Below are 72,089 nucleotides of genomic sequence, written 5' to 3'. Positions count from 1 at the left end.
ATAATTTGCAGTGAATTGTTCATGTGATCCTACTAAGAAGTAGGATGCAAGCAAGAGTCATTTACATTTTAAGATTTTTATTCAGTTCACATTCATTAATGCCAAAATTAACTTATGGTATATAAAATGCAATATCCTGCCAAGTTATACAAAGAAGCAATAATAAGATAGCATTTAACTATACTATTTTAGGTAATTATTTTTACAGAAAATACATACTTTGCAGCGCTTCTATAATTGTGTTTGTCAGTTTCTTAAGGAGGATTATCCATGTGGCAGTACAAACTTTTCTTTCTATGTTAGCAGATACCTACAATGATGGCTCATACATAATAATTTAGGACTATTAATAGAAACTATAATAAGCAATCAATAGTCATTCAAACTTACAAGTATAATTTTTACCCAACTGGGGAAGATGCAGGAAGCTCTCCTATGGTTTGGCATAAAACACAAAAACACAGGAGGTATCATTTTCAGAACAATGCACATTTGTAATTTATGAATGTTCTTTTATATACTTGTATGTACAGACACTTTTTTTGCTTTTTCCCCCCAGTGCTACATAATTATAACTTGAAAAATGTAAATATTTATGAATTCACAGGATGTTCACTGGAAGAGAAGAATGTTATACTTGCAGATTTGTCTTGTACTTGTAGGATTCACATATTATTATTTGCCATCATGATGTACTAAAAAATACAATATGATATATTTGACTTTTCTAAAAAATACCATCTGGTGTTATTTTTGAGTGCTGGAGATTAGCTCTATAATTGCTTATAGTTAGAGACAGATATTACCACATTTGTTGACAGTTTTGCTCTCTATAATAATTTTACATTTAAATAGTGACTTTCATCCTGATGGATGTTAAAATGCTTAAACTGATATTCAAACTTTATAGTTCTTCTTTGAGTGCTGGTTCTATATGTGTTCCATACTTGAGTATGCTTGCAGGCCATGTGCCCAAGACCAGAAATTCTTGCGAGTAGTGTCTGTTGGTCTGCACCTACACCATAGGTCTCCTTTTGCTCAGTACCAAGGGTATATGGGGAGGTGTGGACCAACCACTTCTCCTGTTCCTTCTTACCTCCACATGGCCTGAGTCTGAACCTCTGTGTATGAAGCTATCATTGCACCATCTTTCAAATCTGTAAATATAATTGTATACAGTTTTAGTGTTTTAAATTGTCTTTATGTAGTTAGTGTAAACTAGTTTTTCCCTGTCTCAGGGACCCTCTCCGTTTCCCCCTCGGGAGAAGGACTATGACCAGAGTTCTGGGATTTAAGAGGTGTCTCTCCCATCCATGCTCCTTCTTGGTCAGTAACAAACACCAATGCTGACTTTACTGCCTTGGGAGGAGACATATCTCCTGCCAGGCCATTGTCTGTCACTACTTCCATCCCCAAGCCTAAGAGGGACAACAGTTTTGACTGAGGAAGCATCTCATGGAGAAAGACAAGAGACCCCAGTTGGATCCAGGCTGGGAAGAACCTTGTACATGAACCTCAGTCCTTGAGCACCGCATCTCCGAGCATGAGTTCCAGAGCAGAAGTCAGATCTGATCCATCGAAAGACCCATTAGCACAAGCTTCTCATGCAAGTAACAGGTACTTTCACAGACACAAGAACAGATCCTTTTGGCCAGAAGCTGGGAATGAGTGACAGGGAATGATCATTTGATGATTACCTGTTCTGTTCATTCCCTCTGGGGTGCCTGGCATTGGCCGCTGTCGGAAGACAGGATGCTGGGTTTAATGGACCTTTGGTCTGACCCAGTATGGCCGTTCTTATGTTCTATCCCCCTCCAGATCTGCTCCCAAGAGAAGGGATCACTTCCCATCTCTCTCCAAATTGGATTAGTCCTCGTGCTTGGGTCCTAAAGACTTAGGCCTATTTAAGCCTCTCAACTACAAAGGTAAGGCGTTCAGGAGCAAGGATCCAATGGTATCGAGTTTAGTACGAACTAGTAAGCTGAAGAATCAGCCTCTGCCAACACCAACCAAGAGCTCCAGATGAGACTCCTCTCCGCTGGGACTGTACTGATCCTGTAAGGATCTGCTGGCCACTAAGCACATGGATGCACCATATCTGACTACACCAAGTACTGGGACCCCTGGCACTGTAGGACAGACTGAGACTTATACCTCCCTTATACCTCCAGAATATCTTCTCCCTTCCTATAGCAGGGTGGTCACACGCTACTGCCCGGAAGGGCTTAAAACAGCCCTGGGAGAGGGCTGGGGCAGGGGAAAAGCTGGGCTGACTGGCAGAGTAGCCGCAGCTGGGACCACACCCCAAACAGACCCAGCTCGTCCTATAAAGGCCAGTGAAGCCAGGAGCTAAGGGGACTCTCCCTCTAGCTTGCTGAGGGAGAAGGGCCTGGCTGCCTTGAAGCTGAGAGACTACCTGAGGTGGGGCAGGGCTGGGGGAAGGCCAGAGGAGCTGGGGAGCTCCAGCCTGGAAACCCTGCAGGCCTAGAGTAAAAGGCCAAATAGGTACTGGGATTGCAGGGGGCAGCCAAAGGTAGGCAAAGACAGCAGGTCCAAACCCCCCTTGCCTATGATGAGTGGCGCTTACACTGCAGTCAGCCCCAGGGAACGGGGGCTAGGTGATGACTGGCAGTGGCCATAGACTGAGGCAAGGTGGGGGTAGAGGGTTGGGGGTTCCCCGGGGAGGGGAGACCCAGATCTGTGCGGGGTACTGCAGCTTGAAAGGGGGCACTGGGGTGCAGGAGGGACTCGGGGCCCAGTGGCAAGCAGGACACCGGCCTGCAGACGGCGCTCCTGAGGCTGGAACACTAATTCCTTGGACGACCAGCAGGAGGTGTCGCAGGGGTAAGTCCTGCACCACTACGCTCCCATACCCACAATCTCCACCAGCCTCCAGTTTCAGATAGCTAACTACCAGGCCCTGTTAGCAAAATATGGTTTTATGAACTGCTCCAAATTCTCTGAGTTTAAAGATAAACTTGTTTGGGAGGATGGACCCCAATTCAAAGCCCTTGTCAATGAGGGTAGACTCATACCAAAAACCTCACTCCAGACCACAGTAGACATGGCCAACACTGCATCTAGAATTATAGAAACCACGACAAGTAATGAGACATGAATTATGGTTCCACTCTTTGGGTTACCCATAGAGGTTCAGAATATCATTGAGGATTTGCCATTTGATTAAATGAATCTCTTTAGCAAGAAGACAGAGGAGCCTTTGCGCTTATTAAAAGGCTGAAGTACAGCCCTGTACTCTCTGGGCATTTATACTTTGGCCCCACAGAGGAAACATCATAAACCAAGGCCGCCTCCACAGCTTTTCTACCGAAAACCATATGAACCATCACACAAGCCTCAGTGGTTGCCAAAATAGAGCCTATCCACCTTGACGTCAGCCACCCAACCTCATCCACTAGCTAAAGGTTACTTTTGACAGTACACTTGAGAGTTGTGAACCATCACTTACGGCATCCCCACCTGTGTCCCAAACCAGCTTTGGTGGCTGCCTATGTACTTCACCTGTAACTGAAGGGCTATAACAATGAGCAAGTGGGTACTAGATGTTATCCACTTTGGTTACACCATCAAGCTTCTTTCTCCACAGCCCTACAAACCCCCTTCCTGGACCCTCTTCAGGGACCATTCTTACAAGGAGATCCTCCAACAGGTTATAGAACTCAAATAGGACTCTTTCCTCAAACAGGTTATAGAACAAGGGCCACCTCAACATCAGGGGAAAGGGTTCTGCTCTCAATATTAAATAGTTCTCAAGAGAAATGGAGGATGGACCCTCAGTGCACATTTAGGTGCCTGATCCAAAGTCAACTGAAGTCAGTGGAACAACTCCTACAGCCTTCAGTGAACTTTGGATCAGATTATTTAGTTCTCTCATTTCTTTTTATTTCAGTCTTTTTCTGAGTAAAAGAATTAAGTGCTTAGAAGTTTGATTATGGTCTTCAGTGACTGTAACTCCCCCCCCCCCCGATGCTTTATGGGGAAAGAACCTTTTTAAATGGAAGTTTTGATGTTCATTCCCATTTCTCCTCTTTAAGTCTCTCTAAGGCAGTCACTAGTCCTGCTTCAGGCTTAATGTGAGTTTAGATATGATCCATTCTCTATGAGATCAAGATTAATTGATTATGCATTGATCCTTACCTTAGAGTTTAGCAGCTCTGTTAATTCCAGTACTTGAGAAAGTTTGGGATTCCTTCTTTCATAGTGGCCTTGATTTTGAAATTCTTTTATCCATTTTTGACATAAACACAAAATATAGGAATCAGGACAACATAAAATTATTTCCTGAAAAACAGAAGAACTGACATTAGGCAAATGGAAAAAAGGGAGGGAAAAAAATCTCTTTCTTGTGAGAAACCACACTTTTTAAAAATAATAGTGTCTGACAGGGTCCCAGAGTCTTAATTTAATAACAAAATAATTTAAAAGACAGTATAGTTTTCTGAGATACAGTAGACAAGCACTGATAAAACTGAGTCACTGAGATGCTAAGTGACTTGCTAAAGGTCACACATTAAGTCTGTGGCAAAGTTTTTACAGATTTCCAGTCTTGTGCCTTAACCAAAGGACCATCTATCATTTTGCAGTCAAATTGTCCTCTAGGATCCTAAAATGGGCAGCTAAATTCCAATCTAAGTAGTCATTTGCTTTAATTTAGGCAGCCAAATTTAATAGCAGATATTCCAATACAATAAAAATGTAAAAAAAGAAAAAGAAAAAGAAGGAACGTAACATTGGTTGAAACTCAAAGTTCAGCCTTTAGGTTTGATTAATATGTTTATGAAGACTAGCACCTTTTTCAGTCTTACTGAGCCTGCAAAATTGGGCAGAAAGCATCAAAAAAATGCCTTGTGAAATTCTGACATTTCTGCTTCCAGTTCTAGCAGAAATCTGGCAGTTCAGAAATGAAAAGTAATGAAGTAGTTAACCTCATTTTTTGTATCTTAAAGAAAACAATTTTAAATTTGGGTTGAAGTTCAGAAGTCCTTATTTTACTTTAATCATTCCACTGATCCCTAATTAAGTTTATGTGGAAAACAGAGCTCCCTACTTCTGATCCTGCAGTTACTTCCTATTGTTGTCATGGGACGTTTATCTTCCTAGGGATTGTAGATTCCTACCCTAAATCTCTGCTTAGAACTCATGGCATTTTCAGCACACTCTTTAATGTTAGGCACTATGGCTACTGAACATCACAAAGCTTGCACAAACTTTGGGAGGAGAGGGATCTCCTCACAAAAATCACACTCTGATGAACAATTTGTCTCTGCTCTCAGTCGCAACCAATTTATGTACTCCAAGTCTGACATGGAAATGAGAAGTGTTGATAGTATAGTGTGGAAAAATGCATACTTCGGGTCTCGGTGTTTGTGTCTTCATTATTTCCTATCAAGTGGATTTTTTTACAAGTAAAAAGATGCGTTTTTAGCTCATCCTGATCCTTGAAAGTCTGGCTGAATTCTTTCCTTTTGTGCATGATCACCATTCTTGGGCCCTCATCCTGCAAGCTGCTCCATGCAGACAAAGACGCACTGAAGTAACTTTGCAGGATCAGGGCCTTACACCATAAGTTTTTCAGAGGAGGAAGAATGCCTTTGTCTAGCCCAAAGGTGCCCTCTATCCTAACTGGGGTCTTTAGTATTTATATTGCAATAATACCTAAAGATGCTTCTTTAGGCTAAATTATGCCTTTGATTACTCCCATGCAACCTCCTTATTTTCCAGTTCTGCCTTGTTACTACTTTGCAACCCAGTTGTATTTAGTTGCCCAGGGAAAGCTGAAAGGAGCATTTAACCCTGCATTTAAGATTTAGGTTCATATTATGCCTCTAGTTGTTGAGCAGAACTCTTCAGTATTTTCAAGGCAAATTCTGCTTAAAAATCAGTGACACATTATGGCCCTTAGTAAACTCGTCTGCTAATGATGGGTGAGAAGGATGAGAGCTACAGAGACTCTCTTATAGCTGTGTTCCTTGTGCATTGCTAACACCAGTAAACACTTGTATCTATCCCTTATGTAAATAGATGTGATTCTAAATATACACATGGGGCAATCATTTTTTGGAGTAGAACTGCACTTTAAGAATACACTATAGGCCATGTCCTGGCTACAGATATGTCTGGTTGGCTCTCCTTGACTTCACTGGGGGGCCACCAAACATATACACAGTCAAAATATGGCTTCATGAGCATAACCTGCAGTTACATTTTTTGAGAGTTCAAATATTTTTAGAGCATAAATGGTATGGAAAAGGTCAAACTAATATTACTGTGTGGAAAACAGACTTCCCAGTTAACTTAGCTGAAGTGAAACAGACCCAGTAAGATTTGGAAATATATATTTTCTTCTTCTTATAAGATATTAATTTCTTCTTATTATTATTTATATAATGTTACAAGAAGCTCACTTAAATTGTTTTCAGAACATTATGCCGACAAAGGTAAATAATATGAAGCAGAGAATTTTACCAAACTGTTATTAAAGGTGAGATGGGGGTGCTCTGTATATCTATGATAGGATTTTCCTGTTGTTACTCTTTTTTGGTCTAACATTAGAAAACAAATTCTACTAATTGCTGTAGATTTGTTTTTGTTGCCTTCATTTTCTTTTAGGTTTCTACCTTTATGTGAACCATCCAATTGTGAACTAGTTATAAAAATCTATGTAATTCCAGCTGCATAGAATGTTAGTGCAAGGACTTGAAAATGATGCTCTCCACAGACAAAACTTGGATGGCTTTGGTATCTCCTAGCATAGAGAAACTTTTTCTTACATTGCTAGACTGTTGAAACTTGGGACAGTTTTTTATTGTGTCAATAGAAACCAACCTAATATTTGCAATTCAAAAATTTTGAAATTTTGATTTTATGTAACAATTATATTCCCAGTTTTCTGCATACATATTCCACATGATCTGTATAAAAACAATGATTGATTAAATGCAAGCAACAGTTGGGTCTCATCTTAAATGGAAAGAGAGAATGAGACAAAAATGATTGTTAATTTTTTCTCTTTCATTTTTAATTTCCTCCATTTTTCAATCTGATTTGAATGGGCTTTTTATTTTTTATTTGGTTTCTTGAGTATTTTTATGTTATTAGGTGTACAGATTTTGGCATATAAAATAATTTATATCACTTTATATTGTTCCTGGAAAGAGCTCTGCTTGGGCAAACCATTGCTCATCATTGCAAGATTGAGTTCTTAGACGCAATCTTGCAAATAAATGTATGTACATGCTCAACTTTATGCACTATGGGTATAATCCTGACCCCATGGAAAATTAATGGGGTTTTGCCATTGATTTCTATGCAGTCAGAATTCACCAGGACTATTCACAATGCATAAAGTTGAACACATGCATAAAACTTTACAGGATTAGGGCTCTAATTTGTGAATTTATTTAATTTATTTTCGTATCTGATATTGCAGCAATTTTCTTTGAGATTTCTTTCATGTGATTATGTGATCAAAGCATTTGTATCCTTATGTAGCTTCCTGAAAGCATCTACATACAATTATATGAAAAAATGTCAATGTTTGGAATAGTGTTGATCCTAAAAAGGAGATATGAAAGATCCATAAAATCATTTGATAAAAAGTATTGAATCAACTCTTGAAAATAGCTTAAAAAAAACTTCAAAAAACAAATATTTAAAGTAGATGTCAGGGAATGAGGACTTGATGTCTGAATCTGTCAATAACAGAAGTGTTTTGTGTTGTTTTAAAGAGCAAACAGAGGAAGAATGGTGAATAAAAAGGCTAGACTCCTTGTAAATTAAAGAGATATTATGCCATTTTATGTATTTTCTCATAAAATGCTAACAGTAGTTGTAAACATCACGAATTGAATACCTTGGGAAAGAGAGAAAGTATTTAAAATGTGAAGATAATCATGAAAATGTCTAGAAAAATGTTAGAAGCTGTTAAAATTGACAAGCCGTTAGGTCAAGAAAACATCTTTAAGGGCAGTGCTATCGGATGTAGGGGAAGGAAATTGAAGACATTTTAGCAAACATTTTCATAAGCTCAGCAGATTTCCCAGAAGACTGGAGAGTAGCTAACATTTTTTTCAACTGTTTTCTATTGGAAAAAGGTTTGAGGTGAATCTGATGAACTTAGTGCTCTGGAAAAGTGAACAAATGATGGAATTAGTTAGTTAAATCTAGGTAAGTTACAACATGGGCAGTGCAGTCTTACCCACACATTCAACTTCAGTCTTGACCTAAACACCCCTGCTATTCCTGTTCTAGTCCTCTTGAGAAAAAGACTGCAAACTGTGCTCTGTAGTGCTAAAGTGTGAATTAGTTTTTTGATATGGATAAAGGTCCACGTATGATTCAAGTGAGAACAGCAAACTTATTTTGCTTGAGAAGACAAAAGATATTTGAAACCAACTGTGCAAATGAGAAATACTGATGCATTCATAGGTAGTGTCATTTAGCCCACTAATTAACAATATCTGTTTTAAGGAAAATCTGGAGATATTCAAAGAAATGGAGAACTTGGATGTGAGGAAGGGTTTCCTCTATCCTACCGGCTGCTCCTCCATGCTGTTTTGTGGTGCTCTCCTTTCACCAGGCATACATTATCTCTGAATTTAGTATAAAGTGTATAGTGTTATGACTTACATAGTACCTGAAAGATCTTGCATCCTTGAAGTTAACGAAGGCTTTGCCACTGGCTTTAGTGTGTGTGTGGAATCAGGCCCTATATGAAGAAGTGATCATCATCTGAACCATAAAAAATATGAGCAGCGTTTGTTCTTTGATGGGGTTCAACATAAGGCAATTAGTTCAGGGATCTAAGATTGAGGTGTACCTGTGGAGTAAATACTGAATTAAACTCTTACATATTAACAATTTAAGGAGTGTATTGATTTTTAAACACGCAGGTTATGACTTATTTAGACTATAGCAAGTGGAGGATGTAATCAAACTGGAAATTAGGCACCAGAAACTGGGTAAGTAGAATTAGCTAACAGAATTGGCCAGTAAATCACGTAATAGATGTATGTTCAAGTGAACTCAGAATGACAGGTTTAAGGAAAAGGAAACCTGGAAAGCATAGTTGTAACCACTGGATACAAAGATTTTGGAGATCAAAAAAAGGTTTCATTATTGACATTACCTTACATTGAAATTTTGTGTACAATGGTTACACTTTAAAATTTTAAATCAGTTGGAAAGTTTTGGGGGGTTCTGCTAGTAATTTAGGGATCCTGTTAGTAGTTCCTTAAAGGCCTTAATCCAAAAAGATAGTTAAGCACTTCAAGAACAGGAGTACTGTGGCATCTTAGAGACTAACAAATTTATTTGAGCATAAGCTTTCGTAGGCTACAGCCCACTGCCTCGGATGCATAGAATGGAACATATAGTAAGAAGAGGAGGAGGGATAGCTCAGTGGTTTGAGCATTGGCCTGCTAAACCCAGGGTTGTGAGTTCAATCCTTGAGGGGGCCATTTAGGGATCTGGGGCAAAAATTGGGGATTGGTCCTGCTTTGAGCAGGGGTTTGGACTAGATGACCTCCTGAGGTCCCTTCCAACCCTGATATTCTATGATTCTAAGATATATATACGAACACACACACATACATACAGAGAACATGAAAAGGTGGAGTAAGAGGCTAATTAATTAAGATGAGCTATTATCAGCAGGAGAAAAAAACTTTTGTAGTGATAATCATGTTTTGTCAACTGTCTAAATGGGCCATCTTGATTATCACTACAAAAGTTTTTTTTCTCCTGCTGATAATAGCTCATCTTAATTAATTAACCTCTTACTCCACCTTTTCATATTCTCTGTATATATGTATACATATATCTCCTTACTATATGTTCCATTCTATGCATCCGATGAAGTGGGCTGTAGCCCACGAAAGCGTATGCTCAAATAAATTTGTTAGTCTCTAAGGTGCCACAAGTACTCCTGTTCTTTTTGCGGATACAGACTAACATGGCTGCTACTCTGCAACCTGTCATTTAGCACATCCATAGTTCCACTGACTTCAATGGGACTACTCACATTCATTAAGTTACTCAGGTCCTTGAGTGCTTTCCTGCCTCAGGGTTTGTATGTATGGGAAATGTTCCTCAGACTGATGAAATCAGTGAAAGTGGTAGAAGTGATTCCAGGTAGAGCCTATGTAGTGCCTAGATGCTGAATTGGGGTCTAGGTATGAACACTGAAATTTTGTGTAATATTCTACATATCAACTATAACTCAGAAAGGCAGAGTCTTATCAACTGAAATAAATAAAAGTGTGAAATGTTGTAGGTGCAATAATATGCCTGCCTTTTAAATTACACTGAATTTATCCTGACTTTACCTGCTGCGATGCAAACTTGTCATCACTTCAGAAATACAAACAGATGTTTCTTCCCCTGCAGGTGGATGTAGATTGGGTGATCTACAGCTACCCATCGTAGTTCCAGATGGCTTGCATGTTGATAACTTACTGTACACCTTTCTGTAAAACATTTCCACCTTTCTGTTAAACGTTTCCATGCTTTAAATAGCTACTGACATGCTTTAGGTGGGAGACTTTATATATAGTCTACTGTAAAAACATGGTAGTATAGTAAGTATTGTCTATTTGAGAATCTATTTTAAATAGCTGTTCCATTTATATATTCTCTTCCTGTGGTCGACATGGACTAGACAGCTGATCATTCAAATCTGGTAGCTTGTGTATATATTAACTTCTGTACCTGGAAAGATAATGGCACAAATAATTAAGCAATCAATTTGCAAACATTTAGAAGATAATAAGGTGATATGTAACAGTCCACATGGATTTGTCAAAAACAAATTGTGTCAAACCAACCTGATAGTTTTCTTTGACAGGGTAACAAGTGATGGGGCGAAGCAGTAGACATGGCATATCTTGATTTTAGTAAAGCTTTTGGTACCGTCCCACATGATCTTCTCATAAATAAACTAGGGAAATGCAACCTAGATAGAGCTACTATAAGGTGGGTGCAAAACTGGTTGGAAAACCATTCCCAGAGAGTAGTTATCAGTGGTTCAGAGTCATGCTGGAAGGACATAACAAGTGGGGTCCCACAGGGATCAGTTCTGGGTCCGGTTCTGTTCAATATCTTTATCAATGATTTAGATAATGGCATACAGGGTACACTTATAAAGTTTGTGGACAATACCAAGCTGGGAGGGGTTGCAAGTGTTTTGGAGGGTAGGATTAAAATTCAAAATGATCTGGACAAACTGGAGAAATGGTCTGAAGTAAATAAGGTGAAATTCAATAAGGACAAATGCAAAGTACTCCATTTAAGAAGGAACTATCAGTTGCACACATACAAAATGGGAAATGACTGCCTAGGAAGGAATACTGTGAAAAGGGATCTGGGGGTCATAGTGGACCACAAGCTAAATATGAGTCAACAGTGTAATTCTGTTGCAAAAAACCCGAACATCATTCTGGGATATAGTAGCAGGAGTGTTGTAAGCAAGACAAGAGAAGTAATTATTCCGTTCTACTCTGCGCTGATTAGACTTCAATTGGAGTATTGTGTCCAGTTCTGAGCACCACATTTCAGGAACGATGTGGACAAGTTTGGAGAGAGTCCAGAGAAGAGCAACAAAAATGATTAAAGGTCTAAAAAACATACATATGAGGGAAGATTGAAAAAATTGGGTTTGTTTAGTCTGGAAAAGAGAAGACAGAGGGGACATAACAGTTTTCAAGTATGTAAAAAGTTGCTACAAGGATGAGGAAGAAAAATTGTTTTTCTTAAACTCCGAGGATAGGACAAGAAGCAATGGGCTAAAATTGCAGCAAGGGAAGTTTAGGTTGGAGATTAGGGAAAACTTCCTAACTGTTAGGGTGGTTAAGCACTGGAATACATTGCTTATGGAGGTTGTGGAATCTCCATCATTGGAGATTTTTAAGAGTAGGTTAGACAAACCCCTGTCAGGAATGGTCTAGATAATGAGTCCTGCCACGAGTGCAGGGGACTGGACTAGATGACCTCTCGTGGTCCCTTCCAGTTCTATTATATATCCCGCAGAGCTAGCATGTATAGAGGAAGGGAACTCTATCCCCTCTTCAGGGGAAAAGCCAGCTCTGTCAATACTCATTTACATGTGTTATAATCTTGCTTAACCATAGGTCCACATTCTATATTTTACCTTAGTTGGAATTTGCCTGTGTTCTGAGTGGATAAATGATCATCAGTTACTATTGCCGTGTCCCTGAAAGGGCATAGGAATTGCGCAAGTGATGTGCCCTCACTGGAGTGCAGCAGACAGGTGGAGGAGAGGAACCCGCTAATGCCCCCTGATTACCACTGAGTCAAACTGGATCCCTGCATGGATTTCAGGTGGCTGGGGATTGTTGCGTTCTAAGAATTCTGGACTTCTCCAACCTGAACAATTAATATCTGGATCTGTGGGCTTGGCTATAATCCGAAGATGGAGTCAGGTTTTCCTAATTTTAGAGAGAGAGAGAGAGTGTGTGTGTGTGTGTGAAAATAGGTTATATTTTAATTTCCCAGCGCCAGAAGTAGGAGTTCAGCTCGGAGTAGGGACTTGAGCCATCATTGTATTTATTTTAGAAAGGGACTCCTAGATAGCTTGAACCCAGTTCTCATTGCTGACATTGGCATGTGGCAGTGGGTCACATATATTTTATACCCAGCGCTTCCCAGGGATCAGGCCCATGGGAAAAAAGCAGGCTGTTCAACAATTAATGCATATAAGTTCTCTATACAGGCCACACAGGCACCATTCTTCGTTCCATTCACCACAAATGTACGTTGGGGTTGGCTTATGCTGAGTATAAATTTCTTTTTTAAATTCCCTTTTTAAAGCTAAAATTAGTCAGTAATAAAAATATAAAAGAGGGCAGCAAACCCAGGATACATAATTGCTGTACATTTATTTATTTAAAAGCCTGTGAATAAAATGTATAGAAGTATGTATAATGCATATGAGATATGTACATATGTTGGCTGTATTTGTACTCCCCGTATGCTTTTTTCTGTACCCCAATGGTTTACTAAGGTCGGAGTGGTGGGCAGAGCCCCACTGATTTCACTGGGGCTTTGTGTTGGTGCAGGTGTCTATCAAGGTGAAATTCATTGCAAGATTGAGCACTGCATTGAGTTCTTTGTAGTAGGTGCTATGCTTGCTTTGCATTTGACCAGCATCTAATGCAATGGAGCCCCAATCTCACTGAGGCTTTAGATCCCAGAATGGTTCTGCAATTAAAATAATAAATATGAAAATATGAAGATAGTAATATCACAAAGTTTGAGTATTACACATTATTTTCACATGCTAACTATGCAGATCTGTTCTATTTGTTCATATGCATGTGGATTTATGACCTTGATCATTATGGTGTTAAGGAAATTATGTTAAATGCTGTGGAATTCTTTTCCTGGGTTGAAAACACGAAGTTCCTGATCTCGCTTCAGGACCTGGTAGTGTATATTCCTGCACTTGTGAAATGTCCTTTTGATTTCCGTGGGACTCCATCCACAGGCACAGGGGATCCATTCTGATGCAGGATCAGAAGCCAGCTTGTTTAATACATTTTTTGTATCACTGTATGGCAGTTCTACAAAGCTGGCTATATTTCACAAAATCTTGGCTTTTAAAAACAAAAAATTGTCCTCTCTAGGATCACTGAGATCCTGGGTATGGCTTAAGGAATTAGATATTTCTGCCTTTTCAGTGTGTAAATTGTATAGTTGTACAAGATTATCTAGCAGTTCTTTAGTGCAGGTTTCATTTTAGTACCCAATTTCAGATACAGCAATGAGGTAACATCTAAAAAGGGCAAAGTGCAAATTCATGTGCAGAATTTAAATGAGACCTTATTCTTCCTCCAATAAATATACACCAGATGCAAGGAGCGAATTGGAACACTTTCAGAATGCAGTTAGGGCCAATAAGAATCCCATCAGGGACCATTTCAAAGATTAGTTTCTGATGTCCATAGAAACATATTGTGTGAGTCTGTTCTTCGATAATACTCTGCTTCTATACATTGCCATCACCATGTAAGAGTTCTAGCTGTACAGGTCTGATTGCAGGATTTTGCAATGTCCTGTGAGAGCTGCAAAATCTCAGCACTCATATTGGACTGGTTCCTCCTTTAAAGTGAGCCTTTAAAGCTTTATTTTCTCCTGGGGAAAGCATATCTGAATATTGCCTTGATTTCAAATGTCCTGCTCCAGTGCTACACAGAGATTCAAAGGAAACATAAAAAGGAAGTAGCATGTTCCAGCACTGAAAGGTGATCCGGATTCTATCCACCAGTAACTTGATGTGTGAACCTTGCTAAGTTACTGAACTTCTCTGTGCCTGTTTTCCTATCTTTGAAATCAGGATAACAATATCTACACCTTGCTTACCAGGGGATTGGGAAGCCTAATTCAAGATTGTTAGCAAAGCACCAAAATTCATACCAGTGCAAACGAACCTTAATATAAGCTGACTGGTGAAAACACTCTGAGAGGGGCTCCAGAGACCCTCAATTCCAAATACAGACAATGAGAGCTGAAAGTGATCAGAATCTCATAACATTGGGTTCTTAATGTTGTGTCTAGGGCCTTGTACAGGCACTCGACAGGGGGGAGGGGGAAAAAGAAGCATTTCATCCTAAGTGACATGAAATAATATACCTTTGTGGTTATTGTTGATTGGGTACAGCAGTAGCGATTTCCATAGCAGAAGCATGCTAAAACAATCTGTCATAATCAATAAATATTATTAGTGAGTTGGCTGGAACGCAGGTGAGAAAACATAACATTTTTCTGTTTTTAGGTGGTTTTCGACTAGCTATACTATTAGCCAGTATTGCAGTGATGGGGAAAGGACACTACAGTATTGTAGTGACTGTAAAAGGAAACCTTTCTTAACGTGTGATATGTAGGACATTTTTTTTTCCCTCTTGGAATTGCAAACACTCTGACTAAGGCAAGCTAGTTGGCAACCACAATACATTTGCTGTGGCTCTGTGGAAAGAGCTTAGTCTTATCATCTTTGGTAAAATGGGTACCAGCAAAACTGAACAGGAAGCTCAAGTGTGCCAGCTGCAATGTGTAGGTTGTTAGTTATTCACACGTCACAAAACCCAAACCTTTTCATCTTTACTGAACGAGAATGCATTAAAAATTCATTTTCTTTAATGTACGGTGAGATTAAGCAGTGTAAAAAATGTGACTATATGAGTCTCTCTTTTATAGGATGTGTCTGCCTGAGTTTCTCAGAGCGGAGTACATGCATCATTCAGCTGATGTGTCATTCCTGATCAAATTTGCATGTGTCTTTAAACATAACACTACATGCCAGCATATCCTAACTGGATGTGATGCAGCATTAAAATGATGTTTCTTGCTCTGGAACTTTAAAAAGACAAAGAAGGCAGAAAGGTACAAAAAGGATAATGCTGAGGGGAAGAATGGCAGAGGAATTTGAGCCTGATGCTGCTTCCTTTGAAGCAAACTTTAGAACTCACATTGACTTCATCTGAAGCAAGATTGGACCCTACAATGGCTCCTGTAAAGTAATATGATTGTGTAATTTTCTTGTTCAGTGTCTGCTATTCCGGAATGGGAGTGTCTTTTATCTGCTTCTTTTGAAGCACACAGTACATTGTTGGCACCTCATAAATAAATAATAGAATAATCATTCATTATCACTTGCTTTTTATCTATACCAGAGCTGGAGGAATTATTCATTGTGAATTATATTCATTGTGAATTTAGCCCCATTTTTTGTTCATGAATGATTTTTCCAAATGATTCGCTATTCCTAATTATTTGCCGCATAGTTTGTGTACAAAATTTCAGCCTACGGGTGGCTTGCAAATTGTTCTCACTTGAGCTACCTGCTCTTTGTCATGATTTGTGGTATGTGGGTGATTGTCTAAGTTACCTTTTAATGCTTAGACTCCCTGATTGGATGGCTGAAACCTTTTATTAATGAATTAATTATTAATGAAGTATTAATGAATAACCAGTGGGGAATATGCTTGTTCAGGTACAAAGAACAGTCAATTCCGATCCATTAATAGATTGTAGGGCCAAAAGGGACCACTGTCATAATCTACTCTGATCTTCTACATAACACAGGCCGATCACCTCATCCAATAATTTCTGTATCAAGCCCATAACTTCTGGATGAGTTTTAGCATGTGAGCAGAAAGCCATTTGCATGAATAACAAACAACAATGAGCAGCAACGTGGTCACAAATGTTCAGAAATACTGTTTTGTGGCACCCTGCCACAGTTACCACAAAGACTTCCCAACTTGAAGAGAATACTTATTAGAAATTGCAAAGGTTACCTTGGGGAGTTTCCTGGGTCTCAGGTATTGTGGCAATGTGAGATATGGCCAGAAATTTCTATGGATAGGAAGGACTGGATGAATGCAAGACAGATGCTGGGTGAGCAGGTCAGCTGTCAGTTCAAGGCCTACCATGAATTATACGTGGAGCTGGTAGCTCTCCTAGCTGGTCTTCATGTTTCAAATAGGGCACCCAAAATTAATGGACAATTTGATTTTAGTCTCTCTCTGTCTCAGTTCCCCATCTGTAAAATGGGAATAATAATACCACCAAACATCAAGGGGGTGTTGTAAAAATAATTGTGAAGCACTCTTATACTATAGTGATGAGTAACATTGAAAGCCCCTGTAGAAATAAATCACTTGTATTCAGAGGAGGATTAGAATAGTGCATGCAGTAAATAAGGCATAAGGGGAGACATTGAACAATGAGGATAAAACAAAATATTAAGTAGCTGCTCATTCAGTGAGTGCTATCCATCCTGCACACTGATTGAGGTAGTGGTCCTGTGGAAAGATCATATGTGATCATATAATTAAAGACTGTATCATAATACACAAGGGAGCTGAATTAAGACTGCATAAGCTTAATTCTAGTGCTTTTGAGTGCTAGACTTTGTAACTCTGATCTCCTTTTAACATAGTTGTTGCGTGTAATATATATACACACACACAATTATTTATTACAGCTTTGCAGTAGTGCTTAGAAGCCCTAGTTGCAGACTAGTGCTAGGCTGTGTACAATCAGAGAACTAATAGAGAGTCCCTGGCCCACAACTTTGTTCATTGGTGAACATCTGGTAACTTTATCATACAGGAGAGTGGAAGAGGTAGCCTAAGACCACTCAGAGAATTGTTGGGTTTTTTTTAACCTGTGCCTGCTTATATTTCAGTAGAACCTGCTGTGTCCAAAGTCTCATGTTGTGTATTTGTTGTAGATAGTGATTTTCCACAATGGGAAAAACTTTATTTACAATTTAAATTCATGTTTGTATCCAAATGCAAATCGTTCCCCGCACTGTTGAAACATCCAGAAACCATCTCTTTCTACATATCAGAATTCAAGTATGTTATTCAATAGACTAAATAAGATGCATAGTGATTATAAATAATGTGTATGACAGAACAGCAAAGTTTAGAACTAATTGGGTACAATATTCCACTGTAAAAACAAAGTTAACATTTAAGTTTACTAGAGCACAAAAAAGTGCTCTAAAACTTTAAAAAAATACTTAGAGTAAAATAACCTTTTTTTTCTATACCCGTGAACCAAAACCCACTAAATTATTTTAAAACAAATCTAGAGGACAAAAATTAGCTGTTTGTGGGCTGAGACTTTCTGTACAAGGTTTCTATCCAGAGGGAATATAAACCCTTCATACACAAAGTTTATAATGGAAATTCTGTCAAACTTAAGTACAGCAGAGCAAATGGCACAGCTATAATATGTAAAAAAAAAAAAAAAATTAAAATCCTATGAACACAGGGTGAAGGCTAGCTGACTTGACACTGAACATGGAAAGGTAAATGATTGGAACTTTAATTACTTTGATCCGTCATGCCTTGTAGCTATATGTCAACTAAGCCAACAAAACTGACACAGAACAAAGGCCATGACTGTTCAACATCTTAACTCATTTCCAAATGTTGATTAATAAGTCTATTGAACTAAACGTGTGATGAGAATTGAGAAAAAAATATACAGTGTGTGTACACACACACACTGCGTTTTTCCCAGTTGTCTCATAATTTTGTATACACACACACACACACACACACAAATAAACACAAATCCCCACACAGACACTATATGTAACTTTTTTCTACAAAAAGTATTTTGGCTCAAAATAAGTGACAAATGGATGCTATATATGGGACAAGTAAGCTTATTTCTGTGTTACTCTCTGGAAGGAAAGTCTGCATGGAATATATAGTCACAGAAACATTCACCTAGGAAGTTGCATACAATTTTTGAATAGTCTCTTAGGGTAAATTCTGGAGAGCTTCAACTTCCTTGGCCACTGCTCTTCTGAACCTTGATTGCCCTGAAACCCCTTTGGAGTGAGCTTTTATGACTATCCAGCAGTTTACTCTGTCATGGAAAAAAGTCCCCCAGATGTGTTAAATGGCCTAGTCTTTTTACACTCTGTCACTAGCCCCTGCATTTGACATAATCTTTTTCCCTCCTATGTCAGCTTTTATTTCCCTCCTCCCTATTCAGCTATTCTCTGTTAGGCCCTGATCTAGTCAGTCATGACAACAGTCATCCAGTCATGACATCATGGGACAACTCAGGTGCTTAAAGCATGTACTTACCTGCTTTTCTGGATTGGGGCCTTAGTTCTCAGAGTGGTGCTGCTGGTCTGCTAGAGAGGAGCCACAATGAATATCTCACTCCAGTTGTCCCGTGTGGAAGTATGTCTGCCATTTTAATCTTCCCCTTGAACAAAACGCTCAATTTAACAGTTTTGACTATGCTTCTAAGATATGAATATCACAATACATTAATAAACATCACTATCAAATATATAGAGTACTAAAGGCTTAACTTAAAATATTTGAATTTAGATTTTACATTAAAAAACAAGTATGCTAATGTTGCAGGAAACCCAGTTGAAGGAATATTTTATAGATTATAAAATCAGAAGGGACCACTGTGATCTAGTTTGCTCTCCAAAGTAACACAGGCCATAGAACTTCCTCAAAATAATTGCCATTTGAACTATATCATATCTTTTAGGGAAAAATGCAATCTTGATTCAGAAGTTGTCAATGATAAAAATGTGTGTCGTATTTCCATCCTTGATTGGACTAGCTTCAACTTCCAACCACTGGATCTTGTGATACCATTCTTTGCTAGACTGAAGAACATGTTATCAAATATTTGTTCCTAGGTGACTTGTCACCTCTTAGCCTTCTCTTTGTTGAGCTAGAGAGACTGAGCTCTTTGAGACTCTCATGATTAGGCATCTTTTCTAAGCCTTTAATCATTCTTTTGCCTCTTCTTTGAACCCTCTCCAGTTTATCAACATCCTTCTTGAATTGTGGACACTGGAACTAGACACAGTTTTACATGAGTGATTGCACAAGTGCAAATACAGAGGTAAAATAATTTCTCTACTCCTACTCAAGCTTCCCCTCTGTATACATCCAAGGATCACATTAGCCCTTTTGGCCATAGCGTTGCACTGAGAGCTCATGTTCAGCTGATTATCCATCATGAAACCCAAATCTTTTTCAGAGTGACTGTTTCCCAGGATAGAGTCCCAAATCCTGTAAGTATGTCCTACATTCTTTGTTCCTAGATGAATACATTTAAATCTGGCCATATTAAAACACGCATTGTTTGCTTGCTATAAATTTATGAATATGAAAAGCTAATATTTACAAAAATATTATCCTTTAAAAATATAAATATAAGAACCTAAGAGCGGCCATACTGGGTCAGACCAAGGATCCATCTAGCCCAATGCTCTGTCTCTGACAGATGCCAGTTCCAGATGCTTTTCTGGCAGTTGCAGGTTTAGGAATACCAGGAAAATGGGGTTATATCTCTGACCTTCTTGGGTAATAGCCAGTGATGGACCTGTTCCCCATGAACTTATTTAATTCCTTTTTTAACTTATTTATTCTTTTGGCCTTCACAACACCCTGCGGCAACAACTATCATCAGTTGTTGTGTGAAGCTGTGTGAAGAAATACTTCCTTTTGTTTGTTTCAAACCTGCTACCTATAAATTTCATTGGCTGACCCCTAGTTCTTATGTTATGTACATGATAAATAACACTTCCCTATTTACTTTCTCCACACCATAAATGATTTTATAGACATCTATTATATCCCCCCCTTAGTCATCTCTTTTCTAAGATGATCAATCCCAGTCTTTTTAACCTCTTCTCATATGGAAGTTGTTTCATTCTGCTATCCATTTTCATTGCCCTTTTCTGCATCTTGTCCATTTTTTGAGATGGGACAATCAGAACTGTGTGTAGTATTCAAGGTGTGGACGTACCATGGATTTATATAGTGACATTATGATATTTTCTGTTTTATTATTTGTCCTTTTCCTAACATTGTTAGCTTTTTTTGACTGCCATTGCACATTGAATGGATGATTTCAGAGAACTATTCACAATGACCAAGATCTATTTCTTTAGTAGTAACGGCTAATTTAGACCCCATCATTTTGTATGTATAGTTGGGATTATTTTTTCCATTGTGCATTGTTTTGCACTTATCTGAATTTCATTTGCCATTTTGTTGCCCAATAACCCAATATAATGAGATCTCTTTGTAACTCTTCACTCTAAGCTTTGGGCTTGATTCAAAATGAATCAAAATACTTGTCTGCAAATTTTGCCACCTCACAGTTCATCCACTTTTCCATAGCATGTATGAATATGTTGAACAGCACCCATCCCAATACAGATCCTTGGGAGACCCCACTATTTATTTACCTCTCTCCACTGTGAAAACTGGCCATTTATACCTACCCTTTTTTCCCTATCTTTTAATCAGTTACTAATCCATGAGACAACCTTCCCTTTTATCCCATGCATCCTTACTTTGCTTAAGAGCCTTTGGAGAGGGACCTTGTCAAAAGCTTTCTGAAAGGCCTTGTACACTATTGTCCACTGAATCACCCTTGTCTACATGTTTGTTGACCTCCCTCCCCCACATAATTGTAATAGATTTATGAGACATGATTTCTCTTTACAAAAGGCATGTTGACTCTTTCCCACAACATATCACATTTGTCTATGTATCTGATCATTCTGTTTTTCACTGAAGTTTCAACCAGTTTGTCTGCTACTGAAGTTAAGCTTACTGGCTTGGCCTGTAACTGCCAGGATTGCCTCTGGAGTATTTTTTAAAAATAGACCTTACATTAGCTACTCTCCAATCATCTGGTACAGAGGTTAATTTAAATGATAAGTTGCATATCACATTAGTTCTGTAATTACAGATCTGAGTTCCTTCAGAACTCTTGGGTGAATAACATATGATCCTGATGACTTACTACTGTTCAGTTTATTAGTTTGTTCCAAAACCACCTCTACTGACACCTCAATCTTGGGATAGTTCCTCAGATTTGTTACTTTGAAAGAATGGCTCAGGTGTGGGGACCTCCCCCCACATCCTCTGCTCTGAAGACTAATGCAAAGAATTTATTTAGCTTCTCTGCAAAGGCCTTTTCTTCTTTGGGTGCTCCTTTAGCATCTCGATCATCCAGACTGTGGCCTCACTGACGGTTCGTCAGGCTTTGCTGTTAAATTTTGTGTCCTTAGCTAGGGCTCTTCAAACTCTTTCTCTGTCTGCCAAAGTTTTTTGCTCCTTTCTTTTTTCCTCACTGGGATTTGACTTCCAATTTTTAATGGATGCCTTTTTGCCCTTAACTGCCTCTTTTACTCCACTGTTTACCCATGGTGGCATTTTTTGGTCCTCTTACTGTTTTTTATTTTATTTTATTTTATTTGGAGTATACATTTAGTTTGAGCCTCTATTATGGTATTTTTAAATAGTCTCCATGCAGTTTGCAAGCATTTCACCCTTGCGACTATTCCTTTTAATTTCTGTTTAACTAACTTCCTTAGTTTTGAGTAGTTCCCCTTTATGAAGTTAAATACTACTGTGATGAGTTTCTTTAACATTTTCTCCCTACAAAGATGTTAAATTATGCTATGGTCGTTATTACCACCTCCTGGACCAGACCCTGTGTTCACTCAGGACTAAATCAGTAATTGCTTCTCCTTTATGGGTTCTAAGAGAAGCAGCTCCAAGAAGCAGTCATTTATAGTGTCTAGACATTTTATCTCTGCATCCCTTCCTGAGATGACATATACCCAGTCAATATGAGGATAGTTGAAATCCGGCATTATTATTCCGTTCTCTGCCTTTGCAGCCTTTCTAATCTCCTTGAGCATTTCACTAATCACAATTTACCATTCAGTTCTCCCAGTCATCACAAAGCAAACTATTTATATTTCTAATAATCAAATCCCCTGAAAAGTTGAACTACATTTAGGAACTGACTATCACGTGGTCAGGTGGTTAGTAACATATTCCTACTGCTATGCTCTTACCATTCCAGCATGGAATTTCTATCCACACAGATTCTGTGGTACAGTTTGATTTATTTAAGATTTTTACTTTATTTCACTCTATGCTTCCTTTCACATATAGTGCCACTCCCCCATCAACACAACCTACTCTGTCATTCCTATGTATTTTCTACACTGGTATTACCATGCCTGTTGATTATCATTCCACCACGTTTCCATGATGCCCATTATTTCAATATCCTCATTTAATGCCGGGCACTGTAATTCACCCATCTTAGTATTTAGATTTCTAGTATTTTTATACATTGCACTTGCACATTTTGTCAATATTCAGTTGCTTGCCTTCATGTGTTATATTTAAATGGGACCCTTATGTTTGACTGTTCTTTCCTAGCTCCTACCTGTACTTTACCAACTTCTTTCCTATTCTCTTCGCTAGGATGTAAAGTTCTTCCTTTAGTACATTTGCCCCTAAGGGATGTCTTCACCCAAACTGTGCACTACTCTGCACCTGTCGGCTTTCCCTCAGCCCTTAGTTTAAAAAACCCTCCACACCCTTTTTAATTTTACATGCTGGCAGTCTGTTTTGGTTTAGGTGGAGCCCGTTCTTCCTGAATAGTCTCCTCCTTTCTCAAAAGATTCCCCAGTTCCTAATAAACCTAAAACTCTCCTCCCAACACCATAATCTCATCCATGCATTGAGATTCTGAAGTTCTGTTTTTCATCCTGGTGCTGGGCATGGAACTGGAAGGTCCTGAACTTTAATCTCTTACCTAGCAGCCTAATTTGGTCAGGAGGACCTCTCTCCTACCTTTTCCTATTTCACTGGTATCTACATGTACCATGACCATCTGCTCCTCCCCAGCACTGTACATAAGTCTATCTGGATGTCTTGTGTGTAGCACCCGCTCTACATGTGTGATCCTCAACCTTCACACCCAGCAGGTAATTTACCATGTGTTTCTCCTGGTCATCACAAACCCAACTCAGTGTGCCGCGGCAGTCTAAAAAGCAAACAGAGATTTGGGAATCATTAAGAAAGGGATAGATAATAAGACCGAAAATATATTGCCTCCATATAAATCCACAGTACTCCCACATCTTAAATACTGCGTGCATATGTGGTCGCCTCATCTCAAAAAAGATATATTGGAATTGTAAAAGGTTCAGGAAAGGGCAAAAAAAAAAAAGATTCGGGGTATGGAGCGGCTTCCATATGAGGAGCAATTAATAAGATGAGGACTTTTCAGCTTGGAAAAGAGACGACTAATGGGGGGATATGATTGAGGTCTATAAAATCATGACTGCTGTGGAGAAAGTTAATAAGGAAGTGTTATTTACTCCTTCTCATAATACAAGAACTAGCGGTCACCAAATGAAATTAGTAGGCAGCAAGTTTAAAACTAACAAAAGGAAGTATTTTTTTCACACAACACACAGTCAGTCTGTGGAACTCTTTGCCAGAGCATGTTGTGAAGGCCAAGACTATAACAGGGTTCAAAAAAGAACTAGATAAATTCATGGAGGATAGGTCCATCAATAGTTATTAGCCAGGATGGGCAGGGATGGTGTCCCTAGCCTCTGTTTGCCAGAGGCTGGGAATGAGTGACAGGGAATGGATCAGTTGATGATTACCTGTTCTGTTCATTCCCTTTGGGACACCTGGCACCAGCCACTGTTGGAAGACAGGATACTGGGCTAGATGGACCTTTGGTCTGACCCAGTATGGCCGTTCTTATGTTCCTCACCACCTACATTTCTAATAGTCAAATCCCCTGAAAAGTTTAGCTACATTTAGGAATGGATTATACTGAAATGTTAATTGCTCTTGAAAGTTTGTAGAAACCAGAACACTTTTGAAACCTAACTCACAGAGCCATATAATAATAAGGTTCCTAAATTGCGCTAAGTAAGATGCTTTATGATGAAGCAGTGTACTGAAGGGGACAAAGCACTGATCTAGAAGTCTAAGTGACCTCAGTTATATTCCCAGTTCTGCTACTAGCCTGCTACTGGTATTGGGCAAGTCATTTCACTACTCTGTGCCTTAGTTTTGCTCTCTATAATTGAGATGACAATACTGAGCTTCTTTTTAAACAATGTTTTAAATGTGTTTGTTTCCTTTTAAATATGTTGCTGTTATTATTGTTACCCTAGCTCAGATGCCAGAACCCTGTAGAGAACAAAGAGAAGAACAAGGGAAACAAAGTCTAATTCATTGAAAAATGCAACTAATAATAATCTTTTACACTTATCTAACACCTGTCATCAGTGGCTTTCAAAGTGCTTTCTAATTAATTAATTCTCCCTACACATCTGTGAGATAGGTAAATTTTGTGCTAGGAATGATTTAGCTCATTGGAACTTGATGTTTAGTGAATTTCATTTTTGTTCCCCCAAATACCTGGGATTTTACAAAATAAAGTTTGTATTTTGTTAGGTCTTTTTCCCCAATAAATTAAATCCATTACATTATTTTACTAAAATAACATTTTATCTACCTGAAGGAACACCTGTGCTACTCAAACAGTAAAGAAAACAATACAAGGCGATTTTGCATAGTGCCAATATGTACCTGACCCCAAAGAAACACAGCTAAAACCTGACTAATGACTTTGAAATTAGGGAAGCTGGAAAACTACATTGAAAATCAATATGTTGTACCCAGAATGTATTGAGACGTGCTACCCACTGTGGTCTGGTTAGAGCAAAGAACTGGGAGTCAAGAGATATGAGTTCTGTTCATGACTCTGTCACTGAAATAATGTGTAACTTTGAGTGAGTCACTTCATCTCTTTGGAAGCTGAGGACAGTAATACCCACATCTGAAAATGGTTTTGAGAGTCCTAGAGGAAAAGTGTTTACATAAGTGCAAAGAATTGTTATAAATTATCTTATGTTAAAGAAAATTTTTACCAGAGTTTTGTGTATTTCTACACAGCAAACACCATTTGTTGGAGTAAGTAATATATGAGTCACATGTCCTTTGCATGTTTGTTAATAATATGTTTGGCTTATGACTGGAGTTTATTCTTCAGGTAAACGTGCTCCACAAAGAGAGATGCATTAACTGTTAGGATGTAATGGCCTGTCGACCAAGAGAGATGGTTATGGTGAAGACTCTTATTTCCCAAGGCAACTGAGAGAAAAGGGGCAGTGCTACACACACTGACCCGAGGCAGCCACCAAAGCAAGTGGAACTGGGAGGAGAAGACAGCCAGATTTGCACTATCATGGCAATTCCCAATGCTGCTGCTCGTGCAGGGCTGGGAGGATGGCCTGACCAGATCCACACTCATGTTCTGACTCCCAGCAGCTCCTGCTGGAGCTAGGAAGGGAGTGCATTTAGAGGGACAGACCAGTGAAACCAGCTTCAGAGGTGTGGCTGACTCAGACCATTTGTGTAGCTCCCAAATGGAGAGGGAACAACGATTCAAGGAACTGTTCTGCTGCCAGTTTCTGCACTGTAACAGCTCCCTGGGAGAGGAGTCCTACACAAAGAAGAAAGAATGAGAAGATACTCAGAGGGACAGTCAGTATGCAAAGCATATTTATCTGAGATTTCCCTGTGCCACTGGAGGTCTCTGCATCTGTTGTATCTGTGGAGCCCCCTCCCACTCTTTCCACACTGGGCTTGTTCTGTTGAGAATCAGAGGATTCGTTGTAGAACCAGTTGTAGTTAAACTTAGCTGAAAAGTTAATTGCCAAATTAGTTGTAAAGGTTAATCAAAGAATCATAGCCATTAAATTTTAATACTGAGCCATAGAAAATGTTGTCTATGCATAAAAGCAGAACCACTTTTGATAGTCTAGCGATTGTTATGGCATTTATGAAACCCTGAGGCACTCTGCTAGGAGACTCTGGCAAACATGGTGGACAAAAACTCTGTCAACTCATTTGTGGAACCTGAAGTGTAATGGAACAGCCTGTATCTTATCACTGTACTTGCTTTAACCCTTTCTTGATACATAACTTTATTCCACTTTTTACACTTGGATATAAATATTGGTGTATTGAAATTATTAGTGTATGCTGTTCCTTAGATGAAAAAGATATTACTTTACTAGTACCTTGAGCTCGTAGAATTACCATGTCTCTTAAGGAAAAAAGCAATCTGTCATAGCACTGCCAATTTTGGGTGAGATTCACAGCTGGTATAAATCAGCATAATTCAATAGACTTCAATAAAACTATGCTGATTTACACCAGTTGGGGATCTGATCCCTGACATTCAGCAAGACCCAAAGCAGGTATTATTTCTCCTGTTTAAGTTTTTCCAGGGTGACCCACTGATTTTCACATTTTGCAGAATGTTGCAGATCCTGTCCTTGCAACACTCATCATTATCACTCTTACTGCTATAAGAAAAGGAGTACTTATGGCACCTTAGCAACTAACCAATTTATTTGAGCATAAGCTTTCGTGAGCTACAGCTCACTTCATCTGCTATATAATACTGTCCCTTATATGAATGTGTTCATGAATATAGAGTAACAGTTCTAACACATACACATTCTGACAGTTGGTAATAGTATGTGAAGTAAGTAAAGTACAGAATGGGCTGCTCACTGGAGGTGATATTTAATGTAGGTGGGAACAGTAATATAGGTTAATTTGAACAAAGTAATAAGTCGCTTAACTTTTTGGACTGTTCCCAAAGAAAACATGGCACAGTGCATTTCAAAGACAAGCCCTTTATTTTTGTACAGCAGCTGATAATGTATTACTAGAAACAGAGCTAAGCCAAAATCCCAGAGCCAAACAATCCCTAGCTTTGGGGCCTTGGAATCTGGATCTAAATCTTGCACCTGATTCGTCTCTTTTTAAAAGGTCAAACAAATACCTCTGAATGTTTATGAAGGAAGGAAAGGGGTTGAAATCCAGATCTGAATCCAACTATTGCAGCTTAAGCTCTTTATTGTTTGTTGTTTTTAATGAAAATATTTCCATTGATTTAGATAATGTCATGATAGAGCAAATCAGGTCACTTCCCAGGCCATAATACATATTTCTCCCCTGGCATTTTAATGCATGTTACAATTTCATAACACTGAGCTGCACATATTGAGTCATGTGATAACATTAACCATTATAAATTGTGCTGAAATGCAAGTCAGCTAAGATGGAAATAATTTTGCTAAGTGTAGTATGGCACTGAAAATAAACAGGTGATAAGTCACTAAAACGGTCTGTATGGCATAACATTCTGCAAGCCCTGGAAATTAACCAGAAGAACCACAGCTTCAAGAAAGTTTAGCACAACAGAATAATTCCACCAAAAGTGCTTTTGTGAGAAAAATGTCCTGAATGTCTCTGCACAACAGAGAGAACTTAGCTTTTGAAGGTCACGAGAGAGAGAGAGAGAAATGCACGAATTTAGTTTATCTACATCTGAAGGATAAAGGACTGACTGACCCCTGCAGGTATTAAAGTCTGCTTCTAGGGAGAGTATAAGCTTTTTTTCCTTGAGTCAGTGTTTACATCATTAGGCCATTGCTTCCCTACCAAAATACCTGTAGTGGACCATTACTGGACCATTATTATTTAGAGCTAGACAGCATGTATTGTTTTAATTCTTTCTAATTAAACTTTTTTATTGATTTTAAGCAAATTATATAAATTTGATCATTGTTTGTACATAGCCATTTATCTACAGTATTATGGGTATACTCACTTATCATATATCATGGGTATACACACTTTAGAGTGTGTACAGTATCATGGGTATACACACGTTAGCGTGCTCCTCCATATTTTATATAGCATATTAAATTGATCTCATCCTCCAATAAAAAAAGTTTTATTTGCATAGCATTATGAGTGCTATATACTACTAACCAATAAACTCAATTAACAAATGAAAAAAAAAGAGAGAATAAGTATCAATAAAGAATACAATATAATACCGCAGTTTGATATTCATTGAAGGGCTACTACTGAAATATAGTAATTCTGTAATTATCTGAAATAGAAGGTCATACACAGTAGAGTGTATAGAGCTGGGAATGAGGAACTCCTCGGTTTGAATCTTGATGCTGACAGCCCCCATTCCCCATGGCCCTTGCCCATGTCATTGGTTTCCAGTTTGTAATGTGAGACGGACGATACTGAATTTGCTTACTGTGCCCAACAGGAATGTTGTTAGAAGTAATGTTTGTAGCATGTTCTGAAGATGAACATTGGTAAGTGCTAATTGTTCTAACTATACCTTACATTTCAAGAACAGAACAATAAAGAAGTGCCCTTTGATCATTCATCTTTCCAAAATATGAAACAAAAATTCACCCTTCTTCTATCTGCTTTTGAAACTGAGTTGGTTTTTCATTCATCTGCAAGACTGCAGGAATAGAAGCATTCTGGGTGCTCCGCTCTCATTTCTGGTTTAGACCATTGGAATACTTCTATCAATGATTCATATCCACTTAACAAAAATGGCTGATTAACTAAGATAGCAATATTCATTCTCTATCAGCATTGCAAAATAGCAACCTCCTTTGCTAGAGTGGACATCCAGGCATTTTAGAGCAATGTTATGTCCCCAGCTGCCTCTGAGAGGGGCATGGGGTATCTAACAGAGCTAAAGGAATAGCAAGGAAAGCTGAGGGAGCTGAACATCTGAGACTATTTCACCATCCCAGAAACCTCTCTAAGCTGGATAATTTGTCCATCACAAGACAAGTCCGACTTAGTGAGGGGATTAGTAAGCTAATGCTATTCATACTGCTCAGAAAAACATTTTCTGTGTCATCATTTTATTGTTTTTCTATTTATAGCAAGGTGAGTGAGAAGGCTAGCATTCTCTGACTCCAGCAGAGAGCTTCATGATAGATTGTACCAGACTAGACTGTGCAGTAATGTGTTTACTGTGCCTAGGTGCAAAAAAGAAAAGGAAACATTTTCATATTTCACAGCTAGCAGGCTACCTGAAAAAGAAAATGGTACAACTATGAGTGAAAACCACACTTTGTTTTTATACCTGTTTCTCTTACAGGTTCCTTGGGAAAGAAGTATTTTAATTTTAGCATTATAAACACATTTTACTAACCCTTGTTTCATCTGATTGCTCACGGCTGCAGTCGGAAAGAGTGCGCACTGTTTAGGCAATCTTTGTAGTAATGACTTAGACTGCGTTATGAACAATGAGCAGGGTCCCTCACCACATTTTTTTTTCATTCTCTTCAGACTTGTACATTATGGTATCTGAGCATCCTTAGTCTTGTTGACTGAGAATAGAGTATTTGTGGATATCAGAAAATATAACCATGGAACCTCATTGGAGTCAACAGCTTAACTTAATCCTTTTTTTAAAAAAAAAGTCTGAGTTACTTTATATCTCTCAAACATATTTACTTACACTGCTTTCAAATGAGACTAGAATTTTCTGTGTTTTTTGCTGCCTGATAGTACATTGTCTATTGCTGATTTGTGTGTGTGTTGTTTCTGGTGTTCCATATTTGTGCTGTTCCAAAACACCTTGAGTATGTATGCTATACATCACTATTCACTCTGACTCTATATGAGCAAGTCTTTGTTCATAGAATTTGCCAGACAGTGGCAGTCTGCTGTTTCAACTTTATCTGTGACATATTAATTAGATGGTACTCCTTTGCTGGGAGATTTTTTAAAAAACAACAACAGTGTGTCATTTCTCATCCATTAGAATGCAAGTCTCTGAGCCCTGGTCTACACTGGGGGGGATCGATCTAAGTTACGCAACTTCAGCTACGTGAATAACGTAGCTGAAGTTGACGTACTTAGATCGACTTACCGTGGTGTCTTCACCGTGGTGAGTCGACTGCTGCCACTCCCGCATCGACTCCACCTGCGCCTCTCGCAGAGGTGGAGTACAGGAGTCTACAGGAGAGTGCTCGGGGATCGATTTATCGCATCTAGACTAGACGTGATAGATCGATCCCCGCTAAATTGATCGCTGCCTGCCGATCCGGCAGGTAGTGAAGACATACCTTGAGACACTTTTTTAATGCCCATTGAAAGTTTTGCCAATTCCAAATCTATAGTCTTAGGTCAAGCATTATGCATTTAGTTCTGCTATGTTAACTTGCACATAACTGTTAATTTTGCAATTTCAAAATCGGCAAACTCACTTGCCTTACACTGGTACTTGGCTGCCCCTTTAAATTGATAGTTTGCTTTGTTTTTTCTTGAAGATCTGTGCATTCTTTGGGATCACTTAAAATTGAATGGGATGGACTTTGATGTTGACCTCAAACTAAACAGATTACTAAGAGATTTAAAAAATCACAGATTTTAATGTAAGTGAGGTTCAGGCAAACACAATAAAGCCAATATTAGGCATATAGAAAGTGTGAAAAGTGGGACCACTTTCCGAAACAAGGCAGGAGTAAAAACTACATGCAAGACAACTGAAATAAAGTAATTCTTGTTTTGGGACTGGTAGACAACTGATTTCACACAGTTGCTGACATGAAAACCTAGATGCTCGTGAAAATATGATCAGGTGCATAATAGACTCAGTGTCACTGGAAAATGTAATCGACACACAGATGGGTATTTTGCAGTTGTTTCTTTGAGAATCGTTCAGACATTGAATAAAGACTGATAGTCATTAGTGCAAGATATGGTTTAACATTCTAACTGGTTATGGTTGGGAGTGCATAGGTACATAGACCAATGTATTACAGTATGTAAAGAACGTAATACAAAGTGTGGCACTTTTTTTGTGCTAAGAACACAGGAGAAGATAGACTGCCTCCAGTACCTAAAGAGAGTGTATGGCACATTACAAGCATATACACAAATCAAGATTAATCCATCACTGTAGCTGATCTTGCACAGGGTTAGCTAATCCTAAAATGGGTTAGCAGGGAAATTGCACTGCGGAGCAGAGACTGAAACTGGCTGAGCAAGTGTAGAACATAAAATCTACATTATGCACCTGGTGCTCACCTTTACTATCTACTTTCTCCTGCACTGCTACCTATAAAGTAGCATCAAAAAAGGATGTGTCTGAGGAGGACAATTAGAGTGCTTTGCAAGAAAAAGACTTGCACTAGAATCTAAAGTGCACAATTGGTGTTCTTGTGTGAAGCAAAAAAAGAAGTTATTCCTGGTGTTAAGCGACTGACAGATTCCCTAGTCATTGCACAGTATGGCACATAACTGGCTGTATGGTGGGAATTGGTCATGGAAATGAGACCCTACGCACACATTTCCATGATATGTCAAAAATAGTTGTTAAACTGGGGAAGTGCTGAAAATCGAGGAAAAAGCAAATGCAGTACCAATTATCAAAAAAGGAAAGAATGGTGATCTTGGTAGTTTCCATTCCAGCAGCCTAACTTCTAGCGCTATAAAATAGTGAAACAAATATTGAGAGAGAACTCACTAAGGGAGGCATTCTGCAAACCTTATTTATATTATGTAACATTTACTCACAAGAGTAGGCTCTAGAAGTTAATTGAACTGTTTGCTATTCCACCCAAGTAAAGGTTTCGCAATATAAGAAGGTAATGTAATAGATATATTTGGATATTGGTACAATATTTATTACTGTGTCTTAAAGTGTTTTATTTTTTGATTGAAGTAAATTAATTCAAATCAGCTTGGATAGGTAACCTGTCATTTGGACTAAAATGTGTTGAGTAATGCCTAAATTATGACATGGTAGGTTGGGGAGAAGTGTCTAGTTGGGTACCCTAAAAATTTGTGTTCAGTCCCTGCAGGCTTAAACTGCTTTATCGATTATCTGGAAGAGGGGAAAGGCAACATATTAATGAGATTTGCAGATGATATTAAATTGGTATGAGTTGTGAACCACCGTCAGGACAGAGAAATAACATAAAGGTGCTCTACACATTGTTTCTGTTTAGGTTCTGTTTAGGTTCCTGGACTGATTTCCGCTCTTAAACATGTTCTTAAAACTGACCAGAACCAAAAACATAGCTCTGTTGTGTTTTAGTCAGTGTTTTGGAAACAAATGCCAATGATCATCTTGCAGCTCTCAACTCATGTGAGTTTGCAGCAACTGTGATCTTAGGCTCTTTGATAATATCAAAATAGTTCAGTACAGATGCTTCTCTGGCAACTTTTTTAATTGTCAATTTTTCTGTATTGTCCTCAGGCAGCATTCTGAATGGAGTGTTTAATTGTGACAAATGAAAGATGAATTTGCTTAGTTATGTTAACATGCTGTCTCCTTGTTTTGATGTTTTACCATTTGTGCAATTGTCTTGGGGTCCAGTCACACTATTTTGTCACCGAGTATGGTTTGGATCCTGCATGTTATGCACGCTGGGGCAGCCATGCACTTATAAGCAGTGATTTGCAGGATGGAGGATTTAGTTTCCTACATTGCCAGTCTAATTCAGCCCAGTCTGGCTGCTTTATTCCTGTTCACTTTAAAGTTCTTTTCTTTGGAATACAACAGAGCATTCCATGATCTCTCTTTGTGGTGGTGATTTTCTCCCCATTCTGCAGATGATCAACAATTACTTCTTTGTCCTACTGAGCTCAGTTGCATTGCTCTGCTCCAGTCTAACTTAGGATATGTCGATTACTGCCATCACAGCATGCTAGGGTGACCAAGCAGCAAATGTGAAAAATTGGGACAGGGAGTGAGGGGGAAGAGGAGTTTATGTAAGAAAAAGACCCCAAAATCGGGACTGTCCCTATAAAATCGGGACATCTGGTCACCCTACAGTGTGCGATTGCAGCTCTTGTAGACACATCCCAGCTAGCTTTAACTTACATGGCTTGGGTACTGATAGCAGTGAAATGACAGCAGCACGGGCTTCAGCGTGCACTAACTGCCCAAGTAATTCCCCAAGATTTGGACAGTCTGCACTGAAGCCTGTGCTGCTGCAGCTTTGTGATGACTATCAGAACGTGAGCTAGCTAGGTTAAAGGTTGTATGGATATATCAAAACAAGCTGCAATCATATTATGCAGTGATTGCAGTGTAGACAGACCTGATAGGAGAATTTTACCCCATCTGTGTGTGAAAACTTCAGTCCTGTTTTTCCTTCCCTCTCTTAGTTCATATTATTTACATATATTCACCTGTCAGAGCTGGAATGTTTTAGTTTTAAGGGAATACCACTTGCACAGGGACAGCTGCTGTGCATGGCAACATCTCTTCAGTTTCTCAAAGTGGAAAATACAAGAGAAGAAAAATTTTTGCATGAACATATGCAAAAAAACCTGCATAATTAATTATATCAAAGACACACATTCTTACAAAACAATATGCACTTGTATTGTTTGAAGCCATGTTAGCCATCTCTCTTTCTTGTCTCTCCTCTACCCCCACCCCTCGCTATTTTAAAAGGTACATTTAAAACTTGTAAATTCTGGTATTGGTGCATTTTTACTGTTTGCCTCATCTCACAGAAGTATTAGCTCATTTAAGAAACAGAAATTCACCACCTGATTACTCTGAAGAAGGGGAGACAGTTTCAACTGCACTCCGTTTTTTAAACAGCAAAGCTGCCATAATAATAGGGGACTTATTGCACTGAAAAAAATCTACTCTGAGGGCAACTGTTTTCATGAGAAGCCTTCTGTATGTAAGGTGAAAGTTTCTACCATTGAGAACTGCACAGTAGTAGTAGTAGTTAGGGCTTTATTACTTAGTTCTAATTTGTATTGATGGCCTAAAAAAAGTAGCATGCTTTGCAGTTCTGTGAAAGAAAAGATTATAAATGGAGATTAATTATAATTTTGCTAGCTCAGTACTTGTAAAACTAAAGCAATTTATATTCTTTCTCTTAATGATCTCCATTCCTGATTGCAGTAATGTAATCTAATTGTGATTATGATAGTATCTGAATCATGTGGGCCTCTATGTGATTGGAACTACTCTTTGCATTAAAAAGTAATTTTGGAGTAATGATGAAAAGTTACTGTGGAAAATTGGCAAGTAATATATTTTACTCTGTATCTTTAGTTTTTGCTTTCATTTTTGATTATATCTTATAGCAAGGATAAGTATGATACTACATCAAGGATTTATTACATCAAAGCCTTATCAATGATAAGTATGAGTACCAAAGATAAGCACGATATTATTGGAATAACATAGATATGGTTGAGGCAAGAAATTGACTGAGGTTTTAAGATACTAGACTACAGTTTCTGGATAGAAAGGGAAAATAGAGGAAGAGGAGTGGTATCAGTATTCCTAAGAGATGAGTGTCTGCAAAGGAAAATGCTACAAGTATTTTGGCTGACATAGCAGTGTCAGCTCAGATAAAAGTTAAGAACAATAAAGGCTGTCAGGTATTTTTTGAATGTTTCTGTGAACTTTCAAGGCTGTGTTTACAGATGAGAGAAGCCTAGACGAGGGCTGGAACTTTGATAATGATGGATTTTAATTACTTGGTTATTGATTGCAGTAACTATGTTAAAACTAAGGAGGGGAGGAACCACATTTCTAAAGCTGGTGCAAGATTGCTTTTAGTTTCTCATGCACTTTATTGAATTGTCCTTCAGAAACTATTTAGGATTAATTCAAGGATTTAAGCCAAGGGTAATAAAGGGTGTTGAATTTGAGAGGTATCTAATTTCCAGTGATCTCAACATCATTTGATTAAAGATGGTTGTTGAGGAACAGGAAGCAATGCAAGCATTATGGTAGGCCTACTTTGAGGAAATGCAAAGTGTGTTAAGGAATTTTTATCAGGGTTTTATTATAATGTATGGTAAATCTACTGAAGAAAATTGGAATATATTTACGAAACAGTTGGGGTACATTTGAAATTCATCCTGGTTGAGTCTAAAGAAGGATAAAGGTAACAATGCCCAAAGTAGCTAAGTAGGGTTGTGTAGTAAAGAGTAAGATAAGCAGTAAGTACAAGGTGTTTAAAAAATATACAAAATCTAGTAAGGTGGAGCAGTCGGAAGGCTATAAATATAAGCAGAAGCAAATTGTGAGGCTAATTAGAAAAGCAAAAAAAAAATTCTGAATGCCAACTGCAGAAAATATTTGAGATAACAGTAATGTTCTGCAACTATATTTGAGAAAATTGAAGGGAAAAAATAGGTCCCAAAAGATAGGAATTAGAGCCAGGTTTTATTTTTGTTCATGTATTTAGAGAGTGTGCACACTATCTCACCAAGAGATAAAATGTCTTACTATGTTACAAGGTGTATATCCTCACCTGAAGAATTGGCCAATATAGCCAATTTTACAACATTCTCACACATTTAATTAATCTGGATGGCAATACAAAATGTAAAAAATCAAAGTTTGTGGAAAACTGAACCCATAGAAAATAATCATAATGGAAAAAAATCTTTGAATGCCCAAGCCTAGTATATCATTGCAGTAAAGAAGGGAAAACCAAAAGGAGTGAGACTTATTTTATTGTCCATCTCTCAAGATAGACTTCTAGATTATGGTTTTACAGGGACACCATCCAGGTTGGCAGATTCAGCATTTGCCATATCAAATTTTCCATACAAGGTCTATGGAAAATATGGCTCTGTGATTCCATACTCTTATAAAATAGCATATACATTTGTGGTGCTGTGTAATAATAATGCTGCCTTTTTTTTCTTTCCACCTGCCAAATTTGTTCTCCAGAAATGTTTGTCAAAAGAGAGTACAAGGAGAGAGTCTACAAGTAGCCGTTAACAGAGCAGAGTATGCCCGAGCACTTAGAGTGATCACTGACAGAGGGCATTTATCCATAGAATTTTAGGGTGAAATTCTGGCCACACTGAAGTCAATGGCAAAACTCCCATTGACTTTAGTGGGTTTAGGATTTCACCCCTACAGACTGAAAATTCACCTGTCCTGCAGGGAGCGAGTCTCTCTTTTTTATTTGTTGTGGATACTCAATGTGATTTAGTGGAATTCCCCCGTAGCACAGGTAGAATTTTCAATCTTCAGGACTCTTTACCCATGGGGCTCAAAACCAGAAGCTGCCAGGAACCAGCATTTATCTGCTCAACATTTCCTACTTCCAGGATATAGGCAAGGATAATGGCCACATGCACCCCCTCGTAAGGATGTTCAGGCTAGTGGATCCATGTAAATCCTGTATCTGCTGGGTACCAGAACAAGGAGTAATGGTCTCAAGTTGCAGTGGGGGAGATTTAGGTTGGATATTAGGAAAAACTTTTTCACTAGAGGGTGGTGAAACACTGGAATGCGTTACCTAGGGAGGAGGTGGAATCTCCTTCCTTAGAAGTTTTTAAGATCAGGCTTGACAAAGCCCTGGCTGGGAAGATTTAGTTGGGGATTGGTCCTGCTTTGAGCAGGGGGTTGGACTAGATGACCTCCTGAGGTCCCTTCCAACCCTGATATTCTATGATTCTATGATTCTACCTCACTTTGGCACTGCCCCCTTACCATTCATTAGCATAAAGAGTCACAGCTAAGCTAGTGAGCAGTTGTGAATGAAAAATCCCAATGATGGCTCTGAAATGCTTATGACCCTGCACAGGATAGTGAAAACATTCTGGTTTTGCTGATTTGAGATCTTTCTGCATTCAAGGACATGAGTATATGAGGACTGGTGCCTAAGTACTTCAGTGACACATTCAATTAAAAAAAACCCAGAGATATTTTTGGCACTCAATCAAGTTTCACATCTTCACTATTCCTGCCAGCTCCAGTTTGGGGCTCATGCACTCACAAAGTAAAATAAGAACTTTGCTCTCCAATTTGCTCTTTATATATGCTTGTACATTCTCTGCATTGGTGTTTGCATCTAACAGTTTTTAGAGCAAAGTTTGGAGTCACCTAAAATTACAGTGTGATTGGAAAAATACATTGTATGCAGAATTTCTCTGTTTTCTACAGACTACAACAACACTGCAGTCTTCAGAATTGTCATTCCATGTCTTAGAAATGTTCTTAAAAATAGCCACTATTCTTATAAACTCCCCCAAATAGACAGATATGTTCCCCCTTGCTGTCCTTGCAACAGCAAATTAGCAAGCCCTGTTGCCCACATTAAGGTTGCATTGATTCTAATGCACAAGATGTTTTGGTCAGGCACAGACTCTTGTTGCAAAGAGTGGAGGAGGAGTTTTATTTAAGAAAGACAGCCAGGATAAATTCATCTTAAGTCCCCAAAAGAATGTTTGCCTAGTGAGAAGTGGACAAAGTTGATGAGGGGGAAAGATTTGTTATTTCTAAGAGAATATTTCAAACAATGGAGACAGAAATTAAAGAACAAGGCGTGCAAGAATCACTTTAGGCCCTTTGACAGTAGAACCAGAGTGGTATAAAATTTAGTATAAGAGTTTCTTTGCAGCGGCGCAACTGAAGTGCAGCATTAGAGTAAATATATTACTGGGATGCTTCTGTAGCAAACAATGTCTCTGGGTTTCACTGATCGAATCCTGCTAAAAGTATTTTTCTTCCAAATTAATTTAGTTACCTTGTCAAAATGCTTCAATGATTAAAAATAACCAGTGGTAACATTATATAATGATTATACTAGGGCTTGGCATTCAGGAGATCCAGTTTCTCTTCCTGTCCATGCCACTAACTTGCTGTGTAACCTTGAGTAAATCACAGAGAGACACGTTTTCCTAAAGTGAGGCCTGAGCTTGCATGTGGATTTTCATATGCACAAATTAGCATGCCTACTTTTGCTGTTTGCCACACGTGCACATGTCAGTCAGTGTTTAGATTCCTAAGTACCCAGTTTTGTGGTGCCTCAGACTCTGCTGATTGAAAATCTGCCCCTTAATCTCTGTGTCTTAATTTTTCCCACCTGTGAAATGGAAATAACATCTACTTACCTAAATCCGAGTGTGTTTTAAGGCTTTTTGTAGTTAATGGGTATTTGTAGAGTGCTTTTTAGTTGTATGTTAGCAGTTGTTGTCTTTCCACACTGTGTTCCTGCTGCTGGGCTTAATCCATTTCTAAATGGAACATTGTGTGTGCTAGGCAGACTAGTGAAATAATCAGCAGTGTGCGTGACTTTATTTAACATCTTTGCTTCTTAAAAACAGTCTAAAATGCTTGCAAAAGGAGCAGGCTTGCAGGAAAAATTCTATTGCCAAAGGCCAGTTTCTTAGCAACGACATCCTCTCAACGTGTCACAAGTCTGGAGCCCTTTGCCCTCTCAAAGGAAGTTCCTTAGGTGTCTTTTACACATTGAGTGCTTTGTGATAGGTTGAGGCCTGCTGGCTGTCAACTCTGTCCCTTAAGGGAACTTGACAGATCTTAAAAAAAAATCAATTTTAAGCTCACATGCCCCAGTGGGTGCCAAAGCCACTTCAGAGAGCCTGAAAGATGGCTGAGTCGACAGGATTTGACTTCCAGAGGTAGAAAGGTGACAAACTCTATCATGAGAAAGGGGCAGCTTAGGGCCTCAGAGGCCTAACCTGCTCCCAGGATCTGGGGCCTAGTGTTGTATTGAACCTATTTATCTCTTTCATGGGCCCAAGGTACCACGGGGAAAGAAAAGTTGTTCAAAAATGCTGGCAGAATTCAGGGTGTAAATGATGAATTACTTTTCATCAGCTGAAAGGAAACATACTCCGGAACAATACTGAAAGGGAGCAGGAGCATCTGACCTCCTGCTTCAGAGCAGCCAATATCTTCATTCAAGAAGACAACCATGAAATTACACAGAAAATGGGATTGTCATGAACAGCCCCTTGAAATCTCAGTATACAGTCATTACTGCATGGGAAAAAGCCTTCATCCACACATCATAACTTGTAACAGACAAGGGGAAAAAAAACAAACCCAGAAAACAGACCTTGGAGTTACCAATAGGAATGTAGAAAATATTTGTTGATTCAAACTTTTCCCCTCTAGTCTCTCAAATCATTGTACACAGACATAACAACATACTAACGTTATAGTGATACTTGATTTTTTGCCATAGACAGTTTTCTAAAAAAAGAAAAAGGAAGACAGAGAAACCGTCCTATCATTTTATTTATATTACCCCTTCTCCCTCTTACAATATAACATTTAAATTCTTTGAGCAAAAACTCTTGTCCAATTAGTACTGGCCTTTTAAACCGCATAATATAAATATATGCAACTACCAGAACTAAAGTAAATTGTTCAATAGAGATTCATATTCTGGGTAACAATTTATTTTCTGGGTTTGCCTAGAAATGTTGGTGTTTGTCCCAATTAGGCATGGGGTAAAAAGCAAACAAGATCCTGTTGCTTTATTTGAGTGTGAAATCAAGCAGAGAGTGTGAGAACTTTGGAAGTCAGGAATATAGGGATAAAAACAACACATATTTAAATGGTTTTTTTTTTAATTCTTGCAGATTCTACATTGATTTTAATTATGCTAGCCCTGGGCTAGTGGACATGGAGAGGTTTTATTAATTATTATTATTATTACTGTTATAATACTAAGATTCCTCATGATGGTTTTTTTTCCGTAAGCTCTCATGACTCTAATGACTAGTCCTATTAAATATGTCAGTGTTTGTTGTGTTGATATATGGAGAGACAGAGGTCCAAATTCCAACTAAACTTAAGCACTGAGCAAATTAAGTCTTTCTAGGCAGACATGATTTCTTCACATCTCTATGTAAAGCTGCACTTCCTACTCTGTTTTCCCCTCCCATCCACAGAACCCATTAAAAAAACAAAAACAAGGGCAAGACTCTGAAAATAGAAATTAATAAGGAAAATATTATAATACCCTTTATATAATACTATAGTACATCTTCACCAGTGCAGAAGGTGCAAATTACAACTCTTTCACCAGGGTTGTGAATCTGACACATTGATCTGTTCCTATTACCTAGTCTCAAAAAGGACATAGCAGAAATAGTGTATCTGAGCCCACTGGAGGAATTCACTGGAATTGCTAGGAAAGGTGATACCTTTTACTGGGCCAACTTCTGTTGGTGAGAAAAATGAGCCTTTGAGCTACAGGGTTCTTCTTCAGGTCTGGGAAAGGTATTCAGAGTGTCACAGCTAAATACAAGATAGAACAAATTATTTAGCAGAAGTAGAAAAGGAGTACTTGTGGCACCTTAGAGACTAACCAATTTATTTGAGCATGAGCTTTCGTGAGCTACAGCCGATGAAGTGAGCTGTAGCTCACGAAAACTCATGCTCAAATAAATTGGTTAGTCTCTAAGGTGCCACAAGTACTCCTTTTCTTTTTGCGAATACAGACTAACACGGCTGTTACTCTGAAACTTAGCAGAAGTAGTTAGCACATATTTTAAGGAACCATGCAAGGTAGAGTTGCCCATTAACACCTCTGTAGTCATAGGACAAAAAGAGAGGGTTAAGTGAAACACTGGAATGCGTTGCCTAGGGAGGTGGTGGAATCTCCTTCCTTAGAAGTTTTTAAGGTCAGGCTTGACAAAGCCCTGGCTGGGATGATTTAATTGGGGATTGGTCCTGCTTTTGAGCAGGGGGTTGGACTAGATGACCTTCTGAGGTCCCTTCCAACCCTGATATTCTATGATTCTATGATTCTATGATTACAGATTGTTGTGATAAGCTATAAATCCACTGTCTCTGTTCAGTCCATGATTTTTAGTGTCTAGCAAAGTTACAAATTTAAGCTCCCTGGCTCATCTTTTGAAAGTGTTGTTCAGGTTTCCTTTGAGGATGAGGACAGATAGGTCAGATATAGAGTGATCGATTTGTGAAAAGTGTTCACTCACTGGTGTTTTGTTGTTTTTGTCTTTTATCACTTTTCTGTGTGAGTTCATTTGAGAGTGTAGTGATTGTCTGGTTTCAACCAGATAGTTGTTATTGGGGCATTCAGTGCACTGGATGAGGTACACCACATGTGTAGGACTCATGGATTTTGAAAGATGTGTTGTGGGGAGTGCTCATCATTGTAGCAGCATATGTCTGCAGGTTTTGCATCTGTTGTTCTGGTAGAGCCTGATGCTTCTTTAAGGTGGTGTTTCCTGGTCTGTGGGGAGCTTGATTCAGATGAGGATGTTTGGAGAGTTTGGGTGGGGGGGTATTTGAAGGCCTTAATGAGGTTTGTGCTTTAGTAAGACACAGGATGTGTTTGATGTCACATTCCCTGCTAGACAATCCAGGAACATGACTTACACTGGCCTTGCCCCTTTTAATTAAGAAACCTTTCTCAGGTTTATTTTGCTGCTGCCATTTTTGCACTGGATAGTGTTCAGGAATAGTGTTTCTTACGAATATCTCTGTGTCTGTGCTGGGCTACAGGAGAGAAGAAGAAGTTCAAAGGTGGATGGCTTGAGAGGACACCTCTGTTTCAAATTGGATGAGTATTATTATTTATTATTTGTTTTATCTAGGATCCTTAGTCATGGTGAGGACCCCATTGTGCTAGATACAGAACAAAAAGACAGTCCCTACCCCAAAGAGCTACGATGTAAGTAGAATGTTTAGAAAGGCTGCTGTCTTATATTACGAGTGTGATCTCCATCATTGCATCATATTGTATTGCAAGCAGAGCAGCTAGATGCTGGGCTTCATGCCAGGGGGTATGTGGGCAGGAGCAATGCTTGTTATTCTATGAGTAAGCCACCCACAGAAGGAACAGGCTGGTGGCTTCTTTAAAGGCTCTCTTCCTTTCTTTGAAAGGCTCCTCTGAGGTCCCCATTGTGTTTCTCATCTCTGACCTTATGCTGCAAAGTTAACTCTGTTCTCCCAGGGATGGCAGTTTTCCATCAGCTCTTTGAACTGCCCTTATACACGTCCCGGTTGGCCAAATTACCCTGTCCCAACAAAAAACTGGTGAGGCCACATTTGGAGTATTGCATCCAGTTTTGGGCCCCCCACTACAGAAAGGATGTGGACAAATTAGAGAGAGCCCATCAGAGGGCAAGAAAAATGATTAGGGGTCTGGGGCACAAGACTTATGAGGAGAGGCTGAGGGAACTGGGCTTATTTAGTCTGCAGAAAACAAGAGTGAAGGGTAATTTGATAGCCACCTTCAACTACCTGAAGGGGGATTCCAAAGAGGATGGAGCTAGGCTGTTCTCAGTGGTGGCAGATGACAAAACAAGGAGAAATGGTCTCAAGTTGCAGTGAGGGAGGTCTAGGTTGGATATTAGGAAAAACTATTTCACTAGGAGGGTGGAGAAGCACTGGAATGGGTTACCTAGGGAGGCAGTGGAATCCCCATCCTTAGAGGTTTTTAAGGCCCAGCTTGACAAAGCCCTGGCTGGGATGATTTAGTTGGGGTTGGTCATGCTTTGAGCAGAGGGTTGGACTAAGTGAACTCCTGAGGTCTCTTACAACCCTAATCTTCTATGATCCACAGTTATTCATGTACCAGGGTGTATTTTGTTGTTTGGTTTGGGGATTTTTTTTTAGAGGGGAATAAACTGGTAAAGGGGTATGTGCATACGGGCAACAGTGGGGAGGGGACAGAGTTAAAGTTGTGGTCTGTGGTGTAGGTTAGTTCTGGCATTGGCAGCATGTGTGCCAGTGGGTGGATGTTTTTTGCTTTTTTGAAACTACATGCATCAAGTATGTTGTGTCTGTAGTAACCCTAACATTTTCTGTGTGTGTATTAATATACATTGCTACTTCAAGGTCACTAAGTATTAGGTTGGTTTCAGAGTAGCAGCCTTGTTAGTCTGTATTCATAAAATTTTTGAATACAGACTAACACGGCTGCTACTCTGAAACCTGTCATTGTGCAAGGCACTGCATTTAGCCGTATGGAGTGGAAATCTATCAATTTCATGAAAAAACTCGTACAGATACAGACAGACATCATCTTCCTTTCTAAATGCAAACAGATGAACATCATACCAAAAGGACTGAAGGTAAAAAATCCATTACAATCTACATACCATACAGACTATGCTGACAGCTTGTGCCACACGCTCTCGAAGAAACTGCGGAACCACCTGATCAACATCCTCTACAGCAAACAGGGAAAGATTAAGAATGAGCTCTCAAAAATGGATACTCTCATAAAAAAACAACCTTCCACACAAACTTCCTCGTGGCTGGACTTTATAAAAACTAGACAAGTCATTTACAACACACACTTTGCTTCTCTACAAAAGAAAAAGGACACTAAACTATCTAAACTTCTACATGCCACAAGAGGCCACAGCAATGGTTCCCTTAACCCACCCAGCAATATTGTTAATCTATCCAACTATACTCTTAGCCCAGCAGAAGAATCTGTCCTATCTCGGGGCCTCTCCTTCTGCCCCTCCATCCCCATGAACATGATACAGTTCTGTGGTGACCTAGAATCCTATTTTTGATGTCTCCGACTCAAGGAATATTTCCCACACACCTCTGAACAACATACTAATCCACAGAGACCTCCCTACCAACACTACAAAAAGAAGGATTCTAGGTGGACTCCTCCTGAAGGTCGAAACAACAGACTGGACTTCTACATGGAGTGCTTCCGCCGACATCCACGGGCTGAAATTGTGGATAAGTAGCATCACTTGCCCCATAACCTCAGCCATGCAGAACACAATGCCATCCACAGCCTCAGAAACAACTCTGACATCATAATCAAAAAGGCTGACAAAGGAGGTGCTGTCGTCATCATGAATAGGTCGGAATATGAACAAGAGGCTGCTAGGCAGCACTCCAACACCGCTTTCTACAAGCCATTACCCTCTGATCCCACTGAGGGTTACCAAAAGAAACTACACCATTTGCTCAAGAAACTCCCTGAAAAAGCACAAGAACAAATCTGCACAGACACAACCCTGGAACCCCAACCTGGGGTATTCTATCTGCTACCCAAGATCCATAAACCTGGAAATCCTGGACCCCCCATCGTCTCAGGTATTGGCACCCTGACAGCAGGATTGTCTGGCTATGTAGACTCCCTCCTCAGGCCCTATGCTACCAGCACTCCCAGCTATCTTAGAGACACCACTGACTTCCTGAGGAAACTACAATCCATTGGTGATCTTCCTGAAAACACCATCCTGGCCACTATGGATGTAGAAGCCCTCTACACCAACATTCCACACAAAGATGGACTACAAGGCATCAGGAACAGTATCCCCGATAATATCACGGCAAACCTGGTTGCTGAACTTTGTGACTTTGTCCTCACCCCTAACTATTTCACACTGGGGACAATGCATACCTTCAAATCAGCAGCACTGCTATGGGTACCCACATGACCCCACAGTATGTCAACATTTTTATGGCTGACTTAGAACAATGCTTCCTCAGCTCTCGTCCCCTAATGCCCCTACTCTACTTGCGCTATATTGATGACATCTTCATCATCTGGACCCATGGAAAAGAAGCCCCTGAGGAATTCCACCATGATTTCAACAATTTCCATCCCACCATCAACCTCAGCCTGGACCAGTCCACACAAGAGATCCACTTCCTGGACACTACGGTGCTAATAAGCTATGGTCATAGAATCTCAGGGTTGGAAGGGACCTCAGGAGGTCATCTAGTCCAACCCCCTGCTCAAAGCAGGACCAATCCCCAATTTTTGCCCCAGATCTCTAAATGGCCCCCTCAAGGATTGAACTCACAACCCTGGGTATAGCAGGCCAATGCTCAAACCACTGAGCTATCCCTACCCCCAAGGGATAAACCGGAAACCTACTGACCGCTATTCCTACCTACATGCCTACAGCTTTCACCCAGACCACACCACACGATCCATCGTCTACAGCCAAGCTCTATGATACAACCGCATTTGTTCCAACCCCTCAGACAGAGACAAACACCTACAAGATCTCTATCAAGCATTCTTGCAACTACAGGACCCACCTGCTGAAGTGAAGAAACAAATTGACAGAGCCAGAAGAGTACCCAGAAGTCACCTACTACAGGACAGGCCCAACAAAGAAAATAGCAGAATGCCACTAGCCATCACCTTCAGCCCCCAACTAAAACCTCTCCAACGCATCATCAAGGATCTACAACCTATCCTGAAGGATGACCCATCACTCTCACAGATCTTGGGAGACAGGCCAGTCCTTGCCTACAGACAGCCCCCCAACCTGAAGCAAATACTCACCAGCAACCACATACCACACAACAGAACCACTAACCCAGGAACCTATCCTTGCAACAAAGCCCATTGCCAACTGTGTCCACATATGTATTCAGGGGACACCATCATAGGGCCTAATCACATCAGTCACACTATCAGAGGCTCATTCACCTGCACATCTACCAATGTGATATATGCCATCATGTGCCAGCAATGCCCCTTTGCCAGCAATGCCCCTTTGTCATGTACATTGGTCAAACTGGACAGTCTCCACGTAAAAGAATAAATGGACACAAATCAGATGTCAAGAATTATAACCTTCATAAACCAGTCGGAGAACACTTCAATCTCTCTGGTCACTCGATTACAGACCTAAAAGTCGCAATATTACAACAAAAAGACTTCAAAAACAGACTCCAACGAGAGACTGCTGAATTGGAATTAATTTGCAAACTGGATACAATTAACTTAGGCTTGAATAGAGACTGGGAGTGGATGGGTCATTACACAAAGTGAAACTATTTCCACATGTTTATTCCCACCCCCCCGCCACTGTTCCTCAGACGTTCCTGTTAACTGCTGGAAATGGCCCACCTTGATTATCACTACAAAAGGTTCCCCCCCGCCCCGCTCTCCTGCTGGTAATAGCTCACCTTAAGTGATCACTCTCCTTACAGTTTGTATGATAACACCCATTTTTTCATGTTCTGTGTGTATATAAATCTCCTCACTGTATTTTCCACTGAATGCATCTGATGAAGTGAGCTGTAGCTCACGAAAGCTTATACTCAGATAAATTGGTTCGTCTCAAAGGTGCCACAAGTACTCCTTTTTAAGTATTAGGTTGGAATTAGAAAGTATAAAATGATCAGTTTAGACATTGATCTATGGGCCAGATTACAAATACATCAGAGTCTAGGAAACACTGTTGTATATAGCTACAATTTGTAGAGTAATCAGGACCATAACTGTGTTAGGAATTACAGCTTTTAGCCCAGTCAAGGATCATGGTTAAGCTCTTGGTTAAACTGCCAATGGCAACTGTATAGTAGCTATAGCACATATATCCATATTTTAACTAGACCAAATGGCATCCATATTGAAACTGTTTCCAATGTCTAAGAGTGTAGTGTGGATGGACCCTATAAGATTATAAGTGAATATGCTCTATAGTCTGAAAGGTGATTCAGACTCTCTTTGATTCAAGATGAACTCTGGTGAACTTAAGCAGCATTTCCAGAATTTAAAAGCAAACAAACCAAAAAGTACTATAATTTAAGAAACAGCTCTAACAATCATTCCCCTGGGTACTGTTAGTAGAAATGTCTATTGCACACCACATTCCACAGCAAGAGACACCTTCTATTAGAAAGTAAGGGTACAGCTAATCAAGCAATTTGACTGGTTGAGCAATCCTTAATGCTTCAACAAACTGACCTCAAACTACTAAGACCCTTGCTAGCTGAAATTTGCTAGTTGCAGCCTGACTTATTACATCCAGAGATTTTCTTCTTATAACAAACCTATATCTTTTTTTACTATGTTAAGACCTGTCATTACTCATAATTATTATTAAGTCACTTATAAGCAATGCTAAGACATTAAACAATATAAAAAAAATCCAAATAGAGAGCTGGTCCATTGATTTCATGGCTAAGTCACCACCTTGTCTTTAAAGGATGCTAAAATGTTACAACATTTGATAAACAGAGAAGCAGCCTTGTTTGTGTTCCAACAAGAAAAATGTTGCCATTAAAGCAGTAAAATGCTTAGAAATAAAAACATACATAAAACCCTGTATTTTTAAATAGGTTTCTAATATTGTGCCCTCAATCTACTGTGTGCACAGATTTTCAAGCACAATTAGTTGTGGATGCAAGACATCAGTTTTCAGACTATGGTGCCCTTATTCTCTTATTCATGTTGCTAGTCCCATTTGCTTACTGTGTGAGTAAGTGTACACCACAGGGCACCTGGAGCCAGATTTTCAAAGGTATTTAGGCACCTAAAAATGCAGATAGGTGGGATTTTCAAAAGCACTAGCAGTTAGGCATCAAAGTCCCACTACGTGCCTGTCTGCATCTTTAGGCGCCTCAATATCTTTAGAAGTCTTGCCCTTAGATGTGTCTCTGTCTGATCTGCCACAGACATAGTTCATGGCACAATTAATTGTGCTTGGAATTGATTGACTGAACAAAAGGACAGATGCAAAATTAAAGGCTAGTGTCTAAAAATTTGGTCCATATAGTCTGATTGACATTTAGTACACTTTTAATGTTTCACTTTCATTGGCTTCTTAATTGAATAAAAATATTTCAGATAGAGCAGCAGAAATCAAGTTCTTTGATTGATATGAATCCTGTTTACTCTCCAACTCTGAACTCAGCAGGTTAAGTAATTGGGAGACAGAAAAGTTCCTATATTTCTATTTCCAGCTGGTGATACACAAAAGGCAGGAAGTTATCTCATTAATGGGGCACCAGCTTTATGCAAATTATAGTAACAAAAAGGCTTCCCTTCATACTTTTCATAAATTACCTAATAAAGTAGGAATAAATGGCCATATTCAAGAGCCTTTGTTGTATTTTTAGCACAAGACTCTTTCTGTTACTGCAAATATGACTAAATGTGCCTTGTTCAAAAGGGGTGTTTATGAAATAAGGCCACTCAAAAGCTTTTATTTCTTAACAGCCTTCAGTTACTTTTATGGCACAAAATTAACATAATTAGTCACAGAGAATAGATGACATAAGCAGTGTGCCATGCACAAAAGAGGAAACCAGTATCTAAGGAAGGTATTTTGAGAGATTAAAATTTTTCAAAGTGCTCAATACTGGAAGGTCCTTTTTATTTGTGCACAGCCTTAAGATACTTTTTTACTCCGTGAAATTCACATAATGAGATGCAGCAGACAGATGACATTAGCGATGAGCCATTAGAAAGAGGTCAGTTTCCTCTGAAAGATAGTCACTGTTCCTGCTCGTCATTAATTTGCAGCTTCAAAGCAGTGAGCATATGATAGTCTGGCATGTTAAGCAAGTTGCAGTTATCTTTAAATAACCATTTTTCCCAGTTATTAGAAGCTAAAGTTTTTAAACTTCTGACTGAAAGCAAAATTAAAGCACGCAGCAGTGTAAAAAGGCTGTAGAGAGATTATAAAAAGGAAATCAAATATGTTTTATAAATGAAGTTAGTTTTTCCCTGGGGAAAGGCTGCCTTGACTTTCAGTGCTAGAATTTGGGGTTGTACATAGACCTCAAAGACATGAATGTGGCTATTAAATGAGAGAAGTAGTAACTTTTTTAGTTACTATCTTTTGGTTGATTAACGTATCCCAGTCTAAAGAGCAGAAATGTACAGCTATATTTGAGTAGCTTGTATATTATTTAGCAAGGTAGGAGAGTACAGAGTAGGACAACTATACTTACAAATGTTGTGTAATGTTTATATTGGTTACATCTTTGGCTTTTGAATGAGGATATCTTTATACGTTAAAAAGATAGCTTGGAAGTCTTTATTTCAAATAAAAGATCAAAAGGAAATATGCAAAATTACTGTGGATTACTTCATGCGGTAGGTAATTCCATCGCATTGCATTGACATCTTAACATTAAAAGATTTGTCACATGTCCAAAGTATTTGTCACATGTCCAAGCTGGTACTAATGAACGCTTTTGTTCTACAACAAATGTCTTTTCGTTCCCATTTTGCTAATCATATTTAATGATGAAACTATGCAATGAGTGGCACCCTCAGAAGGATTTCAGTTTAAACATTCCACTCTTCCCACCAAAACTCATATTTAATCACCAGGGAGGGACAAGTGATATAGCAACAGATGGGAAAACAGTATATTTCCACAAATTCTCCACGCTCTGGTAACATTCGGTTTTCTCACACTGTAGATCCATCAGCAATACTAAGTGCTTGAACCAATACCCAGGGACATCAGTAGGACTCTTTGCATTAAATTCAATGGGATTTGGGTCAGGTTCTAAATCTCTATAGAAATTCAAGAATACACACAAGCCCATGGACTATCATTCATGTACTATGCTCTAATTTACAACAGTGTTATCTTTCTAAGATGCAATTTATCAATTTAAAACAATCAATTTAGTAAACTAGTGATGAGTGGTAGTGGACAGTGTTTCACAAAGTGGCAGTGAGCTGCACTTCACTGCTTCAAGTCTAAATTAGTATTGCCACATTGAAACTTGTCTCTTTCAATAGACAATGAGGCTCATCTGGTTATGGATATATCATAAGTTGGTGCCTTGTGTACAGATGAGCTCTGAGTCACAAAGTTTGGATCCAGAATCTGATCCAGATGTGAACTTCTCCTTAGTGTGGGCATACTCAGATTTGGTATTCCAAGATAATTTATTATAGGTTTGAACCACAACCCTAACCTGAAATTCCCCAATTTGAAGGTGGTTCAGTTCTGTTGTTCCAGTTTGGGCCCATCTCTAATTCTAAGAAGTATGTTTAAGTTTCTTTATCTCTCAAATTCTGTCTTATCAATAAGGGAAGACCAGTAAGAAAAGTAGTTGCAAAAAAGAAGTTTCTGAAATTCTGTCTCTAATGTTATCACACCACCTAGGTTTGGAAGCAATCTCAGAGTGCTTATTTGCTGAGCAGCTCTTTCTGAGGGCACTGATGGTCCATTTAGTATCAGCAGTTGGTTTCTGTCCTAAGGATGAGTGGTAACCTTGAACTCCGGCATACACTTGCAAATGCTTTCCATTCCAGTGAAGGAAAGATTGAACCACGTGAAAACCGAGAAAATGGCAAGAATAATAGAGATGCTCCACTGGGACTAAGGGGAAAAAAAAGTCAAGTGTTACAGATCTAACTTTGAGGACACTTTGCAATGCCTCCCTTATTTTTGAAAAACATTCAATACTCTATTGTAATGGTTGTAAAAATATATGGCCTAAACTGGTCATAATTCAGTCTTTGGGCTATCATAGGATACTGTAGTATTTTTGTAAGAATGGCATTCTGAGGGGGATAGACTTGGTGCACAAAGTATAAAGAGGAAGACTGGACTGATGGCATCATACCAATTCCAGGCCCCTTATTGACTAATGGAGACATGTTGCCATCAGTCTCCAGGTACAGCGCTTTATGATAATAAAGAAAGAAAGAAAGAAAGAAAGAAATATATCCCAGAGATACAGCCAGACTTACCCCCAAATGCATGGAGTTCATATTCAGGGTTCTAAGTCATTATTAGAGCTGATCAGATTTTTCCCCCCACTGCAGAAAGTTTCGTATTTTAAGCCAAAAATTGAAATCCAAAAGATTTTGCCAGAAAATTGAAATACTTTTATTCTGAAATGCTGCTGTGGTTCCTCATGGCAGTTGTAGTATGAGTGCTGTTCTCCCTGATTGCATTATATCTACCACGAGGCCCCATGGTGTCCTCCTTTGGTGAGGGGAAGCAGTGCATCAAGGTAGTCATATGGCTGTAGTGCATAATGGGATATTACCTCTGGCTGGTGACTCAAGTCCCTAAATGAGAATGGGAGCATTAGGAACCCAAATGAAAACTGCTGTTAAGCACTGAAGCAGCATTTCAGAATAAAAATATTTCAGTTTTCTGCCAAAATATTTGGGCTTTTGGCTGAAATCAAGCACTTTTCAGTCTTTCAATGAAAAATAAAGAAAGCTCCACAGAAAGCTGACATATTAATGAACAATTTGTTTGTGTCAAACCCTCTATATTCTCTTGAAAAACCATTTCAATAGAAAATTTTCAATCAGCCCTAGTCATCATATATCTAGGGAAGGATCTGTGTTGACCTCATTCTGCTCTTATTGATATCAGCAGCAAAAAAATGAAGCCAATGCTGAGCACTTTTGAAATTCCTGCCCCTCAAATATTAAAAGGTGGTATCATGTAGTTGGTCAGCCTTTTGTCTGTGTCATCTTGGTAGTGAAGGTGTTTTGTTTAAAAAAGTTGTAGCTCAACAGATGTGCTAAGATGGAGATATTATTGGAACTGCATGTACACAATTGTGTTACATAAGTTTGTAATTCTTGTAATTGCCAGATCCTGTATCAGGCACACTGAGGACCTTCAATTATAAATATCAAGATACTTAAAGCAGTTGTTGGAGATGGATGCATTGGAGACTATTACTGGCTTCAAGGCCTCACCTCTGTTGCTTTGGTAGAAGGAAACCCTTTGCAAAGATGTAAATAAATAAAAAGGGGGTGGCAGGAATTTCTACAGGTTGTATTTTGCATTTCAGATGGATTAAATCTGCTTTTACTAGTAGGAATCTATATAACGGGATTAGAGAATTATGAATTGGCTGTTCTTGTTAAGGTCTAGTTCCGTTTAATTAAGAAATGAATTCTAAAGTAATGTGTGTGTACGTGTATGCACATGTATATATCCTGGTATTTTTTATATTTATATATACAAACACACATACTAGTACCTACAACACACACACTTATTTGTTATACAGTTATACCTACACTTTTGCTTTAATCACAAAGTTTTATACATTATTTTAAACACATTTTAACACACGTTAATAATATTCATGCTGTTGCTTTGAAAAAAAAATCTGTGAGATGTGGTTAATGAAGAGAAACTGCAGCATAAATTGCATGTAAAATATGCAATCCACACCAGCATATTTTTCTTGAACTACTGTTTTTTTACATTAAGCGTATTTTAGCTTGTTTAAATTTATTCCCTATTATTTATAAAGAGCATCATCCAGCACCACTGCTTGAAACTACTAAGTGTAGTAAACCAGGCAATCTTCTTAGTTTAATGAGATCCTTTGGTTAAAAATAGATTAAGTCTATCTCACGTTAAAGAATGTAAATCCTAATGAAACTGCACACAAATGTTTCTCATTTTTTGAGCTTTGTTGCATACTATCAAACACTTACTTACTTTCTCTTAAGTCCAACCAGAGAAATAACTTCAGCCAATTTATGATCTACTAAGATTGGTTGTTTCACAGGGCATTCTGGGAGCTGTAGTTTACCAAAAATATTTATCACCTAAGGGGAGGAAGATGTCAATTTTCATATAGCCCTCCCTGTTAAGTGTTTTGGCAAAATCAATGCCATCAGTTTGACAACTGAACGATGATCAATGGCCTCGTGATCTAAAAATCAACACAAGCAATGATTTCAAGTGAAAGGGCCCTTTTCAGGGTAAACATAGAAAGAGAAATATAGGCTCATATCTACATCTCTGTTACCTCAACACAGAAAGCCTCTCTCCAATAAAATGCAAATTACATGACCAAACTATTATGCAAACAGAATCATGGAAATGTAGGGCTGGAAGAGACCTTGAGAAGTCATTCAGTCCAGTCCCCTGCACTGTGGCAGGACTAAGAAAACCAAGACCATCCCTGACAGGTGTTTGTCCAACTTGTTTTAAAACTTCCAATGATGAGAACTCTACAATCTTCCTTGGAAGCCTATTGCAGAGCTTAACTACTTTTATAGTTAGAAAGCTTTTCCTAATATCTGACCTAAACCTCCTTCACTGCAGATTAAGCATATTATTTCTCCTACCTGCAGGGAAAATGGAGAATAATTAATCATTGTCCGCTTTATAACAGCCCTTAACATGTTGGAATACTGTTATCAGGTCCCCCTTAAATCTTTTTTCCCCTCAAGATTAAACATGAACAATTTTTTAACCTTTCCTCGGTTTTCTAAACCTTTAATTATTTTTGTTACTGTCCTTTGGACTCTTTCCTATTTTTCCACATCTTTCCAAAATTGTGGTGCCCAGAACTGGACACAGTACATCAGCTGGGCCTGAACATTGCAGAGTAGAGCAGGACAATTACCTCCTGTTAATACATCCCAAAGTCATATAAGGCTTTTTTGCAGCTGCATCACATTGAGCCCACACATTTAGTTTGTGGTCCACTGTAATCCCCACATCCTTTTCAGCAGTACTATACCTAGACAGTTATTCCCCATTTTGCAGTTGTGCATTTGATTTATCCTTCCTAAGTGAAGTAATTTGCAGCTGTCTACTAAATTTCATCTTGTTGAGTTCAAACCACATTTCCCTAGTTTGCTTATGAGAATGTCACGTGGAACTGTGTCAAAAGCCTTACTAAAATCCAGATCTATCTCATCTACAGTTTCCCCCCACCAACTAGGTCAATAACCCTATCAAAGAAGGAAATTAAATTCATTTGGCATGATTTGGCATGAGAAATTCATGGTGACTATTCCTTATAACTCTATTTTCCTTCAAGTGCTTATAAATTGATTGTTTAATAATTTGCTCCAGTATCTTTTCAGGTATTGAAGTTAGGCTGACTGGTCTATAATTGCTCAGGTCCTTCTTGTTCCCCTTTTTAAAGATAAGTACTATGTTTGCCGTTCTCCAGTCTTCTGGGGTTTCTCCCATCCTCCTGGAGTTCTCAGAGATAATTGCTACCAGCTCTGACTCGGTGTGTGAAGATGCTCTTCCACCTCTTGGTCCGGTGAACCCCATCTCTTCCATGCAAACCTTTTGCCTAGAACAGCATCCCATGTTTGAAGAAGCCAAAGCCCTCCCATTGACACCCTCTGTGCAGCCATGCATTCATCTCCAGGAGGTGCATGCCCCTGCCTGGTCCCTTAACCTCAACCAGGAGAATGGACGAGAGAGAACACAACCTGTGCCCCTGACTCCTTCACCCTAACTCCCAGAGCCTTGTAGTCACTGTAGATCTGCTTAGGGTCAAACCTGGCAGTACCATTGGTGCCCGCATAGATAAGCAGCATAGGGTAGTGATCAGAGGAACAGATGAGCATTAGCAGCAACCTTTCTGTAATGAAGATCGATGTCCTCACGCGACAAGAAATTCATTTACCGGACAATGAAAAAACATTGAGATGTCACATTCCAGGATCCCACGTAACTGTGAGACAACACTGTCCAAAATATGGACTGGCAGTGTTTTTGAGACAAGAGCTCTGGAACATCTGTTTTCATGGACTCAAACTCTTCAACATCAGATGTCATCACAACGAAAATTGGTGAGTGTACAATCACCAGTTTTATAAACCACCAAATGTCACCTGGCACTCATTGCATAGCCACTCTTCAACATGGGTCAGAGATTTTGATAGCCAGCATACATCCTGAGGTTATGCCAACAATGATGCCGCAAGTGAACAACTTATTAATTGGGCCTCAAACCAAGGCAAGCACTTAATGGTTGATCCCAAGCAGCCAGGAACCTTCCATTCTGCAAGATGGAGTAAAGACTATTCACTGGACTTGTACTTCATGTCTTGTGACCAGAACACATGACCCCTAGTGGTGGAATGAACTGTCCTCGACAATTTTCTGCATAGCCAATATAATTTGGTCATCATACCCATTGTTCTCCAAGACCCCTAATCACATTGCTACCAAAACCATGTTGGAACTTTAGGAAGGCTAATTGGAATGGCTATATAGAAACCATAAGATATGGTTCCCAGATACCTGCGAATGTAGCCAGCTACTGCAGGTTCATCAAGCTCCTTAAAGTGGCTGTGAAAATGAAGATCCCCTGTGGCTACAGGAAAGCCTACACTCCCTGCTTGTTGCCAGACAGTGAGGTACTCCTAAAGGAGTACAGGACAACTGCACCTGCACTACTGTAATCACTGAATTCTGCTACACAAGAACGATGGGCAAAAGCTATGCAAAATCTAGATTTTACCATCAAGCAAGAAAGCCTGGAGCCATCTTCATAAACTTGCCAGTGTTAATCCTCCCAAAAGCAGAATAGCACAGCTCACAGCTGATGCCATCACCACCCACATGCTCCTGAATTCCAAGGCCCAAATATATCGCCATCACAAAATGAAAATGATTGCTCCCTATTTGATTGTTGAGCAACATTAACTCTATCAAAGCCATTCACTAGAGAAGAAATGGACAATGGCATAACACTTACAAACTTGGCAAGGCTGCAGACTCAGATAGCATCTTCCCAGAATTTCCAAAAAACCTAGGTCATTGTGGCTGTGACTGTCATGATGTGCATGCCTCTGGCCAAATGACCAAAGTATGGCAACAGGAAATGGTCTCTGCCATCCTAAAAGCAATGAAAGCAGCTGATGATCTGAAAAACTGATTAATGTACAAGCTCTTGAAAAGGATGCTACTCCATAGACTTACCCCCTCTTTGAGGACTAATTCTCTAAAGAGCAATCTGGGTTCAGACAGAGACGAAGCACTTGTGATCAGGTAATTAAACTAATTGTTAGAGGGCTTATTCCTTTACCAGTAACTTCCCTGGTCCTTCTCGCATGAACAGAGAGCAACAATACCCAAAATCCAAAGGTACAAACAATTCAACGTTTATTGGGGTGAACTTCCAGCAAGCAATTATTCCAATTTCCTTCCATAGTGTCCCCCTTCCCAGCTCTGACACCACAGAGCCTTGCCTGTGTCCTTGTTCCCATTCCCTGTTCCCATTCCCCCGCTTTAGCAAAACATGATTCCAATTCCCCCACACACATTCCCTGTTCACATTCCCCAGCCCCCTTAATTCTTGATTGACTGCAGACTACCTAGTAAAACTTAAGTTCTGCTTAGTTATACCTTAACCAATCATTTTACTGAAATTTAACTAACTAATCCTAACATATTGTAACATTATTATCTAACCAGTTATATCCCACCACCTTAATTGGTTTACACCCAACAAAATTAATTATACAGCAGACAGAAACAATCACAGAACTAGACAGAGATTATACAGACAAACCGTAGGGAAGTGGAGATTACAATGATAGAACAACAAAGAAATGAGGATTTCAGATCCCTACTATTGATAAGTGAGTTCTTGCCAGACAGGATGCTATCAAACTAAGTTTTCTTTAAATCTTCTAGGCTCTTCCCTTTCTCTGGCGGTGATAGGCATTATCAGGACAGGACTGTATTCCTAACAGCCCAATAGCACCATATTTCAATGTAACTATTTTGGAATGATATGACCATACACATCCCAGCTTATGGCTGCCTCTGTTGCTTAGCCAAAGGCCTTAGCCTAAGAACAAGGCCTTAGACTATCCTAGGGAGAGAAGTCCTATAAACAGGCAGACAGTGATTTTCTTTCTTTCTTTCTTCTTTCTGCCCTCTTATACCTCTATAACTAGCTAAATGATAAACATATACCTAAATTCTTAAAGTATAGGCCTTTACATACAGGCCTGAATATCTTTATCCTAACACTAATTATCCACATCGAAGCTGGCTATCAATGTTTGCTCGAAACCACAGTGGAGCTATGGTAGTTTACACCAGCTAAGGCCTGCTCCAATGGGAATTTTTTGGAGTCAGGTGCCACTCCAAAGGATAAGGATCATAATCAGACCCTAAGTGGATCTGTTAGTCTTTAAGGTGCCACCAGACTCCTTGTTGTTTTTGTGGATACAGAATAACACGGCAACTCCTCTGTTAAGTGGATCAGTTATAAAATTGCCCAAAGAAGAAAAGACATTGCTTGGTGTCAGTAATATAAACTCTGATTTTTCAGGGTTATTTCAAACAATCTCAAAACTAAAACTTGTCACAAAGGAAATTGGAAACCCTGGTGAAATTATTATTATTATTTTGCAAAATATGATTTAACTCTGATATTTTTTGATACAGAGATACAGAAACCGTAGCTCATAGTTTGTCTGCTCCCATGGGAATACGCAGGTTTGGGGCACTGGGGTGGGGGAGTGGGAACCTACAACAAGGTCGGCTCACTGAACTTTCCCCTTTAAGTGAGTAGCAATTCTGCACACAGATCTTGCACATAGATCTGTGGGGGTTCAGCACATCATAGGTCTGAGGACCTCTGATATAACTATCTAGATATTTATATTAGAAAGACAAGCTGGGTCAGGTAATAGCTTTTATTGGACCAACTTCTGTTGGTGAAAGAGACAAGTTTTCAAGCTTTCACAGAGCTCTTCTTCACACAGAGCTCTGTGTAAGGTCAAAAGACTGCCTCTTTCATCAACAGAAGTTGGTCGACTAAAAGCTATTATCTCACCCACTTTGTCTTCCTAATATCTTGGGACCAACACAGCTACAACAACACTGCAAACAATAATGGTAGATATTTATATGGCCCTCATCACCTTGGATTCCAAGCATCTTCCTCATCACCATTTTCACGCATGCTTTCATAAATATAAAGGGAAGGGTAACAACCTTTATGTAAGGAGTAATATGAAATCCCTCTTGGCCAGAGGTACAGAATAACTTACCTGTAAGGGGTTAATCAGTTCAATTAACTAGTTGGCACCTGACCAGAAGGACCAATGGGGAAAGAAAATACTTTCAAATCTGGTGGGGGGGGGAAGGTTTTGTTTGTGCTCTTCTTGTGTGTTCCCCCTCGGGACAAAGAGAGAAACCAACCAGGTAACCCAGCTCCTAAAAAGATCCTGAACTGATACATCTAAATTACAGAAATTGTAAGATTTCAATTATCCCTATATTGACTGGGTACATGTCACCTCAGGAAAAAATGCAGAGACAAAATTCCTCAATACTTTAAATGACTGCTTCTTGGAGCAGCTGGTACAGGAACCCACAAGGGAAGAGGCAACTCTCTATTTAGTCCTGAGTGGAGCACAAGATCTGGTCCAAGAGGTAGCTATAACAGAACCGCTTGGAAATAGTGACCATAATATAATAACATTTTACTTTCCTGTGGTGGGAAGAACACCTCAACAGCCTAACACTGTGGCATTTAATTTCAGAAAAGGGAACTATACAAAAAATGAGGAGGTTAGTTAAACAAAGCTTAAAAGGTACAGTGATTAGAGTGAAATCCCTGCAAGTTGCATGGACACTTTTCAAAGACACCATAATAGAGGCTCGACTTAAATGTATACCCCAAATTAATAAACACAGTAAAAGAACTAAAAAAGAGCCACCGTGGCTTAACAACCATGTAAAAGAAGCAATGAGAGATAAAAAGCCATCATTTAAAAAGTGGAAGTCAAATCCTAGTGAGCTAAATAGAAAGGAACATAAACACTGCCAAATTAAGTATAAAAATGTAATAAGAAAAGACAAAAAGGAGTTTGAATAACAGCTAGCCAAAAACTCAAAAGGTAATAACAAAATATTTTTTAAGTACATCAGAAGCAGGAAGCCTGCTAAACGATCAGTGGGGCCCCTAGACAATCGAGATAAAAAAAGGAGCACTTAAAGATGATAAAGTCATTGCAGAGAAACTAAATGAATTCTTTGCTTCAGTCTTCACTGCTGAGGATGTTAGGGAGATTCCCAAACCTGAGCCGTCTTTTGTAGGTGACAAATCTGAGGAATTGTCACAAATTGAAATGTCACTAGAGGAGGTTTTCGAATTAATTGAGAAACTTAACAGTAACAAGTCACCGGGACCAGATGGCATTCACCCAAGAGTTCTGAAAGAACTCAAATGTGAAATTGTGGAACTATTAACTATGGTTTGTAACCTGTCCTTTAAATCAGCTTCTGTTCCCAATGTCTGGAAGATCGCTAATGTAACACCAATATTTAAAAAGGGCTCTAGAGGTGATCCCAGCAATTACAGACCGGTAAGACTAACTTCAGAACCAGGCAAATTAGTTGAAACAATAGTAAAGAATAAAATTGTCAGACACATAGAAGAACATAAATTGTTGGGCAAAAGTCAACATGGTTTCTGCAAAGGGAAATCATGTCTTACTAATTTATTAGAGTTCTTTGAAGGGGTCAACAAACATGTGAACAAGGGGGATCCAGTGGACATAGTGTAGTAGATTTCCAGAAAGCCTTTGACAAGGTCCCTCACCAAAGGCTCTTACATAAATTAAGTTGTCATGGGATAAGAGGGAAGATCCTTTCATGGATTGAGAACTGGTTAAAAGACAGGGAACAAAGGGTAGGAATAAATGGTAAATTTTCAGAATGGAGAGGGGTAACTAATGGAGAGGTGTTCCCCAAGGGTCAGTCCTAGGGACAATCCTATTCAACTTATTCATAAATGATCTGGAGAAAGGGGTAAACAGTGAGGTGGCAAAGTTTGCAGATGGTACAAAACTGCTCAAGATAGTTAAGACCAAAGCAGACTGTGAAGAACTTCAAAAAGATCTCACAAAACTAAGTGATTGGGCAACAAAATGGCAAATGAAATTTAATGTAGATAAATGTAAAGTAATGCACACTGGAAAAAATAACCCCAGTTATACATACAATATGATGGGGGCTAATTTAGCTACAACTAATCAGGAAAAAGATCTTGGAGTCATTGTGGATAGTTCTCTGAAGACGTCCACGCAGTGTGCAGCGGCAGTCAAAAAAGCAAACGGGATGTTAGGAATCATTAAAAAAGGGATAGAGAATTACACAGAGAATATCTTATTGCCCTTATATAAATCCATGATACACCCACATCTTGAATACTACAGATATACAGATATGGTCCCCTCATCTCAAAAAAGATATACTGGCATTAGAAAAGGTTCAGAAAAGGGCAACTAAAATGATTAGGGGTTTGGAACGGGTCTCATATGAGGAGAGATTAAAGAGGCTAGGACTTTTCAGCTTGGAAAAGGGGAGACTAAGGGAGGATATGATAGAGGTATGCAAAATCATGAGTGGTGTGGAGAAAGTGAATAAGGAAAAGTTATTTACTTGTTCCCGTAATATAAGAACTAGGGACCACAAAATGAAATTAATGGGTGGCAGGTTTAAAACAAATAAAAGGAAGTTCTTCTTCACTCAGCACACAGTCAATCTGTGGAACTCCTTGCCTGAGGAGGTTGTGAAGGCTAGGACTATAACAAGATTTAAAAGAGAACTGGATAAATTCAGGAGGTTAAGTCCATTAATGGCTATTAGCCAGGATAGATAAGGAATGGTATCCCTAGCCTCTGTTTGTCAGAGGGTGGAGATGGATGGCAGGAGAGAGATCGCTTGATCATTACCTGTTAGGTTAACTCCCTCTGGGGCATCTGGCATTGGCCACTGTCAGTAGACAGGATACTGGGCTGGATGGACCTTTGGTCTGACCAGTATGGCCATTCTTATGTTCTTAAGTAATAGCAAGAAAATACATTAGATTATCTTTTGGTTTAGCTTGTGAATTTTCCCTATGCTAAGAGGTAATTTTATTCCTGTTTTATAACTGGGAAGCAGAGTCAGAGGGGGATCCTCTGGGTTTTAAATCTTTTTATTTACCCTGTAAAGTTATCTTCCATCCTGATTTTGCAGGTGTGACTTACTTTTTTTTTAAATAAAATTCTTCTTTTAAGAACCTGATTGATTTTCAGTGTCCTAAAAACTAGGTATTTGGTCTGTGCTCACTTTAACCTATCGGTCGGTATATTATTCTCAAGCCTCCCCAAGAAAGGGGGTGAAGGGACTTGGGGGGATATTTGAGGGGGGATAGGGCTCCAAGTGACCCCTCCCTGAATGTTTGTTTAAATCACTTGGTGGTGGCAGCAATACCATCCAAGGACAAGGAAAGGAATTTATGCCTTGGGGAAGTTTTTAACCTAAACTGGTGGAATATAAACTTAGGGGGTCTTTCATGCAGTTCCCCACATCTGTATCCCAGAGTTCAGAGTGGGGAGGGAAACTTGACACATGCAAAGCCATTTTATGCAGGCTTTTAATCAGGCCTGGGCTCATTATCTCTACATGTAGCCCACAATGGCAGAGATGCCTATGAAAATGTCTGTTAGAAATGCAGGGACCCTCAGATTTCCCCATCATTTTTCTCTGACAGAGTTTGTATGTTTCCCTCAGAGATTATAGAGAGGCAGAATGTGCAGGATACAGTCACAAAACTCCCTACCATCTTCAGGAGTCCTCCTAGAGTGTCTCTTTTAAATAGCCCTAAACAGAAAATACCTTATTCCCGAATTATTTGTACAAAATAATTCTGGATTAACACAGTCAAATAATTCAATATACATAGACATACAACATAAAACCAGTAGGTCCTAAGCCTTAGGCTACTGTTTTTCAAGACTGTTAGACAAAGTACTACTGTAACTTGGATTCACTGTGTTGCAGCTTAACTTCTTACGTATAAATCCCTACCTTTTACTGTGGTTTGTCCTGCGACAGTGATTACATTATAAATTATCACATTATCCAATATAGAGCCCTAAAACAAGTCCAAACTTGCAACTGCATATTTAAAACCGTCTTAATTGGAAGTAATTTAAACATATAGCAGGATAATTATTATTTCCTCCGATCATATCCTAATTAGGTGTTTTCAGTAATCCTTTCAGTTCCATATTTTCATGAACAGGTAGCAAATATAGAAATTGTTGTCACTAAAAATTTAATGATCTTCATCTTCACAAACATCAAAAGTAAGATTAAGGATGTGAGGATGGCTACAAAAGTGTAAAGAATTCCAATTGTGAGTTTACCCAATTTGTACCCAGAACCATTTACCACCAATTCTCCAACTTTGGTGGTTAATATAAAATTTGAATCTGATCCAAACCTGGAACCTATGAAACCAAAACCCAACTAACAAGGTTTTCTAAAACCTAGACCAAAAACACACCAGATTGCCATTAAATTAGAAACTTAGGCCTCTTAGGAAGAGGAACATTTTCACTGAAATGAAGAAGAAATCTCCCTTAATTTCCTTTCTTCTTTCTCTCTTTTAGTGCACTGAGGGTTTTTGCCTGCTCTCTTCCTCAAATCCCTCCATCTACACCGGTGACCCCATCCCCTCTCTCCCCTTTCTCCTTGAGTTCTTCTCATGGATTCATAGACTCCGTGGATGGGAGGGACCATTGTGATCATCTAGTCTGACCTCCTGTATAACACAGGTCATAGAACTTCCCCAAAATAATTCCTAGAGCATATCTGTTAGGAAAAACATCCAATCTTGATTTAAAATGGTCAGTAATGGAAAATTCACCACAACCCTTGGTAAATTATTCCAATAGTTAATTACTCTCACCATTAAAAATGCACACCTTATTTCCAGTCAGAATTTGTCAAGTTTCAATTTCTAGCCATTGGATCTCCTTCAGCTCTATCTTGGATCCTTTCCACTGTGGCACCTATTCTCTCCACTCAACTGCCACTCTTCTCACCAAGGACTGTAGTAGCTATAAGAGCTTCTGCTACATTCTTATCCTACTTGACTTAGTTGCTGTTGATCATACTTTCCTTATCAAAGTCCAGTTTTTACTAATTCTCATGATGTAGTCTTCTTAGTTTCCTCCAACTTCTTTGGCAATTCCTTTAGCATCTCTTTTATTGGGTCCTTCTCCTCCTCTTTCTCACACTCCATATGAGTCCCACAGAGCTGTGACCTTGGCAGCCTCCTCTTCCTGCTTTACACACAGTGTTGCCCCTCTCTATTTAACTTTTAATGTCTCTTATTGTGTCACCTTTTGTTCCTTCAGTAATATCAGCCTTGAATGTACATTAATCTACCTCTCCCATATCTATCTTCTTGCTGGCTTCTAGACTTCTTTTCCCCATCTCTCCTCAAGGTTCACTTCTTATGTGACGACTACAAGAAATTAGCTGATTAAATTATGACTATTATTTGGGGTATTTGGGTTAGCTGGTGTTATTAATGTATTTATTGAAAAGCTTTAAAATATTTTAGAACTATCAAGTGTCACAGACAGCCTGTGGAACTGCATGATCTATGCATATCATTACTCACCTCCTCCTCCTCCTTTCCATCATGTTGATTGTCACTCACTTCTTGCATCTTTTTTTTTTCAAATTAGATTGTAATTTTTTGTGTTGGGAACCTGGCCTTTGTGAATATTTGTACGGTTGTACAGTAAGGTCCTGACCTTAACTGTGCCCTTGAAGGCTTCTGAAATCCAAATAATGATAATGATAAAGCAACACACTTCTTGGGACAGGACTATAGTCTGTTCAACAATGGAAGTTTCAGATTAATTATGGAACGCTGGTCTCTGTGTGTGTGTGTATTCTGAGATATCAAAAAAAATATTTCCTATCAAAAAGAAAATGGAGCTGAAAATGAAAGTCTAACACACATCAGAGATAAAGCAGTGAAATTTTATTCTAATTGTACATCATCTTTTGATGCTGCTCTCCCTGTGTTGTTGTCAATGTGCTGTTGCTATCAGCCATACTTAGTTTTCTACATGGATGTGTGCATCTTCCTTTTTTGTATTAATACCATTCAAAGGGCCTGGTTGGGTCTTCAGATAAGCTATGTGCCATAAAGTAGCTCAGGATTTTGTGGTTGATGAGAAAGACATGGGGAACTTTGCTCATGTATTGAATAGGTCCAAAAAGGCTAGGAGGAGGGATCTCAGTGACTAGTAGAGATGGATGGATGGGTTGCCTTATCCAAACTGATACAACCTTAAAACAGGTTTGAATGCAGCTTAGGATGAATGAACCATTTTTCATGTGATAAAATCAGGTTTGTCCATCCCAAGTTCAAAGAAAGTTCAGGCGCTTTTTAGTGGTACATGAGAATTATAAGATCAGTTCCATGCTCTGCAGGGCACACTGATGTCTGCCAGAAATACTGAGGCGTTGAAGATTTTCAGAGTTTGACTGCTCATTTGAGCCTACCAGGCCTAGATTTCCCATAAGTTTTGTGAAAGACAAAACGTAAGACACTTGCTCTATTTGTCAGCAATGTGAAATATTTGTGTGGTGTCATGGCACAATATTCTGATGTAGCAATAGTTTGGCAGGCTTGGAGATAGAAGGAAAGAAAACATGTTCTTTCTTTTTCTACTCAAATTAAAGCTGGGAATGCTTCCTACAAGCCAAAGTGCATACATGAAAAAATTGCAAGTCTCACAGTATAGGTCTCAGCTCACCAAGGTACTTAAACACATAAGTAGTCTCATTGACTTCAGTGGAACTATTCATATGCTTAAAGTTAAGCATGTAGTCTTTTGTGAATTGAGCTTAAGGAAAGACTGGCAACGCTGAGGACCATTTTGTTTGACATTTCTTTTTCACAGTGAGCATGTCTGTGTGTTTTATGCTTCCTTCTAGCCTTGAAGATTGAACATCTCCTAGATGAGTTGATCCTACAACTGAAGGCATGTAGGCAGACCCTTGCACTTGTGCAGATCTACTTGCAAGACTGGAATAGGCCTGGACCAAGTCTGGAGTGTTTGCTGCTCAAAGTGAATCAATCAACACAAGTTTGGTAAGAATTTAAGTACTAAAAAAGAAATCAAAGTAAATAAATTAAGAGCCATGTTAATTCTGGCTATTCCAAAGCAGGAAAGGTCTGAGACAGCCTTGGGTTTCAGACTGCTATTTTCTGTTTTACTTTAATTATGGAAATCTGAACATAGTTAATAGGAACGGGAAAGCCAGTTATACCTTTTAAGAGCAGATTTGTTTTTATAATGTCATCTGTCCTGATTCCCAATGAAGAACAGCAAACAAATGTGTGCAAGATTAACATGATTTTCCACACCAGCCTAAATTCATTTGAAATATTTAAGGATTTTTCAGACTCACTTCAAATACAATTCCCCACTAGTTCTGTTTGATAGTATGCACAACCCTCCTTGAATGGAATTTGAGGATTCCTTCCAATTTACAGTGCATATATATTTTGACTGCTGTGTAGTAATAAGCTTAACCACATACCAGAAGAACACACATGCTAACAATTCACCTTTGCAGAAACAATCTCAGACCCTGAAACACGTTACAGAAAAGACCACAAACTGGAAAAGGAAGGGAGCCAGATAATGCTATTTTGAAACTTTACAATGGCATCTTTCATAATAAAGAGGTTTTTAGGTGATGCATAATGTTCCTCTTCTATATGGTACTGGAAATGTGAATTATATTCTGTTATTTACTGTAGTGTCTGATACCAAAGCATGGAATTTGGAGTCATAACTAGGATCCATATTGAGAGTTACTAACAATGATTCCTAATGCATTTCATTCTTAAAAAATAAAAGGAAAAGTGAGCAGGAGATATTTTAGGTGTGGGATTTTTAGAATTATCTGAAATACCACTTCATTTCACCAGACCCTTATTAGCTAAGTGAGCTACTATAGGATATTATTGAGGTGCTGATTAGTGTCTTAATTTGGATTTCATCCCCTTTTAATATCTCATCATAGTTACACCCCTTCTTAGTTCCATCAATAACCTTAGAGGTAATCAATTAACTGATTTAGTTGCTTATTTATTGGTAAGATTACTACGGTCTTCTATGCATTTATGTTATTAATTTCCTTAAATCTCTGTGTTGAACTGCAAGAGGAAGCTTTTGGGCCTCTACATCTTCATGGGATACCTCCTCTCTTCAACATGTATCAGGGCCCAGATATGTCTTATCTTTTGCTATCTCCTTAGATGAGAGACCTATTTGTCAGGTACCTCAAACACACACCCTCTCCACACACCTATGCACAACTCCTTTTTTCTCGGGACACAGGGCTGTGCCCTTGCCCATCACAGCCTCTGATGGCATGTCTACACTGCATCTGAGAGCGAGCTTCCCAGACTGGGTCTACAGATCATGCTAGGAGAACTCACACTAATGCTCAGTGATAGCCATGTAGATGTTAGAACTTGGGCTCTGAAGCCTGTGTTTGTGGTTGTGGGCTTCAAAGCTTTTGTTCTAGCTTAAGCTGCAACATCTACAGTTATTTTTAGAGCACTAGCACAATCCCTGCTAGCACAAGACTGTGGACCCAGGGTACAAGGCTGGCTTCCAGCTGCAGTATAGACACGCCATATTAAGGGAATTCCCTATTTCCATGATGCATGCTGGAGCAAATTATAATGTATGGTGAGACAAAGCAACAGCGGGAGAGTGAGGCGCTTTTCTGGTTCTACTGAAGACAAACTGGTGGAGCTGGGAGTGGAAAGATCATCTACCTCTCTGAAGACATTAGTCAGTTGAGCTGGGGAGGGGCAGGGAAGCAGTTCTATATTTCTCTCTCAACCTAGCATCTTGGTTAAGCAATTAAGGGAAGAATGAATCTGTTATCTTCAAGTTTCTTATCTTCTCTTTTGAAGGCTCTTTGTATTCATGGGCCATATCCCTCCCTACTTATGTGTTGTTGTATCTGATCACATCTCCACACAGAACGTCTTCTCTGAACTGTTCCATAAGGTAGCTACATTCATCTTCACATCTCTTCGCAAACCCTTCTTACAAGAAATCAGCCAACACAGGCCCGGATTAACCAATGCACACTTTTTGAACTTGCACAGAGCCCGCATCTCAGGGGCACCCCATTTGGATAGGTGGCATTGTGACCTGTGAGTTGCAGTGCCTCTCAGGCTTGGCCCAGCTGCCCTCCGTCATGATGGGGAGATATCCAGGCCATGTTTGAGTGAAGATGGGGGGCCCCAATTTCCATTGGTGCCCAGAGATCCAAAATTCTTTAATCCAGCATTGAGCCAACACTTAATGGCTAGGCTGAGGGGTAACTGCAGAAAGTCAGTTCTAAAGTGGGATTTCCAAAGAGGCCTGAGCAAGTTGGATAAGAAAAACATTTTAAAGTATCTGATATGCAGTGTATTGTTACACTTTTCCTGCATTTATTTTTCATTCTTCCCTCTTGTCTCTGACTTACAGGTGTCCTTAGTTACAAGGATCAGTAAAAACAAAACACAGATGCAGCCTATAAATCTGTATTTGTGTACTAATTCATAAGAGTAAAATATCTTTGGTTCCTCTTTTCAATTTCCTTTCCCTATTTGATTCACAAGCTCACTGCGGTATATTGGGCTTAGCCTTTCAGTAACATAAGCATGTCCCAGAAGGTTGGGTAACAGCAGAGTCTTCGTGAGTTGGTTCTGACTGCCGGTGAATAAATTAAGCAAGAGAAATCTCCTTGATGAATAAAGGGACTAAGTAAATACAACAGTCTTTAACCAATGGGATGAGCTGTAACCGAAGCCTTTAGAAGTAGGTCTGAATGGCTTAGAAGACCTAGAGCAAAAACATTTTGCAATATTAAGCTCCATAAAAAAATCTGGTTCTCAATACCAAAGAGTTAATAAGTTTCAAGGGGAATCAAACTTGAGTGTTACATACTGTTGTTCTCATGCTGCAGTTAAGCTAGCCTGCACTATAAAGATCAGTTTGGCTAATAAGAACCAATCTGATTCGTTAACAAGTCAGTTTAGCCAGTTGTGACATTCCACATTTTTCTTTATTACCTCAAAAGTCACTACATGAGAATTTAAAGAAGAAATAAAGATGAAATTGTTATAAATATTATTTCATATTGGTGCTGTAGTAGCACGCACTCAAGGTCAAGGCCTGGTTGTGATACACTGCATACGTACATAGAGACTGACTGGTCCCTGTTCCAAAGCACTTACAGCCTCTGAAGATTAGCAGCATAGGAAGGGAGATAAAAATAATCAAATATATATGTTTTTAACCACATATAAGTTAATGTATTAGTTTAGTAATAACAAAAAGCTGGAATTTTAAAAGATCTTAAGGGACTTACACCCTCAATTCTCAATAAATTCACTGAGAGTCAATCCCATCCCTCTCCTGCAGTATTTAACCTTCTCATAGGAAAGCACAATAGTGAAAGGAAAATAAAGTATGCCGTTTGACATATATTTGCCATTACTTTCTGTGCCACATGTCACACGCTTTCCCTGTTACAAGATGATAAAGATTTTTCTCTGGAAATTTTCACTGTGATTATTTTATTTAATGCATCCTTCTCTGACAAACCTATCTTGTCATTGACCTCAACATTTTTTCCTGGTGTTTCTAGGTTAGTTCCTACTCAGCTGAATTTCATTACAAGATGACTTTACCTCCAAAATTCACAGATAATGTTTCTTAAGCACACACAGCCCTGAAATGTGCTGTACAGAAAACTCCTAATTTACTTGGCACTGTGTTCAATCTTAGGGCAAGTGTTTCTTGTCTGACAGGGCATATTTTTGTAGCACACATAAAATTGTCTACTAAATGAAAAGGAAGGCCTGTCCAGGGAATAGGTGTGGTTTAATTGACCTCATCTTACAGCAATGAATTTGTGCATTCAGGCTTTGTAGATCAAAATTTTTGATAAAACAATGTCATAAAACAGCCCTGAACTTTTGCTGTATTTGGCTACATTATCTGAGATTTAACACACTAGCACTAAAAAGCTTAAAAAGATTTTATCTCATAGCAGCCAAGGAGTGTGGTAATAAGGTAAAGGTTGAAATGCATTGTTGGCATAAAAAAATCCAGCGCTTACACTGGATTTCTAACACACCCAGTTTAGTAAGAATTGGCACTGTTGAACTCTGACAGTGTTATGATAATATACTGAAAAAGACAGAGCTGCCAAGTCTCACACCTGAAAAATAAGACACTTCATTTGGCAATGGAGAATTTTAAGTCCAACTTTAATGTTACCCCAGTACAATTACTCCTCTCTTAGGACCTGCAGTTGTACAAAGTTGAAGTATAGAACCTGCGTCTCCCGTATAGTGTAAAAGTTTATTAACCCCATAAGTGTTCATATATACTACACATGTGGGAGGACAGCCATTAAAATTTACTGAGATACATTTCAAAAGAAAGTAATGATGTCTATGGGTTATCCTGGAGGTGTGAATCAAAAGCAGCATTTCAAAGATTAAATTTTTAAATGTAAATAAAATATTGCATTGATTTAAATTTCAGGTCAACATTGTGTGCTGTGAGACTTCCAACAGCATTGCAGAAAGAAGTGCTCTGTTAGGGATAGACAAACCCTAAGGAGTTGGAGATTTTGTAAACTTTCCAGCCTGCTTATCAGGTTCATATTATGAACTTGTGAAATTTCTTTTCCCTTTAAAGCACATATTCCTCATCCCTGCCCCTCCCAGAATGGTTTAACAGAAAAAAAAAATTTTATAGTGAGCTTGTGACGTTAAGTAGGAATAGCAGAATAAAAGCTAGGCAGCAACAAGTGAGGTGCGCGCGTGTCTATATGTAGATATATGCTAAATTGGGTGTGTTATACGTATATACAGAGACACAAACTCACTTTTTTCATTAGACCTTTTTCTTGCTGCTTTTCAGGTCTATTTTTCAAGTCTCTAAATTTGATTTTTACTTTATTCACTCTCACCATGTTTCATATTTTTTCTTCTTTCATATTATGCTCCTTTTTCAGTTTCTCCTAAGCAGAATCTAAAAACAGAGTGTAATGGGGTTCAACTCACTACCACGGTGCCTCCTGCTGGCCATCCTTGGAATTTCCTCAGGATTGCCAGTGCACCTTCCTCAGGTAGTGTCCCTGTCCTGTTGTCACTCCTGTCTCTGCATCCAGGACCCATGTCACTCCCTGGACCGTGTTGTCCTCTTCTGGACACATCCCTCCGGCTATGCCCCACTCATTTCTTTCCCCCCATTCTGGGGGACTGTCAGTCCCCCAATCCAACCACTTGCCTCAGTGGCAATCTGCAGTCCTTGTTCTAGCCACTCATCTCCGTGGCAGATTACAGTCCATAAACTGCCTCGATGGCAAGTGGGGGCAAAGCGGGGGGGGGGGGGGGACCCTGGCCCACCCACTACTCCAGGTCCCAATCCAGGGACCCTATAGCTGGAAGCCATGTGTTGCCCTTCCTCCAACTCCACCGTCTCCTTCCCTGGGCCACTTCCTCACAGCCCCAGCACCTCTTCTGCCCTTGTATTAGGGCCTTAGTTGGGTAGGTATCAGCCTGGAGCTTCCTCATACTCTGCTGACTCAACCCAGCACTGCTCTGTCCATGGTGCTCCAGCCTTCTAAACAGCCAGTCCCCCTCCCTCAAACTCCAGGGAGTGACTGCCGTCTGCGGGCCCATTCTTATATGGGCCAGCCTGGCCCTGATTGGCTCCTCCAATAAACTTTCCCCTAATTGGCTGGCACTACAAGCCTTTTCCTTATTGGCTGCCTCCCGTGCAACCTCCCCAGGGTTGCTTTAACTCCTTACATACCAATGAGGGGCAACTACCCAATCAAACACCCTCCCTCTTAAAAGCACACACCCGGGGAGGGGGAGGGAGGCATATTTGTCTTCCCAGCTTCCCTCACAGCTGGGGCCACAGGATCTCTTTCCTGCCTCAGGCTCTCCACCAAGAGGAGCAGCCTGCCTCCCTCTTCCAGGGTCTGGGTCCCCACCGTAGCCTGTCCTACTCCTGCATAGGTTCCCCTCTTTATCTGGGCCCTCTCTGCCTCAATTATCTTACCCATCACCTCCCTACCGGGCATGGAAGAGGGTTGTCTATCAGGTCCTCAGTCCTCACTGCCCCCTCACTCTGAGCAGTCCCTGACTGAGCATGGCTCTCCGGAATCCCCCTCCTTCTCCTCCAGGGGCAATGCCTTTTTATATGGACCTTCTTATGGCACTGGAAGCACATCCCTTGTTTCCCCTTGGCCATAGCTCTCTCATGGTCCTTCTCCTTTTGCTTGGCCCCTTCCCCTGGGTTAGCCTTGCCCCTGCAGCCCAGAGAGCACTGCCTCCGCACATGTCCCAGTTGCCCACAGGTCCAAATGTCCAGTGCCTCCCTGTTCTTCTCACAGGGGGGTCTCTCTTGAGCTCTTTTGCTTTCCTATTCTCCGAGTGGGGTCTCTGTTCTCCATCCAAATAGGGGTACTCCCTCTTCATGTGTCCCAGCAGCCCAGAGGCAAAACATTCTCTCAGCCTCCTGGTCCTGGTGCCTGGCTTCCGCTCTCGCTCCCTGTGACTCTCATGGACTCCCCTTTGCAGTGACTTAAACAGGCACAGCTGCTGTTTTGCTAACCCTGTCATATAGGCCTGCAGGTGCTCCTGTATCTCCCACTGTCTCTGCTGGGTGGTGAGCACCTGCTGTAGCAGAGTCTGAAGCTGCCTTTGCATCCTGTCTGCCCCTTCCCACAGGGGCACCACCTTCAGAGTCCAGTTTGGGAAGGCCCCAGAACCCTCCACAAAGAAGGTCTCGGTATACCCCAATTCCATTCTTCACCTTACATAGCCCTTAGTCGCTCAAATAGGCAATAGTCCCCATAGTCTTCTATCTTGTCATTGTATGAGGGGTGACCATGTGCCTGCATTTTCCACCATGTGTAACAGGGTTCAACTCACCACCATGGTCCCTCCTGCTGGTGGTCCTAGAAATTAGCTTAGGGTTGTCAATGCAACCTCCCATCATCAGTCCTGTCTCAGCATCCAGGACCCACATCGCTCCCTGGACCACATCATCCTCTTCTGGACACAGCCCCCCAGCTGTGCCCCACTCAGTTCTTTCCCCCCATTCTAGAGGGCTGACAGTCTTCAGTCCAACCACTTGCCTTAGTGGCAATATGCAGTCCCAGTTCTAGCCAGTCATCTCAGTGGCAGACTGCAGTCCAAACACTGGCCCTTACCTCAGTGGCAAGTAGGGGCAAAGGGTGGGGGGGACCCAGGCCCACCTACTACTCCAGGTCCCCAGCCAGGGACCTAATAGCCAGCAGCCACATGCTGCTCCTCCACCAACTCTGCCATCTCCTTCCCTGGGCCACTTCCCCACAGCCCCAGTACCTCTCTTCTGCCCTTGTATCAGGGCCTCAATCAGGCAGGCATCAGCCTGGAACCTCCTCATACTCTACTGACTCTGTTCTGGGTGCTCTAGCCCTCTAAGCAGCCAGTCCTCCTCTCTCAAACTCCAGGGAGTGACTGCCCTCTGCTCTGCTCAGTGGCCCCTTCTTATATGGACCAGCCTGGCCCTGATTGGCTCCTCCAATAAACTTTCCCCTAATTGGCTGGCACTACAAGTCTTTTTCTTATTGGCTGCCTCCTGTGCAGCCTCCTCAGGGTTGCTTTAAACCCTTACATACCAATGAGGGGCAGCCGCCCCATCACAGAGAGACATTCAAATT

The sequence above is a fragment of the Lepidochelys kempii genome, chromosome 11, assembly GCF_965140285.1.
Source record: "Lepidochelys kempii isolate rLepKem1 chromosome 11, rLepKem1.hap1, whole genome shotgun sequence".
Taxonomy (NCBI): Eukaryota; Metazoa; Chordata; order Testudines; family Cheloniidae; genus Lepidochelys; species Lepidochelys kempii.
The sequence above is the reverse complement of the archived record's forward strand: the minus strand, read 5'-3'. Positions refer to the sequence as shown.